The 72,089-nt window shown below is 38.8% G+C and overlaps 3 protein-coding genes across 7 annotated transcripts in view; 1 reads left to right on the forward strand and 2 right to left on the reverse strand.

The window, feature by feature from the left end:
- The first annotated feature begins 8,466 nt into the window (after positions 1–8,466).
- Positions 8,467–21,997, forward strand: snx14 (sorting nexin 14). Of its 5 annotated transcripts, none has more exons than XM_030770338.1 (29): positions 8,467–8,481; positions 8,936–9,081; positions 9,278–9,398; positions 9,487–9,563; positions 10,422–10,500; positions 10,593–10,636; positions 10,749–10,836; positions 11,031–11,115; positions 11,263–11,419; positions 11,567–11,642; positions 12,150–12,194; positions 12,321–12,401; positions 12,585–12,699; positions 12,821–12,976; positions 13,172–13,296; positions 13,382–13,440; positions 15,327–15,459; positions 15,857–16,043; positions 16,153–16,236; positions 16,340–16,440; positions 16,547–16,658; positions 16,778–16,818; positions 16,998–17,117; positions 17,803–17,926; positions 18,140–18,304; positions 20,368–20,463; positions 20,780–20,871; positions 20,988–21,044; positions 21,872–21,997. In XM_030770338.1, exons 2-29 carry the CDS (start codon positions 8,945–8,947, stop codon positions 21,908–21,910), a joined length of 2,796 nt encoding a protein of 931 aa, XP_030626198.1. In that variant the 5' UTR covers positions 8,467–8,481; positions 8,936–8,944; the 3' UTR covers positions 21,911–21,997. The 5 variants fall into 5 exon arrangements, with proteins under 5 accessions (XP_030626198.1, XP_030626200.1, XP_030626203.1 ...); XM_030770340.1 differs by lacking the exon at positions 8,467–8,481 and adding an exon at positions 13,863–13,889 and having other exon boundaries at positions 8,827–9,081; XM_030770343.1 differs by lacking the exon at positions 8,467–8,481 and adding an exon at positions 13,863–13,889 and having other exon boundaries at positions 8,827–9,081; positions 9,490–9,563; positions 21,875–21,981.
- A 2,696-nt stretch (positions 21,998–24,693) lies between these two features.
- On the reverse strand, positions 24,694–29,850 carry nt5e (5'-nucleotidase, ecto (CD73)). The gene is made up of 9 exons (XM_030772126.1): positions 29,509–29,850; positions 28,423–28,645; positions 27,982–28,170; positions 26,716–26,913; positions 26,099–26,253; positions 25,892–26,000; positions 25,639–25,788; positions 25,327–25,527; positions 24,694–24,860 (listed from the first exon to the last, which is right to left on the reverse strand). The coding sequence occupies exons 1-9, from the start codon at positions 29,848–29,850 to the stop codon at positions 24,694–24,696; spliced, it is 1,734 nt and encodes a 577-aa protein (XP_030627986.1).
- A 33,610-nt stretch (positions 29,851–63,460) lies between these two features.
- The window catches only part of mei4 (meiosis-specific, MEI4 homolog (S. cerevisiae)), a 23,862-nt gene continuing 15,233 nt past the window's right edge, over positions 63,461–72,089 (reverse strand). The window contains exon 6 of the mRNA XM_030772127.1: positions 63,461–63,700. Within this exon, the coding sequence (XP_030627987.1) occupies positions 63,461–63,700 (240 nt within the window). The remainder of the gene's footprint in view (positions 63,701–72,089) is intronic.

Raw genomic sequence — 72,089 nt, forward strand, 5'->3', positions numbered from 1 at the left:
GCAAAGTCGAGGAGGAGCTGGAACATTCCCAGGGGCTGGGCATCATTGAGCCTGTCCAGTTTTCAAGGTGGGCGGCTCCCATTGTTCCAGTTTTTAAGGAAGACAAGGCAGCGAGGATATGTGGAGACTGTAAGCTTATGGTGAATCAGGTCTCTAAGCTGGAGGAATACCCATACCCACCTGTGTGACAGAGGGTTCTGTCTCAGGCCGCAAGCAGCACTCATAGCCCCACAACAACCTGACCAAATAAGTGAACAGTGCTTGTTTGTGCTCAGTTACATGTCTATTCTCATGCATTCCACTACCGCACCCATTTTACTAAAATAGCGCGCTAGCTTTGGGGGTGCACAATCGGAGCAAACAGCAGTCTACCCGGGTATATACACACAAACATCTGCAATTCAAATTCACTATCCTTAAGTTTAAAACACACTACGAACACATGCAACCACGCATACATGTTTGTCATTGTCTTTACTGTACTTATCATTCATTAGAGTGCTCATCTTGTGTTGTAGTGTTTGTTGGTTGTTGCATCTCTGCCTTCTCTCTGCCCTTAACGACAGAAGCTCCTGAATTTTGTCGTGTCTCCAGCTAGACATTTTCATTGGCGTCTTTGTGTAAATGACCCTTCTTCTTCACCCTCGGATGTTTGTATTCTTTCAGTTTCGCGCCAGTCGCATGTTAGAGACAGCATCAACACGCCCACTTGCTCGCTGTGCATTCTCTGGACTATAATCCGCTCTATTCACACATGGACTCAATCAAACATACAACAGACTTTGTACCAGGGGGCTAGTAGAATAAAGTTCGTTTAGGATCCGACCGGACTGATTCGGACATTTGCATTCACACATACAGCCCCTCCAGTTAGAGTCTAGATTTTTTAGGGTTGCGGTGCATTTGTGAAAGGGGCTGGTTGACAGAGAGTAGCTGTGAGAGTTGAGTATTTAAGGTAGCAGTTTGTTTATTTAATTCTTTGTTCTATTTTTTTGTTGTTTTTTGTACTTGTAAATACTTTTTTGCACTGTATATATACATATTACAATTTTGACACCTTTTTTGCACTTTAGTTGGGATTGTGGACTGTGGCACTGTAAATAAAACAACTTGCACTATAATGCTATCTGCAGCGGAGACATTTTTTCTATGTGCTTTGGGGTAACCCGAACCCCTGTACAGCCTATCACAGACCACAACCTGTTTGCAACCCTGTCAGGGGGTAAGCTGTTCACAAAGCTGGACATGACCCATGTTCACCAACAGCTGCTGCTCAACCAGGATTCAAAAGAGTATGTCACAAATTAACACGCACAAGGGATTATTCAAATACAGTCGCCTGGTTTTTGCAGTGGCGTCCAGCCCCGCCATTTTCCAAAGGACAATGGACACTTTGCTGCAGGGGATTCCGCATGAAGCAGTGTATCTTGATGATATTTAGATCACAGGGGCCATGGAGGTGGAGCATCTGGCTAACTTAGAACAAGTGCTAAAGAGGCTGTCAGATGCAGGGCTGTGATTGAAGTGTGTAAGTGTGTGTTCCTGGCAGAGAGTGTGACCTACCTGGGACACAAGATCACAGCTGAGGGGCTCTGCCCAGTGGAGGACAAAGTGAGAGCTATCAAGGAGGCCCCAAGCCCTGAGAGCGTCACTGAACTCAGATCATTTTTGGGCATGGTGAATTATTATGGCAAGTTTCTTTCTGACCTCTCAAAGGTTTTGGCCCCACTGTACAAGCTGCTTCACAGTGACACTTAGTGGTGGTGAGGTGAAGAGCAGGAGGAAGCTTTCAAGGAAGTGAAAGAACTACTCCACTCAGTGAAGTTGCTTGTTCACTGTGACTCAGACAAGGAAATCACCCTTTCATGTGATGCCTTGCCTTATAGAGTTGGGGCAGTTCTCTCACATATAATGTTTAAATTCCGCCTCACGCCACAGACTACAACTGCACGTACACCAGCAGAGATGCTGATGGGGTGTAGGGCCCAAGTCTAGGGATGCACTGATCCGACTTTTTCAGTCCCGATACCTGGGCTTTGGGTATCAGCCGATACCGAGTACCGATCCAATATCAGTGTTTAATTAATAAGCTGTATGCCTCACTGTGGATCATTCTTTTATGTGTAAGGCAACATCAGGCTTGACTTAAACATTACTTTCCTAACTTTGTAAAACAAAATTTAACAAACAGTTTACATATATATATATATATATATATATATATATATATATATTTATATATAAATAAAATTGTAATTATTATTAAAACCCTAAATAATCATGCACCAGCAACTGAATCCGACAACCTTTTCTGTTACTATTGTCACATTCACACAATCACTGGGAAGTTACTTGCATCTTTGAAATGCACCCGACAATGTTCTATGCTGCTTCGAATCGTTCCCTTTTTGGTTAGGTTGATCTGGTTGTGTTCTTTGGCATGATGCTTCTGGAGGTGCTTGCCCTGTCCACACTTTGAAAACACATAATTATTTCCCCGTTTAGTCCTTCCATCCGCTCTAAAACAGCGTTTTCCGCCACTGAAAACGATACTTTTTGAAAATGCTCTCTGAGGTGCATAAATTTGAAAATGCCGGGTTTTCATTGTAATGTGCACAGGGAAAACCGAGAGTTTCAGAAACGATGATGAATGGTTGCCATGACTCTGGCGAAAGTTTGTGCTCGAGACACTAAAACAAACATGAGAGGCAAAATGCAGTCAATGCTGCTCTGTCTATCAAATTTAGTAATCTGTCCTCAATTACAAATCATGCTGTACAATGCACATGCACTGCTCCAACATAGAAGACAAACTTTGTATTTGCTGTGTTTAAGAGATGGAAAACAACTGCAACAGCAGTTCAAACCCTACACGGAGCAGTGATTTTAGACACGACCTGACAGTTTGTTGGTTGGACAACTTCGTAATGGTGTAACAACAAACAATAAAGGTGTTTCAGCGTTTTGGTGTGGACGTGGAACATCTGGAAAATGGTACAAAAATGATGTGTATGGAGAATATAATTGAATTGAATATATCGGCCCCATAGATTGGCCCTATTGTTACCGATACCCGATCCAGCTATTTGGGTCAGTATCGGACCAGTGCATCCTTACCCAAGCCAAGACTGGACCTGCTGCGCCCTAATATGAAGGCAGAAGGACATGATTAGCATTAGAGGTGTGAATCTTCACTTGTCTCGTGATTCGAATTGATTATGATTCAAAGGGTAGCGATCAATGATTCTTGATGCATCAGGATGCATCTTGCCCTCTATATATTTTTTAATTAATATATGTAAAAAACATATGTTTTGTCAAGCCCGTTTTTGCCTATATTTTCATAAAGACTGAAATATGCCCAAACATCTAGTTTGAAGGTATTGGGTGTGTTTTTAATCTCTGGCTGCTGGATATGTTGCTCTGCCTCTGCTATGTCTCCACTCACACCAGACACAAGTGATAAACATAGTACTTGGGAAGGGGTGTGTCTGTATGTCTGTAAGCCTACTCTATTTACAATAAAAACAGTACACATGTATGTTATTTAATTACAATTTTAATTGATTATTTTCTTCTTCTGCATTGATACAGAATCTTTCACTTTTGCATTGTGATGCATAGTAAAAATGATTATTTTTCCCAGCTCTAATCAGCATGCATGAGAGAGACAGTTAAACCCAGATGACAATGTCTAAGTGAGAAACTTCATCAGTAACATCAACCAGCAATGGCTACCTGGGGTTATTCTTAGGCAGAGTGGTCCAGTCTCCTATGTTGTTAAGCTGACTGACAGGTGTGTTTTCCACAGACATCAGGACCATGTGCGCCTGTGTCATGATACAGGCTCGAAGACAGACAGTTCCACGAGAGTTTCCAGTGGTGAGTCAGACTACTGTGGGAACATGTATGCCAGTGACTTTGCCAGACAGAGAGACGCAGGCAGAGTTGTCTGCATCCCCTGAAGAGGATGGACATTCTCGCATGGACACACAGACCCGTCTCTTACCTCAAACACCACATCCACCCAAAACACCCTCACCAGCGGTGCCTACTGGGTCAGCGGGGTAGTGTGCAGATCACAGCACACTCACAAACCTCCTGATAGACTGGAGGTCTGACTGGACAGTCTTTGTGCTGTTAGACTGAATGTTGAATCTGCCATGTTTTTTTCAGGTGCTTGTATGGGTAAACTGTTGCTGAGACACTAGAATAAGTTTTAGGTGTACGAAAGCTTATGACACCACTGTTATTGTTTCCCAGTTCATTTACATTTGGAGGAATATTGGAATTTAAAGGGGGAGAAGTGTTGTAATATGAGCATTATAAAAGTAAGTTAGTTCTAATAAGGATAATGGTAAATATAGCCATACACCCCCTAGGGGAAGCTGTTTGTAAAGAGAGGCTGTTTTCGGGGTTCCTGGGTTGTGGGGTTTTTATTTTCATTTTTTCTGGACGAATGTGTCTGTAAGCTACTCTTCTATACAGCACGGTGCAGTGAAAGCCTCTGTATGTAAACACTGGTTTTGCTGACTGAGATAAGGTTGATCTTTGGGCATGGAGTTGTTGAGTGGTCCTTTTTCAAAATAGAAGCTATGGAACCACTTTTATACTGTTAATGCATGGTGTCCACTACAGTGGACAGATGTGTAACTCCTTCAAAATAGGAGATATTGGGGGGAAAAATTTTACATCATTTGACACTTGTTAAGAAGTAATAAAAAGCAGGAGAAAAATTTAGCTGTGTTTTAATAATACATGCATGAAAGGGTTGAGTTAATATTTACAGGTGATGTATTGTCAAGTCTTGAATGCATTCATTAAATGATTTATTTCAATTTGCCAGCATAATTACGCATGTGATTATATTTGGCTTTACACAATACAGATTTCATTCAGTCCATGCCAGTAATTCCTCAGGACACCAGACTAAAAATGTCCACAGATTTAAGGTTTAGTACAACCGTGAACTAAGTAAACAAGCTATTAAAAGCTGTGAATCAGAAGTGAGATCCAAGAGTATTTTTCTTTATTTCAATTAGACAAGATCAAGTTCGCAATAAATTCCACATTAAGGCAACCTTACATCTTGGTGTATAAGAATTTGTCAACTGTTCCTTCACATCTCACTTAGACAGTAGATCCAACTTGCATCCAAAAGAAGGAGAAAAAAAACGAGTTCAGTCAGACACTTACAACAAATTAATGGTAAAGCTGTTCAAGAGAAGCTAAAGTGATTTGTCAAATGAGTCAAACGATAAAACATACATGGAAGAAAGGTTCAGGTCAAGTGTGATCAAAACGTGCTCGCAGCAACGTTTTCGGGTTGGCAAGATTTAAGATCTAGCACCCGAGAAAGCCCAGTCTAGCCCGTTTTAATACAACCTAAATGCAAAAGTCATACAAATGATTCCATAATTGCAGACGTACTTTCTAAAAAAACGTCATTTCCAAGTACCGAATTACGGATAATTAGTGTCTGCCACGTGGCCACGCTTGAGTGTTGTTTGGCAGACTTTCCTCGTGATATTGGCCGTCATTTTAAGAAAAAAATGTATCCCCTCTCATTTATGTGACCACATCATTCCGTATTCATAAGACATTTACACGGAGCACTCTATTCTGTCTTAGTACAGTAAATTAAATCCTAGATCACTTGTTAAAGTTATTACGTAAAATAGTACTTATTTATAAAATCCTGAAGCAACTAAATTCCTGCGACAAGGGAAAAGGTCGAGGCATATAGTCTTTATACTGACTCACCTGTACGTCCTATACAAATCCACAAGTAGTCTTACCACAACCAGTAACATCAGACTACCTCTAGTTCCGCTTTACTTCTTCTTGGGATTATATATCGGCGGTACCACCTTTACAGTACGTACCGCCGCCTACTGTACTGGAATATGCAATCACAGCAGGGCTATATTGACTTGCCCCAAGAAAATACTTTGAACAAATTACTTCAATATGCGCGACCTGTGAAAGCCAGGGAAAAAACAGAGTGTCGAGAGGGATACAGGGGTGTGCTTTTTTTTTTTTAAATATCTCATTTAATATCTCACAATTCCGATTTTTTTTATCGCAGAACTTTCACTTAGTATCTCGCAATTGCGTCCTAGCAATATCTATGTGGTGAGCCTATGGTGTCGTGTAAGTTAGTACAGACCATCTGTTTATAAATGCGTGTAAAGGCAATGTGCTCTCTCATGCATTTTTTTTATTATGAGGCATTAGGTCGTTACAAGAATTAGTGTTCAAGCATAGTTGTAAATTATTATGGACAAAACTATCTAAATTATTGCGTACTTGTTTGGCTGTTAATCTTACCTTCAACGTTGATTCACCATAATGCTGCTGAGAATATCATGGTGAATGAGGTGATAACTGTTTTATCCAAGAATTCCATAATACCCTCTGTTATTTCATTAGGTTAAAGAAAGTGACCAGAGAACACTTTTATGCAGGTGCTAGAGTGCATTGCACATAGCCAACATTCATATGCCAAGCAAGCAACTCTGCTCATATATTCATTTTTCAACATTTATGGAATTGTGTCTTCACAAGTGTTTTTACCACCTGCTCTGCATTCTTCTCTCTGAATCAACTGTCCCTCCATCCACTGATGCTGGCATTCAAATGGTTCCGTACCAACCTGTCATTTTAGGCATACCCTTGATTTCCCTTCACTATATTTTTCTGCCTGTAAAAGAGCAACATGCATGCTAGTACTTCATCTTGACAGTTTTAGTAACTCTCTTAGTAGGGCTCTTCTTTTGATAGTAAGAGTTCTGCTGATAAGAGCCCATCTGAGGACCTTGAATAGTGCAAGTGTATCTATCATTTCTATCGGTCAAGTACTCTTTTGTCCACCATGACTTCAACATTTCTTTGCCTCTAGCCCAAGGAATTGCTGTTTCATCTCCCTCAGTCAGTAGTGAAATCTATTGCTTCAGATTTCAGAATTCTTATTAATTAAACTTGTTCCAGTCAGTTTAATTAAAATGCCACTTCTATGATCCACTGAAGAGTAGCTAAAGAGAACACAGAGTCATTTCCCAGGTGAAGAAAAACTTTGAACTGGGGAAAACAAACAAACAAAACCACCACCACCACCGACAACAACAACAGATCAACCCTCCATGGATGCATCTGAGGAGCTCTGCTACAAAATCCTACCCATCTTCACACCTTCCTTACTACACTGTATCTGGAGGGAAAGTGATCCCTCCCGATTGTAGTGTTCAGGCTCCAAGTAGTTAATATGAAGCTGTGCTCCTATGGTCCTGTGTCATACAACCTTTCGTGTGTGAGACATTTTACATGAACATTAAAAATGACCATCTTTCATGGTGTTCTTTTATAAACTTGTCATGTGCTTGCTACTGTGTATAAGTTGTTAATAGCAAACTTATCCCAACTCATCCCAAATAAAATCCCTCTTTGATATAAGGGCTTTGATTAATTTTTGTTTGCAACAATTAGAGCTATATGAACAGAAGCTTCTGCAAATACTTGGTACTTTCTTTCTTTCTTTCTTTCTTTCTTTCTTTCTTTCTTTTCTTTAGGGAAAAAGGACGTTACAGGATTTCAACTGTTTCCAAGGCGATTTCCTCTGGCTTTCATATATTATGCCCTCTCGACTTGACTCTTATTTACAAAGTGTTGCCCATCTGACCCTAACTTAACAAATATGTCAGAATTAAGTCCAAACTGATACTTAAATATTTCCAGTGTACCGTCTAGTCAGCGTTTTTTTCTTCTCCGTCGTTGTCTTCTATAGCGTTAAAATGATTCGTAATATACTGCCCCCTTGTGTAATATACACATCACTTATGAATACCGGCTAACTACTGTCTGCATGTAATACCCGCGGTAATAAATTACAAAAGAATATAATTGACACAAAACCTGCGTGGGGTTACATTTCAAGCTGTATCGTGAGAGTCGTGAACAGACAACATCTCAGTACAAATGAGACTCTTATTTAATGTAGAATTTAAAAACCTACTGCGCATGTGCCATCGTGGAGAAGGTCGTGTTCATGACACACACATTTGCGCAGATTCAGGTTCTTTTAATCAGTGTATTCATAGTTTAATAGGACATTCACATACATTAATTGGACAATCACATGGTTGACATAAAATGTAGGTATCGTAACTGATACGATAGATTATGGTGGACTATTTAGTTGATCAGTTTGAGGGTTCACAGCAGCGAATTGCTTGCAGTATATACATATCGTTTGTACCGATACAATTTCAGTACTGCGTAGGAGCGACGCGAGATAGTAGTTAAAGTCAATATCCCCTTTCGTTAATCTGCCAGTGAGAAACATTTCAGAGAGTAGAAAACACAGATATGTGATCTGCTACGATACGACGTTCAAGTTTCCCTTGTTTATATGAAAGATTTTACCTCCCATTTACAGTTATGTGGTTTCAACTCTGAGCTTCTAAACTTTTTGTATTTATTTTGGTGAGTACTTGTTAGCTTCACAAGCGGCAACGTCCCTGTAGATCTAATTTAGCAGTGGATACTGGGTATTTGTCTGTGCAGTTGACCCAGGTAATTTATCTAGCTTGTGAAGGTCAGGTTTGGTATCAGCTGTCCGTATTTCAGGGCATTGAATGATCTACAACCCTCGATTACCACGGACCCAGTGTCATTAGCAATCCTTTTAGCAAATCTGTGACCAGTTTGTTTTCTGCGCTTCCAAGCTAAAGTGAAGTTCAACAGACAGCAACAAGTCAGCTGACTCTCGGTGGTTTGCAAACCCAGGAAGTTGTCAGTCCAAACAATCGACAGAAACTTTGAGATGCAACAAAATATTGAAACGGGATAGTTTTCTGACAGTTTGTCTGCAGTTAACCGATTCCTCTGAAGAAACAAACATGCTTGGTACTAACGACGGTCTCTAATTTATCTTTAGAGTTTTGTGATGGCCGGCATTGGTGCATATTTGAAGTCCCTCAGGCAGGGACTGAAGTTTGACTTCGTAAGGGAAGTCTGTCGTCAATATCCAACCATCTGTTGTCTTATGGTGTTCATGTTTCTATCAACCATAACTCTTAATAGGTAAGTGTTGTCTATAGCGTCGAAAAATGTTTGATAAGAAACCTGCACGGGGATGGTGGAGACAGTTTTACTGGGACATTAGAATTCCATGGTTGCGAGGGATTGAGCACTCAGGGTAGTAATGTCTACCCAGATTTTTAAAAGGTGAATATCTTATTTCACTCTGACTGAATAACGTTCTCTCTCCTTATTGAAGATATCTTCATATTTTGATGATTTTTTGGTCATTCTTGGCTGGGGTGGTCACATTTTACTGTTCCTTGAGTCCCGAATCTCTCCTGCCCAACCTTTTCGTCACTATGAAGACTAAGAAAAAAGTAAGGAAAGCATGTGTAGATTGTATACGTGTCCTCCAGCTCATTTGACAGGGAATGTATTTACCTGTTTCCTTCTTGTATTTTTTAGCAGCAAGAACAGCAAGAGTTATTTCCTTTGGGACACAGTTGTGCTGTGTGTGGAAAAAGAAAGTGCAGTCGGCACAGGTAATGCTGTAATTCCATTAGTCAAATAAACCATAGACTAGACTACTGCTTATGCAATAAATGCTTACTTCCTTAATTTCGCTGACATACCTGCCTTCTGTTTGGATTAGACTTTAGTCGCTTCCCTTCAGGTCATTCTGTCAGAAATCATCCATAAAAGTGAATGTCAGCACCCTATTTCTCAGATTGTTCTCAAATGAACTGCTGAGGTAGAGATTTGTACAGTCATATACTCGTGTAGTCAGTGTTGTCTTGTCTTTGTCACAGGTTCTTACTCAGCAACAGTGGCATGTTGTGGTCAGAAAATGGTATTGTCACAGTAATGCATGATATGACACCAAAACTTTTAATACCTCATTAATTTGTTGTGGAGACAAAAAACATTGCTGTGAAACAGTCCTCCAAGCCACACGTTCATACTGTCTGACTATTCTTGATAAACGACATCCTATACTCTATCACGGGATCGTTGGGGTCGCTTCAGCTGGAGTCTGACCGTTTATTTGGGAAATCATATTTCGGAACCTAGTTTTACTGAATGTTTTGTGATTTCTGCGTAATCCGTGTTTCTGCATAATCCATGTTAGCTTCAAATTACATTATATTTTTCCAAAATAGTGTTACAGGAATGCTTATCCATGTTTAACTTTGCACATAATTTGAGAACAGTCTGAGATGGTGGATGTCATGGTTTATGATTTGAGATATATAGATCTTCCCATTGTTTTCACATTTTAATGATTAAAATGCAAAAAACGTTCATTCATTGTACATTTGGTATAAGATTTTCTAATAAACAGCATCAAGCTTTGGGAATTTTGAAATACTAATTAATATAAAACATTAAATATTTTACAGACCAACACTTCTGCTGGAGAACTATCAACCATGGCTGGATTTGAAAGTACATTCAAAAGTGGATGCCTCAATATCAGAAGTAACTGAGTTGGTTATCAGCAATTTTAATGATCAGTCAATCAAGTAATGCAGGTGATTTGTTCATTGTATCTCTGTGTTTTTTATTTTCAGGTGCTGGAACTTGTTCTTGAGAACTTTGTGTATCCATGGTACAGGTATGGCTAAATGAATAGATCATGTACATTTTTGTATCACATGGTAAATTTAGTGATGAGCTGTATGTTAACAGTAATTTTGTTTTTTTTTTGTTTTCTTTTTGTCGTTAAGGGATATCACAGATAACGAGGCCTGTGTGGATGAGCTTAGGCAGACATTTCGATTTTTTGCTGCAGTACTAGTAAGAAGAGCTCAGAAGGTAAGAGTTTATTATGAGGAGATTGGAAACAGCTGCTTCATGGAACATCAAACTACATTTTATAGAAAATTGGTATTTCAAAATATGCACCATAATTATGCAGTGTATGCTTTGACAATGAACGAGAGAGTCACAGAGGACAAAATGACTAGTCTAAATGTTTGCGCTAATTTGCATATTCATTCACACTTGAGGTTGATGTCCCTTCACTTGCCACGGGCAAAATGATGAAAGCTGCCATGAAGCATATTGAGATCATTGCAAAGGCATGGCAAAAAGGTACGTTCAATTTAATGAGAGACATTCACATCAATGAAGTGTAGTAAATTGTGAAAATAGACAACTGAAGTAGACACATACTGTACATAGAATGTAGGCATTTGATTTTTTGTGGCTTTTTCTTTGTGTTTGTCTATGCACGTACAGTGAAGAATCCAGAGAATCTTCAGCAAGCTGCTCTGGATGAGTACGGCCCTGATCTGCATTTTGCTGTGCGCAGTCGCAAGAACGAATTGTTCTATCTCAGAAAACTCACCGAGATGCTTTTCCCTTACGTCATGCCTCCCAAAGCCACTGACTGCAGGTAGAATGTGTTAAAATGAATGTATGAGAGACAGGAAGCCGATGCAGAATCTACAAATGCGGCGTGTGTTTTTCAGTGGCTGCATGCTAAATCTCTCTCAGCCGGAGTATGTATGAACACTTCTCAGCCCATGCTTGTGTCTGGCAGGTCCCTGACTCTTCTGATTCGAGAAGTCATGACTGGATCCGTTTTTCTTCCAACTATGGACTTCATGGCTGACCCTGTAAGTGTAGTACTGAGGTATCATATTCTGGGCAGTTGCCAAAGGATGTATTTTTTTGTTATTTTTCTAATTTGGAATGCGTTATCACCTGCAAATCATGTCGTTTTCTTCCTCACGTGGCACTCACCGTAGTTGAAGTGAGGTAGGACGGCAAATGTACTCTGCTTTATTTTTTGGGCCATTCTTTTGCTTTTCCACACAACAGGTTTTGTGGTGTGGTCAAGCTACACAGTACATGCTGTTTGCTTAATTTACCTACATAGGCGCTGATTTTCAGTGACCACTGTTTAGTGAACTCAGCCAGTATGTACCCGTGGATTTCCAACCACAGCTGGCAAGTGTGGCACAGCTGGGATTCAAATTGTGAATACCAGATGCATGGTGAACAGCTGCACTGTTTGAAAGTGCCTTAAATCCATTTGCTTGAGAGCCATACAAATGGATATTAAAATATTCATTTCTGTATTACTGCTTATCATGTCCTCTTCCTCTCTTTATGCCTGCTAGGACACAGTGAATCATATGGTTCTCATATTCATCGACGATACTGTAGTAAGTACTTTTTGCTGAGGAGTATTATAGAAGTAGACATATGTAGTCTTTCACGTACACCCATGTTCCCTGCTTTGTTACACAAGTCGGTCATGCTTAGTTATTTAATGTGGTCTGTTTCCTCAGCCAGAGCCTGCTACGGAACCCCCATCTGCCCTGGTTCCCTTTCTGCAAAAGTATGCTGATGCTCGCAACAAGAAACCATCTGTAAGTCCAATTGAAACATTTTTTTTTTTTTTTGGAGAGGCCTTTCTTCCTGGAATTCACATGGAATTTTTGCGTATGAATAGAAAATAGGAGATCTTTTAACAGATTTTATCATCTAAATGTAAAACAAATTGAGGCTTAGTAACAGCTATCAGTAACCAGCTTGTGTGTACTTTGGAACAGGTTTTGAAGTTGGAGCTTAAGGAGATCAGAGAGCAGCAGGATCTCCTTTTCCGCTTCATGAGTTTCCTCAAACAGGAAGGAGCTGTACATGTTCTGCAATTCTGTCTTACTGTGGGTAAGGTCCATCTTATAGGTAGCCTCTCTGGAGCCAGCCCAGGCTGAATTACAAGATAACCACAGACTTTGAATAAGTGTTTTGGGGCATTTTTAAGCAATCTCTCTCACTCTTTATTTAGAGGAGTTCAATGACAAAATCCTGTGCCCTGATCTGAGTGACTCAGAGATGCGGCGTTTGCATGGAGAGGTGCAGAAGATGTATGAGACTTACTGCCTAGAGGAGAGCATTGACAAGATCAGCTTTGACCCTTTAATTGTGGAACAGATCCGCACCAGTAAGCACATAATTTCATTCTGCAAAATTTTTATGAGCCCCCTGGATGGTAGCGATAGAATTTTATCTCATTTAGGGTTTTTCGGTGTCTCCGTGCCAACATCTGTTAAGCCTAAATTCTACAATCCTAGACAATCACCAAAGCTTGATTGAAGTCCCTCTTCAATTATTCTTCTCTTTGTGTTTCTTTCTGAAGTTGCACAGGGTCACTACAAAGATGTAGTGAAGCTGCAGACGTTACCTTGCTTGTTTGAAGCGTATGAGCATGTTCTGTCACTTCTGGAGAATGTCTTCACACCCATGTTCTCCCACAGCGATGAGGTAGGTAATCTTACCAGCGACTTCATCTACTTAAACATTTTTAAAACCCCGCCATGTGTGAACATCTCTCACTGTTTCCCTGCAGTACTTCAGGCATCTTCTGTGGGGAGCTGAGTCACCCGCCAGGAACGCTAGGACGAACAGGTAAGTGTTCAGCATCATTCTAAAGTGTCCTCTGAACTCTGCAGTAGCACTGTTTATATGTGTAGATGTATTTCTCTGTTTACTCAGAGAAATATGCATAATTGTAAGAGGACAGGGTGCAGTAAGTAGAAACTGCACGCGCAAGCATGTTTCAGAGGTCGCTGTTCCAATTATGATTTCACTTAATTAGGTCTGTATTGTAACATCCTGAAAATACAGTGAAATTTTCTGAGGTGTCTAGGGACACAAGTCAGAAGATGAAGGGGAGTGGTCCCAAGATACTTTTTTTTTATTTGTTTCTTTGTTTAAATTATGGTTGCTTTTCCCTCGTAACTCATTCTTAATGACCCATGGGCATCTTTGCGTGAGGATCGGGAGTTTTCATTTAGGCAGAGAGTAATACCTTGTGCCTGTTGTTCCAGGAATAGCTTGAATTTGGATGATATGAGGTAAGTTCATGGCATGAATTGAGTCAGTGCGATCACTATATTTCATTGCATGCAAGATAGCCAGCCTATCTGCATGTGCATGAATGCAGTAGAACGTGACATCCTCTCTAAAGGAGTATTAAGAACCTGTTGTCCCACACGGCCTGGATTCGTACAGCCACATTCCCAGAGAAATGTACTCATCAGTTATTCCTGTATCGTTCGAGATAGAAACCACATGCAGATTTGTCAAATGTGGTCATATGCTCTCTTGATCGAGCAAGCTATTTTCCATTTGATTTCCATATGATTGAATCCTTCAGCTATGCATTTCACGGGGAATTGATTAGATTCCAGGCTTGAAGTTCATGTTCAAATGTCATGACAACTTGTGGTGTTGTAGATGTAGTAATTATTCGTTGTGTTTACCTCACCCTTTTTGAGAGGTTTATGTTGATGCTCAGAGTGATAGCATGTGAAGCTGAACTGAGTGAACCCTCGACCCCCTTACCCAAATGATGTAAGAACTGAGAATATAAAACGATATTTTCTGTGAAGATCTGTGGAGAAGAATTCCATTTTTTTTTTAATCCTATGCTGAACTTAGTCAACATGTTGAAAGATATCCACGTTAAATGATATTAGGAGAAGCACTGGTCCTTTCAGAAGTGTTGTATAGAGAATGTGGATCCAAGCAGAGAGGAGTGAGTGGTCTTTGCCGTTTTATCTGAACTAACCCTACCTTCACCTGCCCCCCCCCCCCCCCCCCGACCCTTTGCTGATGTGTTTACCGAATGTGTCTGTGCTTGTGTTTAATGTCTAATCCACACTTTGCCAAACATCCTGTAGAATGGAACTTACCGCTCAAGGCTTGGTTTATGTTACTGGTCACAAGTCCTTGCATGTCAACTTTAGACGTCCTCCCTCAGCAACTCCTCCTTATTTCAAATCCACCCTTACACGCTCACCCAGCGCCCTACCCTCCCACCCTACTGCGCCACAGTAAGCCTGGCTGTTGGCGTGAAGATGTGTGCCGTGGTCCACTTATTCAAGCATGGGTTTATTACACACACGTGATATGCAGTGCTTGTCTGTCCTGTGTGTGTGTGTGTGTGTGTGTTCATGTGAATGCTTCCTAAAGTACATGCTTTCATTTGTTTACAAAGCCAGAATTTTTGAGATAAATATTTGGATGTACTCCAGTACAGAGTCCTTGTGCAATTCAGTGATTTTTTTTTTTTTATTCCACTGTCATTTATGACAGTTTGTGAATGGATATGTAGGGGGCAGTGCAGGATTGATCGTAATTCCTTACACAGACGGCAATGCAATCACTGTGCACTAAGATTCTTAAAATTTCTTTCAGTTCAGTTCAACCAGAACTGCTTTTATGTTCAGCAGTCAAGTTTTGTTTAAGGTACATATCAAGTGTATTTCTCCCTGTTTGTCTGTGTGTAGGTACATCTCTAAGCGTGGTGAGTCATTTGGAATCAGTCGCATTGGGAGTAAAATTAAGGGTGTGTTCAGGAGCAGCACTATGGAAGGGGCCATGCTGCCTGCTTATGCTATGATCGAGGGTGAGGATGATCAGGTGGGTAATATCCAAAGCAACTTGAGTCATGTTCAAAGCCCATACAAGACCTAGTGGTTACCACACACACACACATACACATACACACACACACCTACACACACATACACACGTACATACATACATATACACATATGTGTGTTTGTGTAAATATAGAATTTCACATTGAATCTTTGGCTATCCTTACACTCACAGCAGTGTTTCTGGCTAAAGGGTTGTCCTTAATTTTCAGATTTACATCAGTTAAGCCATTTGCCTTATTTTTGTCGCATAACTGTACAGCTTATTTTTAGAATGTAAATGAGTGAGTGTCTGTCAGTCGCCCCTGTCTTATGGACACTGTTTTGAAAGGTCTGCTGTGTGTGTGTGTGTGTGTGTATGTGTATGTGTGTGTCAGGTTGAGGAGGCCATTATGGTCGTTGAGGATGACTCGCCTATGGAGGTGACCAGTGCCCCTGGTGTCCTCCGCAATCTGGCTGCTTGGAGCATCACTATCCCACTTGTGGACCTCTATGAAGATGATAGCAAAAAGGAGAAAATCCCTGTGTTCTGTATTGAGGTGGAACGTCATGACAGGAAAGAAGGTGACTGTGTTTCCTTGGCTGTGAAGTTAGCTTGGGCCAGAAGGCAGTGGTTGAGTTTGAGACTACTGCCTGGTGGTTGATTGTTTTATGACTCTTTGCTTTGATTTAGTTGGTCACGAGGTGGAGAAGTGGATGGTGTACAGGAGATACCTGGAATTCTACGTCCTGGAATCTAAACTCACTGAGTTCCATGGTACAGAAGATAAGCCTTCTTTCCCAGCACTCAGTAGTCATCACCATGGTTCTCAGGGTTATATCTGTATTTACTCTTTGTTATTATTCTTCTGCTTCAATAGGGTCTTTCCCTGATACACAACTCCCATCTAAGAGGATTATAGGACCAAAGAATATAGAGTTCTTATCATCTAAGAGGGGAGAATTTGAGGAATATTTACAGGTATATTTACACTTTTTTTGTTTTGCTGCATGTCTAGCTGGCACAGTCTATCAGAATACAATTTACATTGTTCTAACATACAACGATATTTGTGTTCTCCGAAAAGAAACTTCTCCAGCATCCGGAGCTGAGAAATAGTCAACTGCTGGCAGACTTCCTGTCTCCTCACAGTATGGAATCGCAGTTTCTGGAGAAAATGCTGCCAGATGTCAATCTTGGTAAAGTCAGCAGTTAGCTATGGTTGCACTATTGCTGATCAAACACAGCAGTAACGACCAAACTAATTTAGTAATTTTGTCCATGGCTTTCTTCACATTCTTTATTTTGCCATTTTCAGGGAAAATTTTTAAATCCGTACCAGGGAAGCTTATTAAAGAGGTAAATCCATTTTCTTACAGACAGAATTTATATTTTAACATATAGCTACGTATTTTGGCTACATCCTTCAGAGAGGTTGTCACAATTTGGCTGAATGGCCTACAACATCATGAAGAAACATTATACGACAGTTATGTGAATTGCTGTCCAATTTGCCCCACCCCTTCTTTCCATATTAGAAAGGCCAAAACCTGGAGCCATTCCTCCAGTCTTTTTTCAGCTCGTGTGAATCACCAAAACCAAAACCCAGCCGCCCTGAGCTTGTCGTTCTGAGCCCTACGTCTGAGACCCATAAGAAGGTGGGTTCACTGCATATAGCTTTGACTCTAGAACATGGATGTTTATGCCAACTTCAGTATTCGCAGTGTTCTTTCATTTAACTGGAGCAGAACGACTCGCTACCTCAACGTGTGTGCTACATTTATGAAACAGAGCTGCCTTGGCTGATTGAATTCCCATATGGCTTTAAAAATTTTTTTGGAAAGGTCCTTAGGTAAGTATTTTGCCAAACATACTTCTTCCATACTTCTTCTCTCTCTGAGGATGTAACAAAGTCTCTTTTACACTGTGAGACCTCTATGAGAGAAATCAGAAGTAGTTTATGTATGATTAATATGAATAATTTACTCACAGCTCTGAGTGGTTGCCCAGTACAGGCAACAGTCTTACACTGGAGGGGCTTGTGCTACATCTGGAACTAATATTTCAACTCAAAGTAGCGATTTTGGGAAATACAGTTACGCCAACTTTCCTTGAATCTGTGAGAAAAATGGTGTTTCTAAACCTATAAAAACAAAAAAAGGCTGCAAGAGAAAAATAAATCTTTTGTTTTTTTTTTATTTTTAGTAACCAAGACAGGATTAGGAAACCACTAGTGAACCACATGGTGTCCAAAAGATATTTTTGTTTCCCACTGTCAGCATTCCAAGACCTTGAAAAAGCACCAGTGGTCTTAGAACATAACACCCTTTTCACCCCATTTAGCTTTTCAACGATATGTACAAAAACAACGCCAGCCTGATGGATACAACGGAGAGGAAGCACAACCAGAACTACTTTATGGATTTGATGGATGTAGATGGGGTTTATGACTACATGATGTTTGTAGGTAAGCGTCAGTGCGGAATGGCGTTAGCTTACGTCTGTTTATAAGGGGGGGGGTCTTTTGCACCTGTGAAACAGGCAAGAGTTCTGCATCTGTGAAACAGGCCTGAGTTGACACATTGCCATAGTGACAGTTTCATGAATTCACACGGCATATGTTCTGTCTTAGCTTTGAAACAATATGTGAGTGTTCTCTTTGTATTGTGCGTCGCCACAGGACGAGTGGTGTTCCATATGCCAGACTGGCTGCATCACTTCCTGTCAGGTGCTCGTATCCTCTTCAAGAGGACATTTGAGGCATACATGGACCATTACCTACAGTCTAAACTGGATCAGATCCTTCAAGAACACCGCATTGTCTCACTCATCACCATGCTCAGAGGTATATACAGTGTATTTATACACACATACATACATACATACAGTGGTGCTTGAAAGTTTCTGAACCCCCCAGTATTTCCTATATTTCTGCATAAATATGACCTAAAACATCATCAGATTTTCCCACAAGTCCTTAAAGTCCATAATGAGAACCCAATTAAACAAATGAGACAAAAGTATCATACTTGGTCATTTATTTATTGAGGAAAATGATCCAATATTACATATCTGTGAGTGGCAAAAGTATGTGAACCTTTGCTTTCAGTATCTGGTATGACCCCCTTGTGCAGCAATAACTGCAACTAAACATTTCCAGTAATTGTTGATCAGTCCTGCTTATCAGCTTGGAGGAATTTTAGTCCGTTCCTCCACGCAGAACAGCTTCAACTCTGGGATGTGGGTGGGTTTCCTTACATGAACTGCTCACGTCAGGTCCTTCCACAACTTTTCTATAGGATTAAGGTCAAGACTTTGACTTGGCCATTCCAAAACATTTGTTTTTCTTAACCATTCTTTGGTAGAAGGACTTGTGTGCTTAGGGCTGTTGTCTTGCTGCATTACCCAAGTTCTCTTGAGCATCAGTTCATGGACAGAAGTCCTGACAGTTTTCTTTAGAATTTGCTGGTATAATTCAGAATTCATTGTTCCATCAGTGATGGCATGCCCTCCTGGCCAAGTTCTCTTGAGCATCAGTTCACCGACAGAAGTCCTGACATTTTTCTTTAGAATTCGCTGGTATAATTCAGAATTCATTGTTCCATCAGCGATGGCAAGCCCTCCTGGCCCAGATGCAGCAAAACAAGCCCAAACCATATCTCACAGATGAGATAAGGTTCTTATGCTGGAAAACAGTGTTTTCCTTTCTCCAAACATTAAATTTAGTTGCTTAGAAGTTACCCTGGGCTCCTTTGTGATCTTGCGGACTATTACACGCCTTACTCTTGGAGTGACCTTTTTCAGTCGACCACTCCTGGGGAGGGTAACAATGGACTTGAATTTCTTCCATTTGTACACAATCTGTCTAATTGTGGATTGGTGGAGTCCAGACTCTTTAGAGATGTTTTTTTAACCTTTTCCAGCCTGATGAGCATCAACAACTCTTTTTCAGAGGTCCTCAGAAATCTCCTTTGTTCTTGCTATGATACACTTCCACAAACATGTGTTGTGACGATCAGACTTTAATAGATCCCCGTTCTTTATGAAACAGGCTGCCCGCTCACACCCAGGTATCATCCCGTTGATTTGAAAACACCTGATTCTAATTTCACTTTCAAATTGACTGCTAATATGAGAGGTTCACATACTTTTGCCACTCACAGACATGTAATATTGGATCATTTTCCTCAATGAATAAATGACCAAGTGTGATGTTTCTGTCTCATTTCTTTAATTGGGTTCTCTTTATCTACTTTTAGGACTTGTCTGAAAATTTGATGATGTTTTAGGTCATGTTTATACAGAAGTGTAGAAGATTCTAAAGGGTTCACAAACTTTCAAGCACCACTCTATTTGTATGTGTGTGTGTATATATATATATATATATATATATATATATATATATATATATATATATATATATATATATATATATATATATGTGTGTGTGTGTGTGTGCGCGCTTGCTTTTCCTCTTTTCTCTGTGTAGCTAATTGATTTTGGACACAAAGATTACTGTCAGATATATCAAAAATATTCTCATAGGTAGACTGACGTCACTACTTCTGAAGGTCTTTATGTCTTTATGTTAATCATCAAGCCACGCATTCAGTGTGTGGACTTTCATCAGGTTGTTTTCTTTTGTTATCAAAACACAGTTGCCATAATTTCCTGTTTCATTGACTTTAATGTGATGTTCTATTGCCCAAAACATGTGAGCAGACCAAAGTGCATGGAACAGTATAGTTGTTAACAGTATATTAACCCCTAGTTTAGAGTCGCACAGTTACAGCTGACTTTATGTCGCAGTATAACTGTTCAAGGTTTTACTTAGATGCAAAGATAAGTCATCTTCAAAATACGTTTGGTGTTGTAAACTGCTCACAGTACAATGTTCAAACCTTATAGATGCTGTTTTCTGTGAAAATACCGATGTCCGTTCTGCAGAGGACAAGCAAAGGAGGGCCAAGCAAACATTTGAGGAGATGATGAACTACCTGCCAGGTTGATAATGACTGACTGTGCCAGTCATAATTGTGCCAGTCCTTTTGAATGTTTCTGATATTAAATTAAGAATTAGCGACAGATAATAAAAATATGTGAGATTAAAAGATTTAAACAAATAACATGATGTTTCATGTACACTTCTATTGTTTGCAGGCATGCTAGTTTACAGCGGTGCAGTGTTTTGCTTTTTTCAGACCAACACGTCTTAGTTAGCAAATCATGGTGTGAGTTTCATCATACCTGTGGCTCATCTCAAAAGTCACAGTGTGTTTAGACGTGTATTCTTCAAACACTTTATCGTTTAACTTTCCAGATGTTGTGGTAAAGTGCATTGGTGAGGAGGCACGGTATGAAGGAATCCGATTACTGTTTGATGCCTTGCAGCAGCCTGTTCTCAACAAGCAGGTAAAGCCGCAGAGATACACACAATGGATTCACAAGTGCTATGAGAGACTGATAATACTGAGCTCTGCTAAAACTTGTGTTCCCTGTTCTCTCTCTTTGTCTTCCTCTGTATTTAGATGACATATGTTCTGCTTGACATTGCTGTTCAGGAACTCTTCCCTGAACTCACCAAGGTAAATATTAACTCATGACTAAAAACTAAGGAACATGAACGTACAAAGACGTGTTTTTTTTTTTTTTTTGATGGATGGCTTAAATATTTTCCTTCATTGAGTTGTCCTGGTCTTGCAGTCTTCTTGTTTGGTCCTTTTCAGATTTGAAGCTGTGCTTTTCTATCTTTTGTTCTGAAGTCATATTCACATGTTTCCCAGCTTTGCCTCTTTGTAAACTTTCTACCAACAATGTGTTTTCTACTTTGGGTCTCATTGCTGTCACTTCATACTCATATTAGTCACATAAAAGACTAAGTGAGCAAATCCAGAATCCATAGATGATGGAGGGTAGACTGGTGGTGTGAGAGTATAGTTAGCTTCTGTAGTCATGGTCAAATAGTGACCATGCAGTGATTTAATCAGTAATGTCTGTGCATTACGCAGACGTTACTGATTAAATCACTGTAAAGGTAACGTAATCTCCTCCTGTAATATTCAAGTTCAAACTCTTAAAGTTTGAACTTCACTGTTTTGAAAACTTATACTGCAGGCCTTTAATTTACTTTTCACAAAATTATCTGTGGGTTTTTCATTGCCCATAAATAGAGACCTTATCAAGTGGAAATCAAAGTTTTAAAGATTTATTTTCACTGTTTTTGGTATCAGTTTTGTTCTTGCTGTTGACTTTGAATCTTGCTGTTGACAGTGAATGTAAATTGTTTTCCCGAAAGGCAAAATACATTGAAATAGCAATAGCAGCACTAAGGAGGATGCTGAGAAACTTGTTTATAGTTCTTATCATAGTGAGTTTTCTCTCTCTCTCTCTCTCTCTCTCCCTCTCTTATTAGCAGATGCAAAGAGACACCTCTTTGTCCAGACGAATGTAGAACTCTCTCAGATGCTTTCAGTGCACCTTCAGGGCTCTGGGAACTCACAACTTATTGTATGAACATTCCACTGTCTATTACTGCACAAAATGAAATTAAATATATATATATTTATTGATCTTAATAATATTGTCTATTGTCTGTTCATTCCAAGCTCTCAAATTTTGTTCTCTGGTGTGGAAGAATAATGGAATGCAGATATGTCCACGTAATTTACAGGGTGCATAGCTTAAAGTTCAATGTCTAACTAATTTATTTCGGACGAAACCTTCTCATGACTCAGATAACCAGTCTCAGCCATGGATCAACACTGATAGCATTTAAGTTGCCCAATACGTTCATTTTAGTGTAAATTTGACTCCTTGATTCTTGATTCTAAGATAAAATGTCATCACATGTCAGTTGTTTGAAAAATAAGTCCTGTCAAGGTAATCAGCACCCTTCTGCTATGCAGTCATGTCACTACGTTTGGAGCTTGTTTACTAACTGCTGAGTCATTCATTGTAGACATTGTTCCCCTGGTATCTTGCTGGGGGAAAGCGAATCACTGCTTAAACTACTGTTTTCCCCCTTCTTGGCAAGCTTTGTCAAGCAAGTTTATGTTGCAGTAGTCAATTAAGGGTAAGCAGCCGCATACTCCATCAAGAGGACAGTTGTAAAAGCATTGCCCTGTTTTAATTTGTTTAGCTCTCAATGTGCTTTTAACTGTGGATGTTGATGAAAAGAAATTGTCATCTTTAATTTATTTGCATGCAGTGTGTGGAGATACCATCTGCTCTGCATAAAACATAAACTGCATACTACATGCATAAGCTCCTAGCATAAAATACTTCATCACTCCTCAAACTAGGACAACATACCATCGGTGATGCATTTGTATGCTGGCATCTGCTTCGCATACCAAAACCCAGCTCCACTCAGTGTGCCGAAACACATATGTATCTAAACTATCTGTTTGTCTGTTTGCTACCCATCTAGTTTAAGCCACTTGTAGGCTGAGTATTACATTGTACAGAAATATTTGTGTCATGTTCCAGTGTTACTGTAAAATGATAGTGCTCGTGTCTATTACCGAACGTCAGACTTGGCTCGTAGTAGAATATCTAAACATTACTGCTGGACTGTCTTGACTCGTGGCTGAGGTTATTAAGCTAACTTAGAAACCCTGTTTTTGTGGAAGAAGTTCCGTTTACCTTCTCTCAAAGAGATCCCATTTTTATTCTACGGGAACGCTCCTTCCGCCTTGAGATCTTGATTTAAAAAGACATCCGCTCATTTTGTACATTACAGACGTGCTAAGTTGAAAACAAAGAACCCTGAGCCTGTGATATCCGTCCATAATGACGATCAGCAAGCTTATGATGCAGGGAATGATCTAAATACAGTTTTTTTACCCATAGATGAACCGGTGTCCTGCATGTGCTCTCCAGATTAGGCCACCCTTAATTTTAGCCTCGTTTTTCAAGACTATCTGCAACGGAAATGCCGCTGTATATGGAGGGCATGTTTTCCGCTTAAAGCTAAGTTAGCGTGGTTCTCTATGCTCCCTGAACCCTGTCTAGTGCAATATCTACTGTCTGGCAGATAAAACTACAGCTGATATTTGTCTGGTGCCGGCTGTTCCCAGAGTCGTTCTTTTGAGAGACAATGACCACAGTGTTGAATGAGAGGAGGGTGGAGGTCCTCCAACAGAGCAGGCTTTATCCTCAAAATACAATATGCTATGGCCACCAACTCCGGCTTTTGGGCACATGGCAATAACAGCTGTAAAACAGTGATTTTGGCATGGCTGAATGTAAATTACAGTGTGGAATTATGGAAATGCTGGCTGTAATTGAACTGGATTTAAAATGACTATAATGATTTATTTTACTAAAAAGATTTTCCTGACATTGTGGGAAATAAAGTCATAATAAAATGAGACATTATAAATAGTTTAAAAAACCTCATAGAACCATTTTAAGATTTCAGGCAAAAGGTAATGGTTAGAGAAATTTACACAAAGTGCATACAAAGTTGGATTTATGGGTGATTAAATTTCTCTTCAAACTGGCGATAAAAATTTGTGTAAACATCAGAGAAGGGCCTTTAAGGAAATTGGAACAGTTACAATAAAAACAGCACTGTTTAAAACTGTATTTAAATCTGATCTTAATCTTAGGGCATGCCATAATTGTAACAATTTATTACTTTATTTTTACATTTAAGACAACACCACATTTCATTTATGAGATTAAACAGTAAAGGCAGCTGCCAGGTTACTAGATACATTTCTGAACAGTCATAACATTTACTGAAGTGGAGTAATAATATAATATTATAAGATGAAAATAGCTATTGCTGAATTTATTGTTTTGTCCCTACCCCGTGTAGAGTTCAGTGGTTTTTCTTGTTCAGAGAGCAACTCCAATTGTAAGATTGTTGTTGCAATAAGCCCTCCCCCCTCCACAAATCAATCAATAAATAACTGCAACTCATCAAAAACATTTAAGGCTTCAACAATACATTTCAAAATAAAATGTCGTAAACATGAGTATTTCTTTTTGAAAATAAACAGGAATCCTATTGCATTTTAGCCAGTTCACAAGGTAATGTGAATATAAATGAAGTAAAATAAAAGTACTTCAGCTTTCCTTTATCAAATCGCTGAATTACGTGAACATGTATTTTATGACTCTATTGAGAAAAAACACACAATTACTACTTGAGACTCCTAAACATAAAATGGCTCAATGAAAGCCTTCACTATGTTTCAACGATAGGAGGTACATAATTTGGAGCTGTCATGAAATGGTTGACAGAGCCCAGAACAGCCCAAAAAGTAGGAAGGCAGACGTGTGTCCTGTCCCTCTAGCAGCACGGTTGGAGATCAAGATACGGCCCTCCACAGCTGGATGCACCTTCTTCCTCTCTTGGATGTAGTTTGAAACTACAGCTATGTCCATATCACCTAAAGAAAACAGGCAAAAGTGTCAGAGTAAATGCGTTCAGCATGTAATATACCAGCAAATAAATCTGCAGATGTTTATAATTTAAATAAAATCTTGAATATTGATACATTCTCTCACTGGTAAAACAACAAAAAAAAAACCTATTAGCCTACTGTATTAACGAGTGAAAGAAAATGTAATCAGTTCAGTAACATGCAATCCATATAAGTCTTTACACCCTACTATGTTGCTTTTATTCCTACATTCAAAATAGATAAAGAAAATTAAAAAGGCATTTAGTTGGGAGCTTATTCCACTGATCTACACAATCTGCACTTATACAAAACATTGTATTTAAGCAATTTCTCTAGACAACGTCCTATTCTTGTCCTGTGCTTTGAAAGTCAATGCTCATGTTCTAAAACCTGGAACCTGGATTAAAATTGCAAGCATGAATCAAGGTATGTGAGAGTGTAGGCGACTCACCGCTGTCATGCTTCAGTTTCTCATCCTTAATCATGGAATACCCATCCCCACCCTGTGCCAGATAAGAAGGCAACACAATCTTGTAAAGTTTAGTTGAATTCAGTGGCTCATAGTGAGGTACTCTGCACTCCGTACAGAGTACACTAATGCTCTTCACACGATTACCAGAAGGCCTTGACACGTCGATCTCTACATGGAATCCTGTTTAACAAAAAACAGCTGGATGTGAATCCAGTAAAAGGATACTCTCTCTTAGTGTAAACCAGAAAGTTTTACGTAACCAAGTTCTCTGGAAAGAGAGTAGCAAAAGACCTGACACTTGCAGAAACTCTCCAGTGTTCTGTCCATATCGTCGTACAGAGTGCTCAAAGGCCTTTTTGAGGGTGGATCCTTTCAGCTGAATCAAATCAAAAGTGCCTCCAAATGGTAAGACAGTGAGGATGTCTTCCATGGTGATGGAGCCTATAACAGCAATATATAGGGTTAGACCAGGAGTTCAGCTGTTTTACGCACAAGCACACACACACACACACACTTAGAAACATATTTACGAGCAAAAACACACCATTCCGACTTTTCTCATCTATAGATGACCGGATACTTCCGCCATTAGTAATACAGGAGCTAACATGGTTCCACTGGAATTCATCTGCATACTTTATATTGTTGTGGACCTGTAATTAAAGCAAAGTTAAAAATATTATACAGAGCTTATATATTTAGAGTTTTCAACTGTAATATCTGGACATTGGTTATTGTCTCACACACACACCATGGCATCACAGATTAAGTTTCCCAGGTTACACTCTCGAAATCGACACTCCTCAAAGGTTCCGTTAAGATAGACCAGAGTCTGTCCTACATACTGAGTGGTGTAATTAGCCAGGTTTTGGTTCCAGGAATCAACATCAGCTCGGATGAATTGATCTAATAAAAGAGGATATCACAAACTGACTGACTAAAGTTCAAGAAGGTACGTCATAAAAACTCATGGTGATAAATAAAGATGTGGTTCTCTGGGTTCTCTATGACAAAGGGTTTCTGGTACCTACAGATAAAAATAAAATGAATCACTTATTGGACATTACTCATCTTTTTTTTTTTTTTTGCTCAGATCATTAGAGTTCATTAGAGTGAGTAGTTTAGTGGCAGCAATCAATGTAGGCTAAGTCTCAGAACTTCTTTTGCTACATTTGCATTTTTAGCTCATGCATTTTACATCTGCCTGTAAACAACTTGGAGCCATGAATGCTGTAGGAAAGGTTCTCTACAGTTAAAAATATTATTATACCTCAAGATGGCTACTGATCATGTATTTACACATATTGTTCGTATTTATTCTCATAAGCAGTTAAATTAAATATTGGATGAGATCTGCTGACCACTCACCCTCTTTGATGGAACTATCTAGGAGGATTGGATTGCCAGTTGACCTAAGCACATTGCCATTGTCATCAAAGGTCACTTTAAGATAGCCCAAGTATTTCCCAAAAGCATAGGCCTGGACTACAGGAACCTTTGTCCCATCATTTGCTGTAACAATGAAAGGGTAAGGTCCTGCAGGAACCTCAGAGGATGGAGGGTCCCCTAAAAAGACACAGTTATGTAAAACAGGAGAACAGAAAACATTACGGTTGATGCTGACATCAAAATGAGCCTCAGCAAATAGAAATGGAAGCACTTCACAATTCAAACACATCTGTAAAAAATGTGAAAACATTTGTATTTAGAGGAAATGAATGTCCTCCTTGGTTTACTTTTCTTTAAGCTACTTCAAGTGACGGACGCTCCAAGGTGCCACGACAGAAGGGAATACCAGTCTCTAATATACTTACAGTAAGTGTCAAAATGTGAATTTCACTTTCTTATCAGCAATCAACACTGTTATTTTGGGGGGAAAACAGCATGAATTGAGAAATGTCTTTTTTTTTTTTACTGTTATACTTCGTCGTACAAAGCAGTGTTCAAAGCATAATGCCACAACGCTGCCTATAAAAATTCATGCAGAGTCATAATCAGTGCACAGACAGTAAGTAAATATACCAAGTACGATTATTTTCATGTCTTAAACACACTGTGGAATGGTTGAAAGAACAGAATGTTTGACTTCAGTATAGTGTTGAACAACACTCACATGGAAACCCAGAAACCTGACTTCTCTTTTTACAGTCACATTAAACTACCTGAGAGATTATTAACTGTTGTCCAGGAAAATATTGCACTTCAGTACTGGAATCAAATATCTGCCTGATCTTCTATTTTCATGCCACTGCAAAAAGAGAAGTCGGGTGTCCAGATTTCCACATAAATGTTATTCAGTGCTCTACTAAGGTAAGAGCATTCTGTTCTTTCAACCATGCCACAGCGTATTTAAGAAATGAAAATAAACTGTCTTTCTACAAAAACCATCTTACTGAGTCAGAGCAAAATCAGTGTAGTTGCCTCTTTGAGGTCATTTTATTGTTAATGTGGGTTGAAAATTGATGACAACATTAAAATAGAAAGAAAGGGAGAAATATTATATGTGGTATTTTAATCCACCCTAACATAATGACTGTTTACATATTTTTTTTAAAATCCATATTATGTACATTATTCGCTGCTTTCCATATGGGACAACCTGTGTTTCAACACAAACGTGTGGGAGGTGGTTACCTGTGTACAGAAATGTATTGGTATGTCCACCAATGACCACATCCACACCCTTCACCTTTGCAGCAATTTCTTTGTCAACAGTGAATCCAGAGTGACCAAGGGCAATGATCTTATTGACGCCCAATGTGAGGATTTTATCAACCTGCTTCTGCAAGGCACTGACCTCATCGTCAAATTTCAAATGTGGACCTGAAGTTACATATATAAAACGACAACTGTTGTTAAAAAATTATGATCGATGATTTTCTGACAGATAAATCTGTATGCACCAACAGTCATGTACTACTTTTAAAAAAGGCTCTGGAAAACCACAAATATAATATACAATTAGACTTTAAATTAGACTTTTAGGCGTTACAGCAAAGCAAATTACTCACTGTATTTAGCCACAAAATATTTGAACATAGTAATTGTATTCGCATTGTGTATTAAAAAACTTACCTGGAAGTGACAGTGCAGGTGTTTCAGCTGATGTGTATCCAATCACAGCCACTTTTTCAGAGTTAACATTAAATATCTTATAAGGTAAATAGTATCCACTTATTTGTGGTGCTATTGTTTGATCTGCCTTTATATTAGCACTGAGAACTGTGAAGTTAACTTCCTGCAGGAAAGGCTTAATGAGTCCTTCCACCCCATTGTCAAACTCGTGGTTCCCTAAGGCCTACAACGAGAGACAATGACAAGTATCTTTTCTAAGCATACACACAACCACACACGTTGACATTAACATTCCAGGTTCCTTTATTCAAGGTGCACACTGTCTATGAGGAACAAAGATTAGACTTCAAGGGTCAAAAATTGAGGAACAATGAAGTTTCAGTACATACTTTATTTTCCATGAGGCTACCTCCCAATGCATCTGAGCATGTTTGCGAAGAAAGCTACTCAATTCTAATTATCACTCTGAGGTGCTCACAGGAACCAAAAGACCCCTGTCAGGACAAGTTATGTCCACAAGCTCATCAGCACCTTTTGCCCTTTTTCCATTCCACTTTACGTCAGTGGCATGGTACACTGCGGAAAACACTCTCTATAACACCATTAATAATGGAAAAGTCTTCACAACCTAATACCTTCTGGACTCCATTGTTTTACTTATAATGATCTGAGCTACCTTCTGGATTTTGTCATCAGCAGAGAGGTCCTCAAAAGGAATCTCAGAATGGAAAAATCTTCAAGATACACATAACTGATAGCCAACATACTGTACTTCTTTTCAAATAGCCGAAATAAACTATTTCAAGAAAAACAATTGGACTGATGACCATTATTCACCACGTATATTTCATATTTTATATTTAATTCATCATCAGCAGAAAATGAGGACAAACGCCTCGTTGTATTGACAGGACAGCAAAAATCGCTAACAGGACTTTTAAAAAGTACAGAATACTATAATACTTTCATTTACCTTCAGGTCATTCAGACACAATGGAACTTAAATTATTTTCCGGTAAAAAGCTAGATCGATTATGGTCTTTTCAGTGCGCTGAAACCCACTTCGTTAGATTCAGATCTGCTTACCATTGCATCGTACCCCAGTTTGTTCATGAAGTATGCTGCCTCAGCACCCTTGTAATGGTTGAACCAAACGGTACCCTGAAATTGATCTCCCGCATCCAACAGCAGCACATTTTTCTCTCTGTTACGAATCTCTTCTATCTTAGTATATCTCCTTGCCACTCCAGCGAAACATGAGGAGGGTTCGGTGCATTTACTCGAATCCTTGCTGGTCTGGTCCACTCGCGCATGGACGTCGTTGGTGTGAAGAAGCGTGAGTTCCCATTCTGCTGCAGAGAGAGAACTCGTAGAAAATAAAAGCCAAGCCAGCACGCTCTGCCAGCACTTTGAATTCAAACACCGCATTTCGCTGCGATCCTTAAGCAACGAAAAGTGCAAGCGATTTCTCTGAACATTAAATCTGCAGAGTAGGCGTGGACAACAATGATGTTTAGTTTTTCTCGCTCATGTCAGTAGACGGTACAATGTCATTTTGAGTCAGTTCCTATTAGGAGCAGAAAGTAGCGGTGGACGAAACGAGTAGGTTGTCAGTTTTTTCTTCAACTCCATATATGCTAGTGAACCAGTCTGTGAGAACAACTGATGTCGTTGAAAAACACCATAAATTCAAAGATAAACTCTCTCATATAATATGCACACGTTTTTGCCTTCCACAATGACTTTGTATGTTTTACTATTTAGTATGATTAGGACTAGGTACGTCAGCACAATGTCAGTGAAGCCTTCAGACTAGAGAAGCTTTGATTCATTTTCACATTTTCTTTTTTCCACACTGAGGCCGTAACCTGCAACCTAGTCTTAACAAAAGCTTCCAATCTAAATATATTCCTCCAAAAAGAAAAAAGTCTCCGGGCCACTCAGACACGTCGTAAAAATTTTTGAAAGTTCAGAGCCAAGCTGTGCAGATTTGAAGAGCCTTGTTCCTGTAATGGCTATGTTGTATTTAATGTATTTACACTAGTGACATGTTTATATGGGCCAGAGAACTCCCTTAGTGTCAAATCTTGGACAAAATCAGTTTCCAAAATACTGAAGCAGGTATGTCTAACTGATTATCACTTCTTGAAATATTTAGGTTTTCTAACCTAAGCAGTCTCCTTTCTTCAGCTTTATCTCATATATGTTTTTTTTTTTTTTAATTTATCATATTTTAGAAGGGTTTTTTTTTTTTATCCTTTATCTTTAACTGAAGTACTTAACTGAAATACTTCTCTATGCACATGGTGACAATGTATTGATGAATACATGAATGAATGAATGAATCAGTTAATTAAATGAACACAGTCAAGCCTTGTATGTTTTGTAGAACACAGGAAATGTGTATCCCTTTGTCTAAAGCATATAATACATGGAAAAAAAGATATGAAAAGTCATTCCTTTCTCTGTTTCAAAAAATGCTCAGACAGGAAAACAGTCAAAAACTGCTCAATATTTTCCTTACTAATTTCCACTTGAAAGAACAAGGTAATATTAACATTCAGTCTTTTAGACTATCACAGCAAATACACATATGTAAATGGATTGGAATGGAATGTAGAGGTTTTCCGTTTCTTTAAAAAATTTTGTTGCTGTACATGTCAGTAGAAGTTGACGAAAAGGCTACCACATGAAAATACTTGTTCAATGTAGTGATGAAATCTGGAGTTCAGAACGCAATATAATCTATCCTTGCTGAGCGTTCCACCTTAAATGTAAACAGAGCGTTGGTGACATCTGGTAATAAAGTACTCGAGAGTTGAAAAGCATGCAACTAAGAGATACAGCCATGGTCAATAACTCATTAATGCATTTGATTCAGAAGATGAATTTGTTACCATTTATATTGGTATGTATTTTACATAAGAAATAGAAGACTTGGAGCACAGAACACTGAGCATAGTTTGCACTAGTAAACATTCTTCTTTTAGGTAGAGTGTGGTCAATACTAAACATGTGCATGCGACCGTGCACACACACATACATAGAGAGAGGGACGAGGGAAAGAGAGACAGAGAGAGAGAGATAGAAAGAAAGAGGGAGAGAGAGAGAGATCCCTCCCTCCCTCCCTCCCTCCCTCTCGCACTCCCTACTGCGAAAGCTGGTGAATATTGTCATGGGTGGCTGAGGAACTAACTTGTTACCAGTCCACATATCAACCTACCACTTGGAAAGCAAAGTCCAGAGTGTCCAGGCATTCAAGGTCCAAAGAACAACAGCCATTATACCAGGCCTGAGAAATGTATGAACAGACAATGGATGTGAGGGAGAGAAGGTTCAAAGTATGTATGATTCAGCTTGAAGCTGGTGATGATTATGAAATAAAGCACATGGTCATGTAGAATAGCCACACAATGGTGCAAGAGAAAGTTGAAGAGTCAATATGTGTATGTGCCAGTTGGACCAGATCACCTTTTTTCTTTTCAGATCTGTCTTTGTAATTCGGGAGGAGTGGGATAGAAACTGATAACATTTTTAATGGATGTTGTGATTATCAAACTAGAGGGAGATGGCAGGGACCAAACAGACAAAACAACAGAGCTGCTGGCTGCTTGCTGAACCTGATGTAATTGGAGAGTATTTGCCAGATTTGGGTGAGGGTGGGCTATGTTTTTACTCTCACCAGTCAGGCTCGGATGTCTGGATTGGACAACAACAATTCTTCACATAGCGAGATAGATGTTCGGATTGTTTAATGTCCTAAATGAGTACACTAGATTAAACTTTGTTTTGTGTGCTTGTGCATAATATGCCCTGTGTTATGTACACAGCTCAGTAGTTCCAACGTGATGATGTACATACGAGTTTGTGGAATATGGCTACACTCAGGAGGCATTGAGGAATGAATATCTAGTATTTCATGCTGAGTTTACAGTGGGAGTGAAATTTGTGACTATGACTTAACATAGCCAACAAGCTAGTAAAGAAGAGCAGAATGCTTCATAGTGGTTACTTAGCAACTGTGTTCATGTGCTACTAACAGCGATGTGGTTTTTCTTGTTGTTGTTGAAAATAAACAGCAGGGTCATTGGTGACCTCACAGCTCTTGGTCTCAGGGTAAATTTCTAGCAGATGTAGTGGCTCTTTGATTAATCAACAGATTATTTTATGATATGAGAGTCATTTTCATGGTCTTCAGCCATGCAAATTGAACAAGTGCATTTAGTGGTTGAAATGTCCTTGAAGAGAGAAGTTGGAGAGTTTTGGACCGGAAAGAATAGGTGATGAAATAACCAATATGTCTGATAGTACAGAAGAGGGAGACAGAGAAACCAAAAGCTGATGTACAAGATCATAAATAACTGAAATGTCAGCCGTAAAAACAAACTTTCCATGAATAAGTAAACAGAAGGGTGATTTTCATTGTTGTTTTCTTCTTCAAATTGTAACTCCTGCATAGCATGTGTGAATAAACCTCGTGCTACTCTTCCTCCAGTGGTGTCAGCCCAGTCCCTCATATGTGAGGACCTATATCCTTACTCCTCAAATAGTCATTCTATGTAAAAACTTTGAAAAAAAAAATTTATGACATCTTAGATTACGTTCATCTAAACAAAACAAATCTTTGCAGATAAAAGGATAGGTTCTGTCCAAACAGTCTGTTTGTCTATGACAGTTTTTGAGAAAAATGTTGGGAGAGCGTCCATTTTTGGTCTTTTTTGACATGCCTGTATGTCATCAGGGATGTTGTTTCTGATATACATTGTAGAGACACAATCAAGCAGTTATAGTAATCTGCTATACTTTATTTTCTAAGATGCACACTATATCAACAGAGAAAGGTGGACAAAAATACATCAAACCATAGTTTAGTGCAATATAAGCTACAGTATAAAATACAAACATGTATAAAAGTATCAATATAAAATACAAAATATTACTGTAAAACATTTTATTGACATACACTTCTGTCATTTGTATTTTCAAAATATAAAACATACTCACCTAAAAAAGAGGTGACATGATAGAGATCAAATGAGTTTTGCTCCATTTGTGAACTTACAGCTTTCTGGAAAGTTCTTCATTGAAATAAAATGCTCAGAAATGGGATATGAAAGTTACTGGCTTTATCTTCTGAACTTTAAACTAAGAGCTATTTGTTGGAGGGAGATATAAAATCTAAAGTAAAAAACAAATTAAGAAATATTTCTTTAAATACAAAAACACTTCTCTCAGATGCAGTTTGTTACAAAGTGACACATTCTGTCCGAGGCAACTTAAGACCTGACTGTGATACAAACGTTGCAGGGCTGAGTTTCAGTAAGTGACCAGATACAGCTGTGAGAGGAGGAGGGAGGCAAAAGAGGAAGCTACAGAAAAAAAAAAAAAAAGAAACGGGGACTGAAGTAGTGGTCAGGGGACTGAAGTAGTGGTCAGGGGACTGAAGTAGTAGTCAGGGGACTGAAGTAGTGGTCAGGGGACTGAAGTAGTGGTCAGGGGACAGAAGTAGTGGTCAGGGGAGTTACAACAAGTACGAGAATGGAAGCCACTGCCAAAAAGCGGGGATTGAGGCTCTGTGTGCTTACAATCAGGGATGCTATGAAGAATAATCCACAGAGCTGTTGTGCTACAAACAATGATCAACGAAGCAGATTATCTATGCTGTAATGTATGACTGAAATAATCTTAAAGGCAAATTGTGCTCAGTGTGAATTCAAGAACAGTATTTGTGATGCGCAAACGCTGAATGTAGGCTACCGGAGATCCCATAATACGATATCAAAGTTAAAAAAAAAACATAGCCTCACTGAAATGTACTCCTGAGATACCGTGACAAACAAAATCACATAAATTGTCTCTCAGATCAAACAGCACAATGTAAGGGCTACAAGGACTTGTGTTTATAGCATGCAAGACAAAGCGCGTTTTAAATATTCTATAGATAACTTAAGGAATGTGAAATGCTGCTGGCTGCCAAGCTATGGAGTTCTGCAGTCATAAAGACTTTGATTTCGCTCCATTCCACTCCTAAATCTTCAGAGCTTAGAGGGATAAAAGTAAACATTTTGAGGCAATATTTGAACGGAAATGACTTACGCACAACTCCTGAAGCCTGTATAAATTCTTGCTTCGGCCTGCAAGAATTGCAGCTTGAGAGACAAATCTTAAAATCCTATGAGTACCTTCAGTCTACTCTCAGAGGAATGTAAATGGGGCATTCAATGTGCTGCAGCATCTCCACGACCGTTTTCCAACCCATAAAGAGTTGTAACAGTCATATATCACAGGTCTGTCGAATTCACCTCAGAGTGGCATTCACCCCTTTAGTTTTGAATTTCTTCCATGCATTTTTGTGGTGTGGTGTAAGATACCAGCAGTGTTGTGACAGTCATTCTTTCTTTTTTTTAAACCAAATCATAGAGACCGTTGCTCAGTTGGTGTTGTCATACTGTCATTACAGTGAAAAAAAAAATGCACCTAACTGAGTTTAGTGCCATGAACCAGGGGTGAAGTGAGGAAAATGTATGGAAACTTCTATTTGCCTTTTGGGGATTTTGAGGAAAAAGTAAAAGTAATATCATGTCTAGACTTAGACATGACACAGACAAGTACAGACAGACATTTAACAGAGGACTTGCCAGAAAAACACAAAATAAGTGACACAGAAAATGCAACAGAATTGAATGTGCATCTCTCTGACATAGTCTTAACAAAAACTGTGTATTTCCAGTTTCACTTCTGGTATTCATGGTAAGGCTGGCATTTGGAAGTCTCTTATTTGATGAGAAACATTGTTTAGTCTTTTTTTTCTGTCATCTGAATGGGTTTGTGCTTGGTGAAAGCCAGAGCATTCTGTCAACCCACACTGATTGTTATTAACTGTTGGAGATGTAAACAGCCATTGCATGGGTTCAGGGACTCTGAAAATTGTTCTGTACTGTAGCATAAATTTGAGGAGAACGAAACCATTTCAGGCAATTACACAGTGGTGCAAACAGTCAAATATCTTCCATGGCCTTCCCAGTCACCAGATCTTAACATCACTCAAACGTTTATGAGGAATTCTGAATTATGGGGTGAAAAATAGATTCTATCTTCTTCGTTCCTCAAAGTCTGCCTTTTTAATGAACAGTCCACGATCATATAAGGCAGTTCAAAACCTGTGTAACTTTAATCCAGGAAGAACCAAAGCTGTTCTGAAGGTTTAGGGTGGCTGAGAAGAATTAGTTATTCTTCGGAGTGGGATTAAGTACTATATGGTGTTTCCATCATTTTGTTTCGTGCATTTCTATTATTATATTTACACATTGGAGTTAGCTCACACATGCTATAATTCAGTTTAAGAGAGAGACCATTTTGTGGGGTACCTATATGTGTAATTGAAAACAAAACTAAAAGACTTCTGTTACAGCCAAGAGCGGATTTCCCTTAGTCATATCGTTTTTCTGGTCAGGAGGAAACAGCGTTCTACCTTAAGCAGCACAAGAACCACTTACATGGGTATATCAAAACAAAGTAATTAAAAAACAAAAAACAGTAATTAGGGTGTAAGTACTACAAACAGGCTGATAACAGGTTGCGTAGCGAATGTACTGAGTACTTAGTCAAACACACCAAAGGCTGGCAGAGCAGCAGGAGGGGCTGAGACAGGAAGGCCAAGGGGAAGACAGAGTTTGTGTATGATTTAGGGCTAACTGATGATAACTTGCCATAGCTGTTATCACCAGAGCCAAGCAGAGCTAATTACACCAACTTTATTCACATCCTACTGTGGACTGAAAATGTCCTGCAAACAATATTGTAAGCACACAAAATAAACACAAGGTGGCAGGAGACATTCATGAATGCAGGGATTTTTGTCTGTCTATCTTGAAGAAAGATAGTGAAAGAATTCAGCAGATTGTCCCAAAACTATCACGTAAGCATAAGAAAAAATTAAAATATTTCTTTAAAAAAAAATGAACGATCAAAATAAAAGATCAAACTACGATACGAACATTAAACAATACAGACTGAGCATCCCTTGATCGATGTGTGGATTTGGCTTTAAGAACACAGTCATCCAAACCCATCTTCAAAGCCTCGTCTGTCATACTAATGATGATGAATCACTGCACAAAAAGACAGAGTGAATAAGACTTACTGTGAAGGACCAAAGGCTTCAGCACAAACAGAGTTTAATTCATATCTGGTGGTCTGCCTCCAGAAATACCCGTAGTCAATAAGTTCAGCTGCTCCAGGGGAACCAGTGTTCCTTCAGCCTGGAATAGCACCAAAATCCCCAAAAATGGGTGTGTACTAATGGCTAAAGTCATTACCCTCAAAGACAGCCTCCTCATTACAGCATTCCTCAGTCCCATCTGATAAGGCTGCATATGGCCTTGTGACTAACTACAAAAGGCTGTTGACTGGGAGATGCCCAGACACAAACAGAATGCCCAGAGTGCTGCAGACATGACAGTTCATCAGGCTGAGAGAATACTGATGGTATGCAGGGCATCAGTTACGACTAGTGTGAAGACAATGTGACGAAATGAGGATTAAGATACTTCAAAATACGCTGCAGGGTGAAGAAGACCGAAATGGAGCAATAAGAAATCCCCAACCTAAAATCAGTGAAAAAAGACAATGACCATATGAGTGGAGAGAAAGTGTGGATGGTGACATCATCTGAAATGCTATGGGAGAGCAAAAAGATTTTTAAAAAGTTGTTAATAGTATTCCTGTTTCAGAAATGCTACATGGATCAGAAATATGTAATAAAAACAGATTTTAACAGAGGATGCTGAAATATTTCCTTAATTTTGAATGAATGCATCAGTAAAGTAAAAACCGCCAATTTAAAGTTGGTTGAAAAAGGGAGACTTGTTCTGCACCAAAACTGATCCATCCTTACTGACATAATACACTGATTCATTTAACAGATGGTCAGCCTTGTATTACACAGTCGCCATTATTTTCAACAACTCCACAGTAAGGTCCTTCCAGTATTTTCACATTAACATGAACACAAATGATGCACTGTCCATGCCACTTAGTGTTATTATGCTTCAATTTCCTGAGACTGGTTTAGGTGAATAACAAGTAAAACACGTAGCAATGATAAATGATAGAGGAAGGAAGAAAAAAGTGCCCATTTTCGGACTTTGTGGACTGTGGTCTGACACAAACTGGTCAGCAAAGGTGCTTTTGCATCAGTGACTAAGTCACACACTATATTAACCGCTTATACACAGTTGAGTTCCTCCAGACATTCAAGTCTTGCTGAGCTGGTCATCATTCTGTCAATTATTAGAGAATTAAAAAAAAAAAAAAAAAAAAAAAAGCAAACCACATCAATAACGTTGTGTCCAGAGTTTATATTCAAACCTGGCAGTGATGGAGTTGAGCTCTGGCACCAAGCAGACTTAGCAGCCCCAGGCATCCTGGTGGGGATGTTTTTTGGGATCAGCGAGTTAATGTATCCAGGTGCCAAACACTGAGGGACCAAAAACTAATGATAAATACAGCTCCAGGCAGTACTGAGCAGGACTAAGCCAAATGATTTTCCCTTCTGTAAGGAGTGGACAAAAAAATAACAAAATGAGAAGATCACACACACCTCAAGCTACATGTCTCATGTTCACCCTTAAATAAGGACACAAAGAACATACATGTTGTTGTTGAAATGAGCTGTGCTGAATTCCCTACAGTCAGACTCGTTAATCAGATCTCAACATGTTCATGAGCTCTGAATAACATATTCATTGATTCGACACATCCTTCACTTTGTACTATGCAGCAGTCCATTTAGTAACTTTCACTGTGAAGAAATATCCGTCTCATGGAGAGATGAAAAAATGAAAAAATCAGTTAAAATGATACAAATCAAACACACTCCACTGTGCTTGTCGCTGGGGATGACTCTTCACATTCTTGGTGTATGAAAACAAAACTAAGACTTAACGCATTTCTGCGCTGTACCTTGCACCACTAGCGTGTCATTATAAATACATGTTGCCATAAATGTGATAGCTGTATTGATTTAATAATGAAGTGCAAGGTTTTTTGGCACTTTGAAAGCATGTGGCAGAATCTTAACATCAATTCAAATATCATCTTATGAGTGTTTTCAGGTTTTAATAACAATCACTCTAACTAATGTTCAAAAATCTTATTGGAGGCAAAATGAAAGGACAGACATAACTGTCACGTAATACTAATTGCATGCAAAAAAAAGCCAAAGACATCCGTAATAGATTTTTGTAATTGATAAATCTGTAATCCTCATAATAGGATCAAGAGATGATGAATACGTGTTAAGTTTTAATCTGAGCAGCCTCTGCATTTTACTATTGCAAAGCTGTCCTTAATCATCACAGACACAGCAGAAGACAGTCTCGCTCAGCACTTTTTGTCTTTCTTTTGAGTGAAATATATCTAGTCTTTGGAAAATACGACAGATAAATTTTTAGGTCTGATCAACTCATTCAAACGTAATGATTACAATATCAGGACACACCGAGAAAAAATATTTTAAGAAGTGTTTTTGATCACTGAGAATAAATCCATCCAGAATGTTATGTCTGAATTGGACCTGACATCATTAACATGTCAATTTTTAATGTATTATAGCAGATAGGATGGGCAAAAGCTGCTCTTTAAACCAAATTATTTTGCATCATTTAGCATCTGAGTTCTAAAGTAGCAGCCACTTTGCAAGGAGTGCCAAGCACATCATAGTCTCCACTTTCGCTTTTATTTTTTTTTTATTTCTAATCCATTAATCATGTCAAAAGGCTGTAAATGTAAGACGGCAGAGCATGAGGGAAAAGTCAAAGAAAAGGACTGATCTACTTTTTTTCCAATTCCTCTGAAAGAGGTGCTCTGGATGATTTAATAATGTCTGAGTTTCAAGTATACCAAGACAGAAAGACAGTGTGGTCAGCATTTCAATTATCTTTTAGAAAAACAAAATAATAATAACAATAATAAAAATAAATAAATAATGATGGCTGTCAGTTGTCTCTCGAGCAATTCAAGGTTATGGACCTATGCTGTTTCCTAAGAGGCAGCAAATGGCCATCCGGGCCTGCATGGACGAGAAGGCAGAGAATGACGGCAGTGAGTGCGGATGATAAAGCAGATAGAGGGTCCGACAGGAGTGTGATGGACAGTCTTCAATAGAGAGGAGAGGCAAACACTGACTCTGTCAGCCAGGCCTGAATACCACAGATAGCTGCTAAATCCAGGCCTGCATAATTCACTCACGCACCGCCTAACGGATTTGCCTTTCGCCCTGACTGACTATGCCTGTGGGTTAACAACTCCATTACTGAGTGAAATCTGCAACAGGCCAGTTTTATCTTTTCAGTTTTAGGGGTTATTTTCATACTAAGGGAAATCTGTGCACGTGATTCAATGGGAAATATTGTAATGTACTTTAGTGTATAGATTAAAAACAAACACACACAAACAAACAAAAAAAACCACCTTTGTAAAGCAGATATGTAAACATAACAACACACAGCACATCTTTAAAACAACTACTAATGCAAGAAAGTTTCGATCAAGATACCAGTAGATGCAATGAAGCAAGAGGTTAAAATAATTTTCTAAAGCTGAAATATTGTCAAACAAAGGTTAGGTGAAGGAAGATAGGCCCAGAGAAACATCAAAATCCACCTTTTAAGTCTAAATCCCAGGCCATTTCAACTTTTAGAAACCGAAAGCCCCATCCTCTGAACTAAGCAGAACTACAAAAGACCTCCATTCTTCACTCAATCATCCTGCAGCCTGTGCTGTGGAAGGGCACCTGGCCCGCAGGGTGACCTGAAAGATTTAGCAGAGATTTCCAAGGTTCAGACGGGAGAGGGACCTCATCAGAGGAGCTGCCCGCCCCAGCCGAGCTGATGCAGACATTGCCAAGTCTCTCAGGATGTGGTCAGAATTTTAACAGAGCGTATCAAGGTGAGAGATGAATGAAAGATTCTGTGGCATGAATCTTTGAAAGAGAGACATGCAAGAGATTCTGGGTCTCCGTCCATTTCAGTTTGTCTATATTTACTGTTAATCACAATGAAGCAAATACGTCACCCCAATGATGCTAGTAGTGACATTTCACAGTGACATTTCAGAATGAAAACATAGATCTCTCATTCTATGAAATGGGTTTTCCTTGCAAACACAGTAGGTGGGAACACCATTTTAAGACGGGATATTAAATCAGACTAGAAACACTAAAGTGTAATCGCACGCCACATGTGCTCAGACAACAGTGTGTGCAGAAGTCCCACAGACAGAAAATGTATATTTACTGTACCTGTCAGCTGAGCTCCTGATCAAGAGTTGATCTCATATCCTTTCCCCCCCATTCAATTATATGGCCTTTATTTCACACAGTCAAGAATGAATAACTTTTTTTTACCTTTACTTTGATAGATCAGGTGTATTGTAAAATAACACATAGACACGTCATGGTCGTGTTATGAATTCAGCCGACTGTTTGCGTCCTTAGCTTATGCCCACAGTTAATTTATTCATTCTAATAACACAATACATCAGAGCGAGGAGAATGCACAGCTCACAGTTTAGTGATTACTCCTCAGGAAAAAAAAAAAAATTGTCCTAAATTCCAAGCTTGACAATTGCCTCTGGTTGTTGCTCACTGTTTTGGGAAAAGAAGTGAAAATGAAGGCAGTTATTTGGGATATTGTCTCGAAATTGGGCTCTTAAGACAGAGAGATTTCGAGGGTGAGAGAGAACAGTGGATTACAGGAGAGATGCCCCTGAACCTGTAATGTGTTGGTTTTGATATTCAGCTAAGACATATTTTACGTTCATTTAAAACACTGATAAAAAAAAAATGCTGCATGCCATGCAACCTAATCTTTTTGACAATAAAATATGAATGAAGTCAGATAGAAACGTGCTTCTAATCCACATGTGTCAAAATCCGGTCCTGGAGCGCCAGGGTCTTGCCGGTGTTTTCACCTCTTAGTTACCTGTTGATTTTCACCTTGAAAACAGGTGTGCATGCTCCTAAGCCAATCAGAGATTGTATTTAGTTGGTCGACAAGAAGAGCAGCGGGACCACAGCCCCCCAGGATTGGATTTTGACACCCTTGCTCTAATCCAACCTTGTACAGAAGAATGCGTCAAAAACTAACACTGGCCAGTTGTAACAATGATCATTTCTAGAGTTCCATGGCAGCTGCTGCAGTTCTATGTTTCTGTTATATATTCACGCTCTCACAGTGAGGACTGTGGGAATGTTAAAAGTGTAGCCAGGAGCTTTGACATTCATCATGGCCCCTTCTGCTGGTATCAGAAATAAATTTTGTTCATGTTTGATGAATGGCCTGCTGTCAAAATTTGATGAGCCAAAAGATTTTATTTAAAAATCCCAGACTGTCAAATCAACATACATTCTAACATCACGTTATAATCTGTATCTTTAGCTTAACACATGGTAACTTAATATATGCACAATATAAAAAGCTGTTTCATTTGTAAATCAGTGACCAGAAAACATTGTTAAATTACATTTGTAAGCAATGAAGTTATAACAGTAGCCATGTTTTCTCAAATTACACTAAACTGTGAAGAATTAATGTTGTTTGCACACAATTGGAGTCACTCCTAGTTTTGTATTTAGTTGCATGCACCTGTTGTGGTACAATGGTAAATTTATTCCTGCACATTTGGTCTAAATGTTTGGTATGTCATAAAAACACAGTTACACAGCTTACTGACAGCAGAGGTACGAATGTTGGACACACAAAAGCATTAATCTTATTCTAACAATCGTTTCATAACTAAGCAAAAACAGAAGTGTGTTCTGTCTTATCTTGTCTTACCCCTCTTGCTGCTATGAAGCTGTTCATCTTATTGTTCAGTGAAGCCTCACAACCTGGTGAGTTTAGCAATCTGTGAAAGGCAAAGCTTTTACTATGGCTCTGTGACTTGACGAGAGAAATCATCATCAAAGTTGCCGTCCAGGCAGCATTATGATTGACTGTTATGTCCCGGGCGCTTCTCCTCTGGTATTGTCCTCTCCACACCTCAGCAGGCACCCGGGCTGAACTCCCTCTGTACATGTCACTGGGGTAAATTAGCGTCCTGCCACTGGCCGACTATAGATCCAATGTCTACTGAACTGTGGAATGCAATATGTGATTCAGAAAAACATGCTTCCAAGTTGGTGTTTTATTCATCACCGCGTCCAGCTTCTTTTTTTAAAAAATGTGTTCGTACTTCTTTTTTTTTTCTTTTTCTTTTTGCTCCTTTTGGAAAAGCCACACAAAAATATTTCCCTCTAGTGCATTTCAACACCAGAATTAATTCGTGGTGTGATGCCTCAGAAGACAGATGTTGTTTTTATACAACTCTCCCCACCACTGTTTTCCTATTTATGTTTTTGGCAAAATGTGCTGTTTCTGAGAGTAGATACAAGCATTGAACAAGCTGACCGCAGTGGAATTTAAACATTAGCTAGTAAGGGTTTGATCATGAACAAACTCTATTTCACCTAGTTGATGGTTACCACAAAAAAGTAGCCTAATTTTCATTAACTTAAATGACGATAATGATCAGTTTAAGCGACTGACACTGGGTGTCACATATGAAATTAATAAAAGACATTTTCAGAAAAGCAGAAAGGTTAAGTCAGGACTGTTACGTTAAAAAGAAGAATATATGCTGTCTGGGAGGTTTTACAAAACAAACAACCAAAAAAAAAGTCTAACAGAATTTTCCAAAATTTTAGTACATTTACATATAAGGACATAAAAGTATAAATGAAAGAGACAGAAAGAAATCCCACGGGCAGAAACATATTTACCACTTCCCCTCAACTGGAAAAAGAAGGTAGAAAAACTCTGGGGATCACCGTAGAAGGTCCTTGAGAATTGATTGTCAGCCAAAGCAGTGCAGCGGTGATAAATGGACGTGACTTTGTGTGCGCGCACGCGTGTTGTTTTCTGACTGATGTGTTTTTCCTACAGCTTTCATCTGTCCACTGCTTGAGGCATTCACTGGCCTCCTAGAGCTCTGTGAAGGAGTGCTTAAGACAGAATGAGAATGAGAGCCGCTGATTTTCTCCATCAGTCATACTGCAAATGCACATGAGACCACACAATGAAGACCAGCTAAGTACATATCAGACTATTCATCATCCGTTCACCACTATTCAAGTCTTCATGTGCGTGTCAGGTAGACTTGGGTTGGAGGGAACGGTCTGAGTTTGCATTAAACTTCATTTTGTGGAGACACTTCACAAAAACAACCAAAGAGCTTCTCATTACCACTTTAACACACACACACACACACATTCACACACACATTCAGGAAGATATCTTCGTGTAACCATGGTTACAGTTTACATGAAAGTAAAGAGATTGGGTAAAGAGCACTTGTTACAGTTATTTTGATAATGCAACATGAAAAGACAGAGATTATCAGTACACAGCTCATTTGCGTTCAGTGAAAAACCTTAACAGAACAAAGAGAGGAAACACTTGTAAACTGAAGGGGCTTACTAATGAGACCTAATGAGACAAAGATTTAATTAGCTGTGGAGATGGGTATCATTCATACACAACAAATATTTTAATTAAACAAGAGCAATGTGGATTTGAAGTCCAAGGTCCTGAACACTGAAGTACAGCTTGAACATCATACAATGAGAGCTCCCACCCACTATGAGTAGACTATATTTACACATTCTCTCTCTTTCTGTCTCTCTCTCTCTTTCTTTCTCCCTTACTGTCTCTTTCTCTCTCTCTCTCTCACGCGGGCGCGCGCACACACACACACACACACACACACACACGCCAGTGACCCAATAAATAAAACACATTTTGAACCTCGGTCAAAACAAACCGAACAGCTGCACAGTGGCTAGTAAAAGAACTGCGCCACAATTTGTGGAGGACTATTGTCATTAACACTTTTACACAAAGCGTGTAACCCCGACCTATACCTTGAAAACTGAGTTTCATCACAACCTATTTCCAAATGATAACTTACATACATCTCAAAATACAGCATTCATATAAAAAAATATATATTTTTAAAATAATTTTAAATACTTCATCTATCCGCACTTGAGCCAAGGTATCAACTACTGAGAACAACAGTGAATATTCAGCATTCTGCATTTTTCCTGTTTGTCAAAGCTTGATTGATTAATACAAACCTGTCTTGTTTTTTGAATAAATCACGGTTGCATACATCATTACTTGACAGGTATCGCTGTCAAAATGATTTCTTCAAAGTCACTGAAATAAGTAGCCCCGACACACCTTGCCTCATCCACACCTTATTATTTGCAGGTGTTCTAATGTAAACAAATACAAGAGTGACATTCTGCTATTTAAAGCTATTTTCATTTCACTGTGATGTATCACTCACTGGCTTAAAATAACTCAAGGTTATGACCTACATTCTTGGTTGCGGCATGTAGCACATTCTCTGCATATAAAAGTATAGGATTTTGACTTTGATGTTTCTTTGATATCTCGATACTGCTTTCCTATATACAGCACACATAAAGCTTTTCACAAATATAAGCTTCCCTCCACAACTTTCCACTGTTCTCCTGCCAAATGGCTGTGTTTGCTGTAAATTTGGATGTTTGAGCATTGTTTGCATTCCTGCAGAGACCGAGACCATTCCAAATATTGTCACAGAATACTAATAACATGCTAATCCACTTTATTACGCCATGCCTTTTATTTCTCCCTCCAACTATATTTGGATCACTTACTTGTTGTCCTGATTCGGAGGAGTCCTCATCAACCTGTGGGCGGCATGCTGCCACAATGACAAGAAACGAGGATGGATCGAGGTGTCCGTAATCCTGGGGCTCTGCTTAAATTACCACTTTTATTTGCCTCAAATCAGATATTTGAACTCTGAACTTAACCACGAGGAGAAAAAAACGTATTTAATCGATATTTACGGACAACTGCTAAGGCTCACGGGCGTGTGGTAACGGGGTGGGAAGGAGTAGAGTCTGAGGGAAATTTTGGAGAAAGAGAACCGGTAGAACCGCTATAAATAAATTTATAGCAGTTTCACTGTCTCAGACGTGCAACAAAAGAAGAAGAAGAAGTGGAAAAAGTTCAATAGTCATATCCACATAAATTCATATCAACATAAATGCGAGTGATATATTCTCCTGGGGGCATACATAAAACAAGGTAACACATAAAGTTTGTAATGCATATCAGTTATGAGGAGGCTTCTTGCGCGCCATTTTTCCATAGTGCACAAGAGCATACACAAATACAGGTTAACTGGCTGATGGTCTTACCTAGAATGACTCACAAATAATATTATGTACATGTTAGAGGTCACACACCTCTAGGCCAACCATGCAGTTATGTGCCTTATTCAAGGACAAATGGATGCCCTTGAATAAGACCTGTATTCTGTCACTGAGAGGTCATGTCCTAGGTTTGAACTTTCAATTCTCCAAAAAGTCCATTCACGTCGTTTACCATTACACTATTGTCTCTCACTAGGAGGAAATGTTCTAGTCATCTTTTTTCTCTTCATTAGGAGAAAAATTGGCAAAAAAGAGAAAAACTTCAGCTTCCAATCAATAGCTGCATCTTTAGTTTGCAGAGGTCAATACTTGTATATGGAATAATTTTGGCAGGAGCGATGGCGTTATGCATTGCTATTTGCACAGTAAAACTATGCTACACAAGTCCAACCTGTGAGTGGGGAAAAGCAATGATCCATCGTGAGAGCACACAGAATGGGATCACCACAAATAGTGATTTTATTTATACATATTCTAAAACCATAAGCACGTTAAATGAGGTACAAACAGTATATCGTGCATTAATTAAACAAGGTGGCAATAAATGACAGACACCAAAAGGGAAGGCTCAAACAAAGCACAGATCAATCCCTCAAGAAAGTCGAGAGAAAGTCAAATAAAAAACCTTACATATAGAGGGTAGGCTTCAGCACAAACACACATGAAAAAAAAAACTCTTCAAGCTGAAAAAATCAACGAAAACTAGGCCTACAGTTTGCTCATGTTTTAAAATCCTCACGAATTAAAACGCTGCTTCTTTACACAAAACAGGATGCTAGAAAGAAAATATATTTTTAAAATAACGACCCAAGCAACATAAAACAAGCTCCCATAAAACAATACAAATGATAAAATACAGAGCCCAAGGACGAGCTTTAAATCCCAGAAGGCGTGTTGAGCATGGGGGACTGAGAAAAGCAGCAGCACAATTTAAAACAAACATTCCTTTTTTTCTTTTTCAGCTCACGAAACATTCACAAATCACTGCACTAGATTGAATTGTGATGCTCAATATCTAAAAACTCTCAAACTTCGCCCCCTCTAGCATAAATATTATACTACATATATCATACTCCCTTCAACTACTCCCTTTTGAAAAACAAACAAACAAAAAAAAAAAACATCTTGCTGACTTGCAAGATTACAAGTTGTTCAATGTTCAATGTAATGCAACATGGAGACCACATGGTGGACAGAGAAGCAAAAGCTCGGCTTAAAGACTGTAGACCCTGAGCGGTGCACATGGCCTTGCTTTATGACAGTGACCTCACCTCAACTCATTAGGGCTGACTGCAGCTCATCCTGAGATTAAGCTGCCAATACATTTTGATTACATCAATAGGACATTTCCCTTTGAGGTGACGTAGCCACATGATCCATAGGTTCTTCCTCGTTTCTGATCCCAAAGCTTATGAGGCAGCACATACAAAATACAGAGGCTTGGAGTAATGTTGGAATGCCAAAAAGTATTTAAAAAAAGAATCCAAGTGTGCATGAATGTAGAGCAATCCTCAGAGAAAAAAAGATCATTTAATACCAACTACCTGCCAAAATTCAAATACGTGACGATTTCCTCGTGGTTTAACTGAGAAAGATAACGAGATTTGAAGAGGGGAAAACAAACAGTGCTCCTTGCTTGTCATTTGGATATGGTAATTACATAGAATGAGCAAATTGCTTCCATTCCATTTCAGCTGAGTGCGATTATCAGTGTTTTTTTTTTTTCCTTCGCACAAATGATCAGAGTAATTAATTGCAACATCCCAAATAAGACATCATCTTTCATAATACATTATAACAGGGAAACAGATAAAATTCTGATTATGTGGCCATTATATTGAAACATAAATCACACATGGTACACTTTAAACACAAACATTCTTTTAGCATTTATCAGCATAAAAAGACATTTAAAGCCTGGGAAGCTTATATTCATTCTGTTACCAGTACAAAGAGTTCTGAACAATCTCAGCACCACGACTTCACTGATTATTCACTTGGACAGAGGAGTACACTTCAAAGAAACCAGTGGAGTGAAGAACTAATTCTATTTTTATATTACTCCCAGTAGTTGTTCAGTCAAGAGACAATACTGAAAGCATGTTTAAAAGTTTATATCAGTAATTCCCTCATCCACCCAATGGACATGTTCATTTGCATCAGTGTCATTGATTTCTTGTGTTCTACTATTCCTTCCAAACATCAGTTAGAGTAAAAGTCGTCTGGGTTTCTTCACCTGCCTAAACTGAACCTCTGTGATACCATAAAGATTTACATGATCACAGGTAACTGTGTGTTGCAAATTAGGAGAAAAAGCAGAAAAAAAATCAAGAAAAAAGAGAGGTGTTTATGCAGGATGTTTACCCAAATATCTACACATATGGACAAGTACTGCCATTCCAGACAACTCTAAAAAGTACAGCTCCTAACACTCTACACATATGGACAAGTACTGCCATTCCAGACAACTCTAAAAAGCACAGCTCTTAACACTCTACACATATGGACAAGTACTGCCATTCCAGACAACTCTAAAAAGCACAGCTCTTAACACTCTACACATATGGACAAGTACTGCCATTCCAGACAGCTCTAAAAAGTACAGCTCTTAACACTCTACACATATGGACAAGTACTGCCATTCCAGACAACTCTAAAAAGTACAGCTCTTAAAACTCTACACATATGGACAAGTACTGCCATTCCAGACAGCTCTAAAAAGTACAGCTCTTAAGACTCAGTTGCAATAACAAAAATATTTGTTGTTTGTTATTTTACACCACTGAAATCCGTACACATAACAAATGGGCAAGCATATTATGCAAACAGGTAAGACTACAGTGAATCCACATCAGCTTGTGCCTACACTTAATTACAGAGCCTTATTAATGGTAATGCAGATCCCATTAAACATAGACTTAATTGCCATCAGAATATGTAATAATGGTAAGCATTCAAATTAGACTGAAAATGGACCTGAATAATGGAGAGACAATAATAGCTCTGTATTCTCTGCCTTAATCAGTGCACTTTGTACTGGATTCAAGTCCAATGAAGAGAGTCAGATTTTAGCATTACTTATGATATTAGCACGCATGAATAATAAAGCTTTTCAAAGATCCTTGCTCGAGTAATTGGTTCAGCACTTAAGTGAAAAATTCACATGCAGTAAATCTCGTCTTAAACATATAACACGGAAATCCAGAACATACATGACACAGCTGTTGCAGCAGTATCACTCCCCCAGATCCTGCTTGAGTCTCGTAGTGCAAACAACGCGTTCTCTGTATCCGCTCTTAAATCTTAAATCTACGAAGACCATGGCGCGCAGCAGGAGACATTAAATTTGTGTGAAGGCTTCAGTATGCTGGAGCAGTGCCCTGAGGTGACAGCATTGCTTTTGACTGATGTGTGGATCAATAAAGCCAGACTCTCTATTCTAATACATGAGCTGCCATATCATCACGATGTTTCTTTTGCCAGACACATCCACGTGTTTCATTCTGTAACTAAGGCATCTCAATGATACCATCATTTACTTTAAACGCAAGCGTTTCTAATCAAATATGCGATATAATCTGTTAATAATTATGGGGGCAATTTTCTGTGACATTTGATAATCTGATTATAAAGACACATTCTGTTCTTGTCATATGGAATCAGCGGAGCAGATGAAGAGAGAGGTGTTTGCATCCTTTATCACTGTGGTACTATCGACAAGAGCTCTTTGTTTTGTTGTTGTTTAATAGTGAATCCGATGGATTTCTGGATGATTATGAAAGTTTTCATAAAGTAGTTCATTATCGTCATTAAAGAGCTACAAATCTCTCAGTCACAGGTTGTTACACAGGAATACACTGTCTGATGATCAGGGGTTGCACAATTAGAATGCCGTCTACGTTGGCAGAGATGGGTCACGTACACGGAAAGGAGGCAGATAGAAGGGTTTTGTGCTTTTCAGAGAGAGAGAAAGAGAGAGAGAGAGAAAGAGAGAGAGAGTATGTGTGTATGTGTATGCATGAAAGAAGAAAAGAGAGAGAGAGAGAGAGAAGTTCTGAGAGTGGTTCTTATCCAGGTTGGAAGAGTTGAGCAGCATACTCTAAAATTTCATTAAGGAAATTACCCAAGGGGCATATGACAGATTAAACGGCCAGGGTCAAACAAGAGGCTCCAACCCCCATCCCCTCACCCCCTCACCCCTCACCCACCCACCCCAGTCACTTAAAACTGTAATTCTTATTACTACACACCTTTGGGTTAGCATTGCTGAAATTTTACTAAAATTTCATCTAATTAAACTATTTCAGGAAACTGAAATTAACAAATATGAGATTAAAAAAATATAAATTATGGGTATTGTAATAAAACTAGAGCTGTCAGTGCAGTGAAAGTCTCACAGAAGGAAAACATGGAATTAGAGGCGGTCTAAAAACTTTCTCTAACTCAAACCACCATTATTCTGGGTTCTCCCGCATCACCTCAATACAAGACTTCACGAATGCTGTATTTGCCATTTTCTCATCACGCAACAAAAGTGCTAGCAGCACAAATGGTCATTTATTATGTAGAGTGTTTGCCTTTGAACCATTCGGATTCAAAGCACACTGTTTTTTAATGACAGCTAAATTGGGAACTATAATGCAAGGCAGTCTCACTGTCCTTATGGGACCCGACTGCATCACACAGTTCACATTTAATGAGACATGGCGCTGCCCTTATCTGTGTAAGCATTGAATCATTCAGGGTACTTTTTTTTTTTTTTTTTTTTAAATCGAAGTTTGAATCATTCACAGTACTTATTTAATTCAAGGTTGACAGCTGACATGAAAATGACTGTGAATGTATATATGATTCAGCCCCCCCACCCCACTCCACACCAACTCCCTTCACTAATATTAGAAGCCTTCCTTAAAAAAATATATATATATATATATACCTCAGACTAAGTTCGGAGAGTGTAAGGCAAATTCTCATAAAAAAAAACTCTTACTTTTGGATTCGTCACTCAAGCATTACTGATGCACAATGAAGACTGAAGACCCAAAAAGAGATTTTGAAAAACACAGTGTCCATGAGTGAGTCTAAAAAACAGAACTCTATCTAGCAAAACATTTTGACTGGAATAAATCTTTTACCTCTCTATTCTAATCAGATGTAACATCTTAAATTACAGGTGAATATTATTTTCCATGCATATCTTTTTATTGCAGTACTTTGATGAACTGACTTTGATCCGCTAATCTATTTATCTTGTATATATTTCTTTTTGATAATACAAAACACACTGTATGTCTGACAAGCAATGTTATTTTAGAGCCTCAGGGGAAGTAATGAGCGCTGATTTGATTGATTTAAGCCATTATGAATTCAGTTTCGCCTATATACGTTTATGGGGTAACAGAGAAGTGGATGTTTTCAGTCAGGAGCGTGAATACACCAGAAAACTCCGCAGTTACCATTACATCACGCTAAGAAAGAAGCAGCAAATCACTGCTCTGAACTACCCACAGACTTTGTGTCAATAACATCGGTGAATATCCCGAGGAAACATCCTAAGAGGACCTCCATAGAGATAACATAACTATGTTCCATAAACATAGACATAGTAAATAATTAGACTGTAAGAAATTCTCTGATGTTTTATCCTTGTTTATATTTTTGCTTAGAAATTTAAAGCAAACAAAACCAGGAAAAGGAACAAAACATGCAACAGCCTTTTCTCGCTGCATGTGCTATGTAAATATTTATCCGACATGAGCCACTGACACTGAAATCCTGTGATTTCCAAGAATGTTCTGAGAGGAATTCAGACTGCTCTCTCCTCAGATGAATGAGCAGTAGTTCACTCTAATTTAGCTGCCTTGAGGATCATGCTGCTATTGCACTGCAATACTGGAGCATGTAGACAAATAAGCAAAAGCGAATATCCAGCCAAGCATAAACAATAACAGAAATCACACCGACTAGTTCAGCAAGATGAGTGTGTGTGTATGTAAGAGACAAAGAGGTTGGGAGGAGGGGGCGGGGGGGGGGGGGGGGGGGGGGGGGGGGGGGTGGGGGGAGTGTAAAGCTCAGAAGCTCAGAGAGAGTGAGAGGAAACATAGACAAGAGACATGGACAAGTCAGAAAGACAAGACCCATCAAACAGGGAAAACGACATTAAAAAAAGAGAGAGAGAGAGGAAAAAAAAAAAAAAACAGGCAAGAAGAAACGCATGGTAGAAAACACTAAGACATTTCGTTTCAGGCCTGCATCACTGATATTATCAGTAGAAAGGCGCTGCAAAAAGGTAACTTAGATATTGTCAGAGATGTCAGCCATTTGACAACAGGCTGTCAGCCAGGACTCTCTCTCTCTCAGCAATTCAGTGAGGTTAAACAAGGACACGGCTCCTCGTTCCGTCCTAGAGAAAACTCTATTACTACTGAAAATGCTGGAGATGGCTTTTAATCCAGCTGCTGACATGGCCTGACATGACGATCTCATCCAGCATGGCTAAGATCACTAACAGCCTCGTAATGAGCTCAGTGCATAACCTTGAAAGTTTGTGCGAAAGGAAAGAGCTAAAACTGTGACAGATACAGAGAAACAGAAATGCACTCTAATCGGTGCAGCCTGACAAGTCACATATGCTCACAACCAAATTAAATGAGTGGTGCTAAAAAAGGAAACGATCTGTTTAAAGGAAGAATAAAGCACATGGTTCAGTTTGTTTCATACTCATATAAAAACAGACTTTGTCATTTTATTTTAGTCCTTGGCCCTCTTCTATTCTCTATTTACATGCTCCCTTTGGGTGACATTATTCGTAGTTACAACATTAACTTCCATTGTTATGCTGATGATACTCAGATTTTCTTACCTATCCAGCACAATGACCGCTCTGAATTGGCTAACCTTGAGGCATGTCTTTGTGCTATTAAGGGTTGGATGTCTTCAAATTTCCTGATGCTTAACGCAGGCAAGACTGAAATGCTGGTCATTGGTCCTACGCATAAGCATCTTTTTAGTGATCTAACTCTAAATTTTGACAACTGCATCATCTCTCAAAACTCTTCAGCTAAGAACCTTGGTGTGATTTTTGACTCTAGTTTCTCGCTAGTCACTCATATCAAGAACACAACCAAAACTGCCTTTTATCACCTCCGTAACACTGCTAAAATTAGGCCCTTTCTAAGTATGGCTGATGCAGAAACCATTGTTCACGCATTCGTCACGTCTCGCCTCGATTACTGCTATGTTCTTTACTCTGGCCTGCCTGCCTCTAGTACCAATAGTCTTCAGCTGGTCCAGAATGCTGCTGCTAGAATTCTGACCCGAATGAAGAAGTTTGATCACATTAGCCCTGTCCTGGTTTCCCTTCATTGGCTCCCAATTATTATTAACATATAAAATTTTACATGGGCTTGCGCCTTCCTACCTGTCTGGCTTAATTACACTCTATAAGCCACCTCGCACCCTGCACTCTCAAGATTCTGGATTATTAGTCATTCCAAGAGTTAAAAAGAAGTCCGCTGTCAACCGAGCCTTTTCCTACCGCTCTCCCTTCCTTTGGAATGGTTTACCTAAAGAAGTTAGAGAAGCAAACTCTCTCAATACCTTTAAAACAAGACTAAAGACTTATCTATTTTCTCGAACTTATGCATGATATAATTTTGATTTGACTTTGTTATAGACATGTAAAGCCCTTTGAGACTATAAATAGTGATATTGGGCTCTAAATAAATATTATTATTATTATTATTATTATTATTATTATTATTATTATTATTATTATTTTTACAGACATATTAGGTTTCATAATGGCTAGCCCCTAAAAAATAAAAAAAAAAATACCAGGGGATGGATGGGCAGTCACAGAGTGGAGCATTCCACGCACAGTTGAAGTGGTCCTTCACTTCGAAATACACTGATAATCTTATGTATTACACTGGCACACTTCTGTCCCTTTGGCATACCAGCAAAGTCTAAGTCTCATGAACTAGAGATAACAGCAATGTTCTTTGTGACAATGATGGAAACCACTGGAGATCATAAATAACAACAATATAATCATATTCTTAATTTGGTTCACTGTCAGAGAGGGAGATTAAAGTTTGTGCTATAACAACAACACTGACTGTTCTGACTCAGAGATATTAATCAAGGTTGGTAATTCATGATTTTTCAAGATTTGGCAAATCAAGATTTTTTGGCATATTTGTTTTAGTATGATTGTTCACAAACAATTACTACAAGCTCCAGATCATATCTGTCGCTCTTGATTTTTTATTTATTTATTTATTTATTTAATGATCCACCATGATTTTGAGGAAATACACAACCATCTCCAAATTAACAGCATACACGGATCATTTACAACCAGATACAACTAAAAACACCAATACTAAAATAACACCAGTGAGATGTATTTTCATTAATTATGTATTCATTGGAATCTACCCAAATTAAACATTTCTTACATTGTTTTAAAACCTCTTTCCAAATCTAATATCGATCAGGACCCATTCCCTTTGCCTTAATTGCTAATGTTAAATGAGACTGAGGAAAACTCAGAGGGATGTTAAACCATTTCTCCTAACAGAATCATTCAAGGACATATATGTCTTTAAGTTTGACTCTGCATTTATGGACTGTTTACTTCTATTCAATTAAAAGTTTTTCAGTGACATTGGTAAGTTCAAAGACTCAACTGGCATTTGCCCAATATTGATTTTTCAGTTATGATAACCCCTTTCTTCTGTGGATTTTAAAAGCGTGATTTAAGTCACTTTCCTATTGGACTGCAGCCCACTGTTAACCTTCCTGCAGAAGCTTCCACGCTCTGGTTAAATGTTCGAGGTTAAAATGTCCTGATACTTGACAGTACCAATCACCACAAGAGCTTCAGCAAAATTCTAAGCAAAGAGCCCCATAACGTTAAAGATCCACCATCACATTTGCGGCACCAATGAGTTGCTGATACGTGTAATCAAATGGTATTATTTTTGTAATTAGAAAGAATATATATATATACACACACACACACACACACACACAAACACAGGCATATATATATGTGTGTGTGTGTGTGTGTGTGTGTGTATTTTTTAAAAAATTTTTTATGGCAAACACCTTATAAATCTTCTTTTGTTGGTTGCTCTTTTGTAGCAACTGTCACAACTAACTTATGACAGTGTGTTCTAAAAGTCCAAGTGTGGTCTACTGATGATCTTCCCACTCATCTGTCCCTCCACAGGGTGGCCTATACCATGGAGAACAGGGCGCCGTTTAAGGGTACTCAGACTCTTTACACTGATATAAGCCTTACAACCAAAAGGACTTCTTTCATCATGATTTTCTTTTATATAAAAGAATGTCCTGTATTGTAGTGTTGATATTCAGAGTCCTGCAGAAAAAAAAAAAATCTCTAATATGTCTCCAGTCACTTCACACACATTCAGTGTCAGAGTACATAACATGGCTAACCTTGATATGAGAGGGTCTGTTGTTTAATAATAATAATAATAATATCTATGGTGAAGCCAGATTTCAGGGTAGTGCGGAGTGGTTTGAGGCACGTTAAACCAAGCTTTTATGAGTATGCGTGAGCTACATTAGAAGTAGTTTTAAGAATCTCAAGTTTAGGTTTAAGGGTCTCAAGTGCTAAAGTTTTTATTATATGTCTTTAAAAAGTGTGTAGAACCAATAACACGATTAGCTGTGGTGTGATAATTTAATACGTGCAAACAATTTAATAAAACTGATTAACATATTGTTCATAAGAACGTGTGAACAGAAATCCTTTTGTATGTGGCAACTGAATGTACAGGAAAAGAAGACCAGGGTGTTCCTAACTCTAACTAGAGTGGAACACAAACTATAGATCCATTCAGCGTTGAACAGCTGGGTGAAGTGGAGAGCTGTCTTCCACCAGGTTGTAAATCTGAACGTGTTTCATCACCGCTCGTCAGCCCAACAGAAATGGATCATACGCTGTCACATAAATAAGAGGCAGGCCGCTCTACTATTCTCCAGCCACATCTCAGTTATAACAGTCACGTAATCGGTAAGGTCACAGCTGTAATCTACAGCGCAGCATTGGCTGACTTTATAGAAAACAGGGTACTCCAAAAAAAAAAAGAAAAAAGAAAAAAGGCCATACTGACTCTGACCATGAGACAAACAGAAATGTGATGATATCGCATTAAAAGAAGTGTTTTAGGTCTCTCATGCTTCACATTTTGCAGAGGCATGCAATGAACTGCGAGCCATTCTCAAGGTTTACAACAGCAGATGGCAGATAGGAAGAGCTCATCTGTACATTCAGACTGACACAGCGGTTTATTTAAGGAGCTGTTTGCTGTCATGGGTGAGTTTCAGTTAAGAGTTCACCCTGTGATCCAGAACGACCAAACTCCAGTTGTCAACAGCTTTGACTGCAAATATTACGAGGACTGGAAGTTGTTTACAGCCTTCCAAAGTTCACACGGGGAGAACAAAATGACATATGACCGTATTTTCAAAGGAATTACTTTTTTTATGAATTCTGACACGAATTAAAATTCTCTCCAGGTCCTGAAGAGAGTGTAGTCTGACACCAAATGTAATGACTTTTTACTATTTTCACACAGACTGAAAATTGCTTTGCAATAATTAAGAGGTGGGTATATTATAATTGTCTATCCTTAAAAACTGCCAAACTGTCATGATTTAAAACAGTATGATACATTTAAAACAGCTGTGCGCTATTATTTAAAGGATATTTAAAGGACATTTGAGATATACACTTTTTTCCCCCTACATCTTCAATGCATCTTATCTGAGTTTCTGCCTAAGAGGTATTTGCACTTTGATGAAAGACCTGTCCACCTAGAAGCCACTGAATTTCACTCCAAAGCTTTTTATCAACAGAACTGTACTAGAACCATTTGACTTGAACCACTTCCCACACACACAGTTACAAAAAACAATACAACCCCAGAGCTTGTCCTTCAAAGCAAAAGATAAACTAAAGAGTAAGGTCAACTAAAGACATTGACAAGCTGGCCCCTCAGATGGACACTGCGCGATTTTCTTATTGGACATCATTGTGCTGGCAGGCAGTGATCAATAACAAGAGGGTAAGAAGGACATCCGTATAGCATTTGTGTCCATACCATTGAAATCTCCCGAAAAAGGAGTGAAAGGTTCAAGTCATTTGGTTGGTTGGTACCATTGACATTATACCAGATGAGCTTCGTCACATTGGCTGAATGACACCTATGATGATATTAGACAGTACTGGTCATTGGTCGATCTTAGAATATCTGTCTGTAGGACCCTAAACAAGATTTAGGACTCATCTAGCCAGACAGAGCTATATAAGTCAAAAATATACATGAAAGATCTCACATGACCAGTGTTGTATTACTAAACAAACTATGTTCTCCTTACGATTGGTGGATTGTAACGATTGGTGGATTGAAGATAGTTTGACAAATCTGTTCAAGTAATATCGGATCTTATTTTTAAATTGATCTTTCAGATGCCTGGCAAACTCTGTTTAGTGCATGATCTTAGAGGTTTACATTTAAGTTTGACTTCATTATTATGTTCATTGCATGATTTCTCTTGAGAAATGTGTCAGATAGCCCACAATAATTGTCAAATAGTTCACCTAATTATACGTTTGATGTCTCTTTACGTAAGGCTTTCTATTTGACTTACTGAGATCCATCTGTGCAGTGGGTTATGGTCTTGTGTTCCTGTTCAGTTGTCTCCTATTTGCTCTTGAGTGAGGGTCATAATAAGAGCGTTATTAAATGCTTCAGGTAGTACAATTCCTTCATAGGATCCGGGGGGAATTGTGTTGCACGTTTATTGAAAGTGTGTGTGTGTGTGTGTAATCAGGCAATCAGGAATAAATATACACATTTCTAATTTCAACCATGCAGAAAGATAAATGATGATAGAAATATAAAAATAACAACCTGAAGTGTTAGAGGTTTGTACAAACAAATTAAATTGAAACAGTGCAGTCACTGTTCTATATTTGAAAACAAACAAAGAAAAAAACATATTCATCATGAAGTGAATTACTATGAAAGGGATGACTCAGCCTTCTCATCCTTATTTCCTTCCAATTCCAGGGCAATCGTGACAGATCAGTTACTGTCCAGGGTGTGCGGGTAATTGAAAATGATCATTAACATAATCAATGTGTATGGGCCCAATGATGACAGTCCCATGTGCTTAGGAAACTTGTTTTCATTGCTAACTTGTAAATTACATGTATCTGAATATCTTAATGTATGTGGATATTTTAACTTAGAAATTTTAACTGTACCGGTCAGCAGGCTCCGATATTTAATATACATCGTACAGGATCAGAATACAATGCTTTCGGAAACAACAAAACTTCTGCAATCCCTGGAAAAGAAAGTATTCTGGTAAGAGGGAATATTTAGGAAGAGGGAGTAATATCTGCCCCTGACCCAGAATGGGAACTCATGTCTGGCATTTGCATTAAAAATGATGATGAGTCAAATTTCGTCACTTTTCTGTTGACCCGTAGCAAATTAACTTTTAAAACTTTTTTCAAACTCTCTCTATATATATCCAAGGCCTCTGAACATTTATGGGATCAAACAGAGTTTTTAAATAGTCTTTGACATTCATGTTTCTCTAAAACTCATCTTGACAGCCTGTTACAAAAATGTGAAAAAACTGGAGGCCATAATAAGTGAGAAAGGCAGAAAATCTGTGGGTCCAGATGGCCTACTAATTCACATTTACAAACTATTTAAGGACAAACTGATAAACTGACTAATATCTTTCAAAATCGCCCTTTTCCATCCTATAGTATGTGCAGTGATTGATTTCATCTGATATTCAGATAAGCCAGTGACTGAATGTGAATTGTGAAGACAAATCTCTCATAAGTGCAAAGATCTCGGCCTTGCATTTAGAGACATGGTTTCCCATCACTAACAGTGGCTCACCAGAATAGTTTTGTTAAAAATCATTCAGTTCTTCAACATTTAGAAGACAGCTACACACCATCTTACCTTGAGTCAAAACAGACCTTAAAGAATATTTCAGGTGCCTACGATTGCATGTAAATCATCCTTTTAATTAATATCAAAGGGCAAGAAGTGTCAGAATTGAAGAGTAATGCTTTGGCCCCATTGGTTTCCCTCAGTGCTTCAGGTATCTTGATGCAGGTCACTGATATCCTATTTGGGAGACAGAAGTGTCCAAATTTCTGATACTGTCTATTTTACAACCTTTGATATTGTCATTACATCTTTTTTTTTTTTTAACAACATGTTAAAATACCTGCCACTAAGCTCTTGACATTGCAAACCCTGTCCTCTCCAAAAGGTATTTCACATTTTACAAACAAATCATCATAGAAAATATGAAAATTTATTTATTGGTTACTTGGAAAACAAAATGAAAATATTCATTGAAACAATTCTTTTGCCCCAGTGTAATTTTCTATCAGTGCTGCAATGAAGACATTTTTATGAATTGCAGGAGTATGGATTTAGATTTAGTGTCTTTTCCTGACTATGAACATCACAATGTCACATTCAACATGGATATCAATGGTAGAATTTCGGAGTACTCAGTCTGCCTGTAAAAGAGAAACACTTTTCACAACCTTCCATGTCAGGACCTCTGTTGCAAATAGTCTCTTGGAACTTCAGTGTGTCCACACCATGTATCAGGTACTTCTACAACAAATCGGTTGTTTCTTTTCTTTTCTTTTTTTTTTTAATTATAAGGTTATGATAAGACAATGACCTAAGACTTGGCTTGACCCACCTTTGATTAAAGCTTTTGACTACAGTTTTGCTTACAGAAAATGCCTCAGATACTAAGTGAAAGAAACCCCGAGCTGTGTGTCTCGTATGCTGCTCTTTATGTGGTCCTATAAGCAACCTAGTAAATGATACGATAAAAAAAATGTTGGCATGTTTTATTTACTGCTGATGTTGGAAAAGACCATTTTGCTGATTTGCTCTTATTTGTACATTCGAGGGGAACAAACATTGGAGACATGCCTCTACATAAAGATACCACTTCTGTGTGAATAATGGATGAGGAGAGAGATTTAAAAGTCCATAAGGTTTTTTCTCATGTGTCCACTGCCTCTCATGTTAAAAACTGGAAAAATGTTAACACTTTCATTACTTTCACATCTGATATTTGATTAATCATTTTCTAACTTGCAGCCCTGCTAATGGTGTTTATTTATTATTCTGCCCCCTATGCCCTTTAACATATTGGGAAAACAAGCTGTGAACTTCAAAATCACATTAATGAACATGGTAGCTCCATCCAAAGGCATGATCCTTAGCTCTCTGCAACTAAACGTTTTCTTAAGGCAAACCATTCAAATACCACGTTTTTTTTAACACTGACACTGAGCAATTCAGTTATACACACAAACCTGAAACAGCACAGTTGGATGGTAAATGGATGTATTTGCTCAGAACAGATGATCCAAAAGGCCTAAACAAAATTTTCTATCTGTCATGTTTCCTGTAGTTAGTCTGCAGGTGCAATCATGGGATTTGTGTAGTCTGTCGTTTACTGGTAACCTGGTTCTTGAGGGATGCATTGTTGTAACCTTGTTTAGTGTGATTTCTCTTTACTCTAATTAGGCACCTGATTATAATTAATAGGATTTCACAGCCTGAATGTGATCCCAAATGTGGCCCAAATTTCATCGTCTTTTTCTTTTGGACTTTTGAATGTACCAAGATGGCTGAAGCTCGGCAGATAGCCTATGGTCCCCATTTTCACTCTGAGCATTTCTAAATGAATGAAGAGGAACATGTGGTAACTATGTTTTCAGAAATTAAAGCTGAAGTCAGAGATGTTTGCATTCGCTATTTTACTGTCCTCGCATGCAGTACAACAGCTGTTGGAAAGACACCGCACAATGACAGCTCAGTGAGCTTCCAAGACTCCTTCTGTGAGAGCTTTAATATCCCTCACGTCATAAACTTGAACCCAAAGGACAACTAAAAACCTGTGTGCTCTGGTTATTTTGTAAAACATTAGTCCTCACGGCTGCCCATGTTTGCCCCTTCCTTGAAGTTACGTTTCCCAAATTCCTTCTTTTCATAAGGTGAACAAATCAGAAAGCAGAGACAGTGGAAAATCACTAGATGCAACATTCATCAGAGATATAGGCCTCTGATTACATCTTCAATACATTTGAGAATACAACTTAATGCATTTCCAAGCTAGGGTCATCTCCTTAAATATATTTTAAGGCCTATTTTGATTCAAAGTATGATGGTCCAAAACTTTAACTTTTTAGCAGCTCATTAAGCTACATTCACAAACCGTTGCATTTTGGTGTACCATCGAATTCTTCTTATATTTTATGTTTCATAATAGTCTAATGTAGTATTAATAGTCGTTTCCAATAATGAAAGTTTAGTAATATGCTGATATTAATTATTAGATTAGATTCTAAGCAAAATCATAAAGCAAAATTAAAGTGCTGACAATAACATTACTGGGTTTCTAGTATGACTGATAAACAAAAAGAGCACTCTCATAGGAGAACGCCATTTCGTCCTCATGCTGGCCTTAACGTACGTTTGTCACATGTCAGTGTAAAACACATTACGGTTACTGCTAGTTTGTTACCAGAAGAACAGTCTGACAAGGAAGTTCATTAAAGGCCAAGTTAATGGCCCATATATGACCTATTTCAATGATAATTTGCTGACCTTTACAAATCTCTGTGCAGTCCTTCAAAAAACTTGCATTCCAATGGAGACTGGTTATTTACTTTAGCCACAGTTCATTAATAAAATGATGATGGTTCTGGGAAAATTGTAACTCATTACATTTAACAGGAGCAGGCCCCAGCCCTGTGAACCATAAACACGACGACGCTGGCGAGTAAGCTTGATTTTTTGTTTTTTTTTAAGTTAAGACGGAGAAAAAAAAAAGAGATAATCAAAGAAAATTGTACCAAATTATTAAAATGCCACTGATGGCTGAAAGAGTGCACATTACATATTTCACTGGTAATTGCATGCATGTTTCCTTCCAGCGAAAAAAAAAAAAAAAAATGAATGCCACGGCACATTAGATGTCTGAGCACATAAAAGCAGTCTTCTTCTTCTTTTTTTTGGATCCTCCCTGCCCTGTTACCAGCAGGATATGAAAGATGAGAAGATCACAGGCGGAGAGGCAGGCACCCGAGGCAGAAACAATGCGAGTGATGGCTATCAGCGGCATCAGAGCTGGAGCACGATTCATGACGCGCTATCAAACTTATTCAGCGCCGCGGCCGTCTCCCACCATTCTGCTACCATTATTGCTCACACAAATATCTGCGTGTTGCCGGGACATCATCTCAGCACATTCTCTCCGCCATTTATTGGGGGATTATGGACTGCCTCCGTCTGTCAGTGGAAAACTGATTGTCTGCATCGTTCAAACAGGATCTCCCCCTAAGTTCCGACGACCACACTTACCTTAGCCCATACATATATAACGCGGCTGACAGCACATGTCCCTGACAAACCAATTACACCATGTCAACATTATATATACCATGAATATCTCACAGTATCTATATGAAAGGTGTGACACTGTAGGTTGGAAGGGGCACACAATAGAGGACTTCTACATGAATGCGACACAAATCTTAGGTTTTGTGTGACTTTTGAGGATGATCTACACCGAATGTTCAGCAATCCTGCTCCTGAGTCGCAGTTCTGTACATGTTAGTTTGGCCCATGCTCTGACATACTGGCTCAGCTAACGCAGGACTTGATAATTAGCTGAAGAATTGAGTCAGACGTGTTGAGAGTAGGGAGAGATCTAAAATGAGCACTGCTGTGGGCCTCCAAGAACAGGCCTTGGGAAAAAAAAAAAAAAATGATCACAAACACCAACCACTCGTCACCCTATAATTAAAAGCAAACACTAATTACTAATTATGCACAATTAAAATCAATTTTAAAAAGACATCCAACCATACATTAACATAAGATTATATACACTCTCTCTGTTCCAGGGCCCATTTCAAAGAGCATGCTATAATAATGTGCTTTTTGAAATTCAAGACTAAAATTGAAATTCAATAGCTGATGTCACAGAACAAATAAGAAGATAATCTCATAACTGGACCTATCCCACCTAGTACAGCTTCACTCCAGTTCTGTCTGGGTTCCTGATTAAGATCCCAAGCTTATGGTGACAGATGCATGAAAATGACAGCATGATCCCAGAAACGCATATTGCGTATGGGATTCATAATTCCTCTTAAAGGTCTCTATTTACCTGCTTGAACACTCACCTGTCAAAATAAACAACAGGTTAAATGCCACACGTCTGCCTGCTGAAATTCAAGGTGTCTTGTTCTCTTCTGTTGGTTTTTTTTTTTATTATTTTTTTTTTTTTTTTTTGGCCAAGACACAAAGAAAGAAATTCTTGAGCGAAATAGAACATCCTCTCCTTGTTTATTTTCCATTAAGCTGTTCATACACCTTTTATTGTTGAACATTTTTCATTTCACTGTTTTGGTCACACCAGAATTGCTATATTTTGGATGTCCTCATTGATTGAAGACTGCACATTGTCAATCCAGTCACTTTGTACTGTCTCTGAATCTCATCAGAAGATTAAAAGCTCATCCCTGACCATAACTGCAGGAGGAGGAAAAACATCTCGGACTTTCTCAAGCGGAAAACGTAGTGTAGAAATGAGCTGCCTTTTGATTGGACCTCAGGTATCGGCAGTGTCCCCGGGTCTGAGCAGGTGTCCAATTCTCCACAAATAGAGGGCAAAGAGAGGGAATTCATCAGATAAAGGCAGGACCTGGAGCTCCAGTTGGTCCACTAGATCCCCATACTTCAGGATGTCTCCCTTTTTGGCATTCTGAACAAGCTGTTCAACGATCCAGAACAGGTAAAATGAATTCTCATACCTCGTCCACTCAAACTGGTACCACTCTTGACCGGTCTCCTGCAAAAGAGCCACATTGTACCGGGAGTCAGCCTGCAGGCACCTGTTACCATATTCTTATTGCATCCTGTTTTTCAGCATGTTACATTTGATCATTCCACTTGTTTTGAAGGCTGAATTCCTGAGAGAGTCTAGTGCACACTTGTTGTACATGCACGTTCAGGACTTCTAACTCAGAGGTCCCTTGACATAAATGTTACAACACATTTATGACATTCATAGTGGTTGTCACATTCATGTGATGCGAATGAAAATGTCGGTATGTTTTGCCAGGAATGATTTCATTCATCACAGGAAGATATGCTAATTTATATAACATAAGATGGTGTAGACGTTCTACCCCAATCGACATGGCATATGATAAAATAATAGCAATTTTTAAAAATGTTTTTTAAGTGCTAGAGAGAGACTACAATCAGAACCTTGTTTATGTGGGTTAGATTGTTTTGTGAGTAAAGAGTCACACAGAGCCCCAGCAGACAGATGTCTTTAAACTGCAGTCCCAGTCAGACACCTCTTGAGACATGACAGCAAGTGACACACTTTCGCTTGGCTCAGATGGTCTAAACGCTGCAGCCATATCCCTCCCTCTGGAGGGTAAACACATCATTTTCAACATGGCTACCACCAAACTCCACTTCGGTTCCAGTGAATCACGGGGCTTTGCTCCTCATAGATGGTTCAACTTATCTAAGCTGCTTCCACATGGCTTCGTTTAGCAAGCTGGTTTCATTCAGCAAGATGACAGAGTTCAGGACATCTTGGTTCCCTGAGGCCGTGGTCTAGCTGAAATACTCTCCTTAAGATAATCAAAGATAGATGACTCTGCATGTACGCTTGGGCTTAAAAGGCAGAAGATCACAGATCACGGAGAAGCAGCCAAGCTCTGACGTAAATCTGTAAAGTTATGACTAATAGCCAAGAACTGCTAACAATCACCACTCAAACTGATTGGGCTGACCTTGAACTACAACCAAACCTTCAAATTAAAACGTTACAGAGCACCTGCACATAAGAGAGCAGGCCCATTATGAAACGGTTCAATATTATGTCAACACCTTGCACTGTAATGGTTTGGATGGAAATCATTTCAGGCGGATGGAAAACGAAGTGTAGGAATGTTTTTCTCGTGTCTGTCACCTCATTTAGAAATAATAAAAAAAAAACATTTCAGAGACAGGAGAAGCTTTGAGCTAAGTTGATCGGCTATTGTAAAAAAAAAAAAGCAAGAGTATATGGTCTCTTTGAAGAGCATTTCACAACATTTACCAATGTTGTTAAACCATTGTTTTCCCAAAAGTTATCATGGTAACTTCCTAGACCAGGAATGGGAAATGGCCTTCAGCTGTTACACTGACAGTGACATTTTTGAGAGACCATTATCAGGAAGTAAAGGGAAAAATCTCTTCTCTCAGGTGGCAAATGCCGCGTATCACAACTTCAGCCAATTCTAAACGTGTTTTTTCATGCTGTTTTCAGTTCCGCAGAAAACAGAGCACATACAAAGAGAAAGGTGACATTTTTGTCAGTGATGATTCTGCAGATCTGTACTTAATTAAACAGTATATTGTGAACACTGCAGCTTCTGCAAGATATCTTTAATTACACTTGCCTCACTGTACTTTTTGGGCATCCAGAAGTGTTTATTACCTAGTTTATTCTAGTAAATATCACAACTATTTGTAATGAGGCTGGAGTCACTAAGAAAGAGTCTACATCACAAACTCCAAGGAGACTAGAGGAACCATCAGAATTGTTGAAACATTCCTGGCAGAAGACTTATTAAAATTTAAACAAAGCCAAAGTGGACACAAAAGGAGCTGACTGGCTTTATTAACAATGAGAAACTGAGGGAGGAAAACATGCTGAAACAACAAACTGGACCAGAAAAAAAATCTCTTCGAGTGGATCATGATGAACACACAAACACACAAAGTTCAGAAAACAGTTCGCGGGGGACACAAGGGCAAAGTACACAAAATTTATAAAAAAAAAACAAAAAACCCTCCCACCATTTAAAAGAAACTCCCCATTACTAAACTATCACGCTTACACGAGATAACTACATTCTTAAGTCAAAGTGGCCTGCACTGCACTTTTTGAGAGTGAATTTATGTAAGAGAATGGGGACTGCTCTGCTGCGGCAGTCTGAAGATCTTTTGTTAGGGCTATGGAGACCTTAGAGAGAACTGCTGATCAAAAATGTCTTTTTTTTTTTTTTTTCTCGTCCTGTGGGGTACTAATGCACATTGAAACTGATATAATTTCAGAGCTGCACTAATGATGTGGATCCTGTATGAAATCTAATTGGCTATTTGATTAGACCCGGGAACGTTCCCTGTCAGGAGACATTCCAAACGTAGATTCCACGAACAATAAAGTCTCATAAGACGCACAGGAACAAAGGGGAACAAATTTAACTGTAGATAAATTGAAAAAAGTTGATCATTTAAACTGGAGTCACAGTGCTTGCGCATAACAAATTTGCAACTAACCAAAAGTTTTGGGTTTTTTTTTTTTTTTTTACATTCTTAAAACCTAGAAGTTGGGCTAGGTGTGAATTTCAAGTGTGTGCGACATGAAAATAGAGTAATGGTGTCACAGCATCGTCTCCCCCTCCCTCTGAACCATGCCATCAACGTTCATCGTTTCCGGTCTTCTGATCACCGGTCTAATCAGCGAATCATTCCATTATCTGATGCACCTGTTTTCTGTTCATTACCTCCTTAGTCTCTATTGATAAATACCCCTTGTATTTCATTGTACCATTGTAGCACTGCAAAGTCTACACACTGTTTGAGTGTTCTGGGCCTGCTCTTCTTTGTGTTACACAAGTGTTTCTAGTCATTTTCATCATTGTATGAGTTACCTGTCTTCAGTGTATTTCCTCATTTTATGCTTGTCTTCTGTGAACCTTTAAATTAACAATCATTCTGCATATGGATCCTGTTTCTCAGAGCCTGCTCTTAGAGAGGAAAATACTAGCAATTTCTGTGATCAGGGTAAATTAACACGCTTACTACAAAACACACACGCAACTAATTAATTTACCACATACAATAAGCCCTCCTTATCCGCGGTTCGAAACTATTAAATGAAAAATTCCAGAAATAAACGATTCATAAGTTTTGAATTGCATGCCGTTCTAAGTAGCGTGATGAAATCATCTCGTGTCATCCTGCTTGGGACGTGAATCATCTCTTTGTCCAGCGTATCCACCCTGTACACGCTACCCGCGGTTAGCCATGTAGTAGCCGTCTCGGTGTTCAGATCCACTGTCATGGTATCTCAGTGCTGTAGCGTTCAAATAACTTTTATTTTACTTAATATGGCCCGAAAGCACAAACGTGGTGATGCTGGCAATTCAGCTGAGCCAAAGAAGAAGCCGTGAAGTACTTCCGTTAAGTGAAAAGACAAAAGTTCTCGACGTGATACAGAAAGAAAAGAGTCGTATGCTGCAGTTTCTAAAATGTAGGGTTTGGTATTATCCGCGATTTCAGGCATCCTTGGGGGGTTGTGAAACATATCCCCCGCGGCTAAGGGGGGACCACTGTACCCACATCCAAAAGCGGATCAGATTCTGTCAGCACAAAATGTATTTTCAGCCTTGCTAATCCATCACTGAAATGCATAGCAAATTATACAAATGTAAATAAAATAGAAATAATTTACCCACACAAAGGACAGCTTAGTTCAGCATTTCAATCTTGTTTCGACAGAAAGAAATTTGATCAGTCGCTGTGCTGTTGATGCTGAGTACACACAGAAACCAGAGGAATGGATGTAATGAACACTGTTGACATGCACTCCTTGCATCTCCGGCAAGCGTAAATCTTTCAAAAAACTGTCAGACCTCAGACCTACAAAGCTCAAGCGAACCGAATCAACATTCCTGTTTTTTATTATTATTATTATTATTTCTGTTACATAGCTCACGGTCTGCTTTAAAGGTAGCAAAAGTATATTTTAGATTGTGAGTCTTACTTGAGTAAGTTTGTAATTAATACAGTTGTGTACATTATGAAAATGCAAATTGGGCAAGTATAATCTGACACCTGGAGACACATGCAGAAAACGTTAGACATCAGCACAGCTGAAAAAGGGGTAAAAGATCTAATAACAACATGACATTTTTGAGAGTCTATTATTCCTCCTTGGAACGTAATTTAAATACTGTATACAGGAAACTTTAAATATGCAAGATGGCAGGCAGCTTGTTCTTTTTTTCCCCTGATATGTTCATGAATTAATTTAAAAGATGGTCTAATTCATTATGCCAAGAGAAAGCGCCTCATTATAACTGCATTAACCTATAACTGCAGACTGACCAAAGACTTCAGTACAAGCATCATTATTCAGTACCAGTATAAAGTGTGGTTAAATCACATATAGTACATTTTCCTTTCCTGACCCTGACATGAATTTTAACTTGGACAAGCTTTGAATCATGCATAAAGCTACAGAATACTACTGAGCAAGGGTGTTTGTGCTGGCTATTAACACAGTCATGCTATTAACATACATTTCCTGCGAGTAAAGAGTTATGAATACAAATGTACTAGAACACTTTTCTCACCATTTTGACACAGCGGGTTTACTTTGCTTAAATTAAACGTGCACAACAGAACTGCCATGAAAATGGAAAGCAAACGGACAGGTGAAACAGAGCAAACACTGCCTTTCACGCTGCCGTATTTCCTAATCGCCCGGTACAGAACCAATGGTGAAGTAAGCAACTGCTCAGAGTTCAAACACTCCACTGCTGCCAGGCCAGATAAATAAAGATAAATGCCAGCCTTCAGCTCTGTGTGCTTCTATGCAGGTAGGGCCTTACTCAGAAGCAGAAGAGAGAGTGGACACAGAGAGAGAAAAAAAAAAGACGGGAGACAGATTGAGATGTGAGAGGTTAGGGAGGGGGGAGAGAGAGAGAGAGAAGGAAAGCAATAGATTTTTTTTTTGCTTGGGCTTAAAAACGCCATATGGGAATATGATGGACGGAGATTCATTTTCCCAGAAAGAACTGTGCGGAAGAGAAGCCTCCTCATTCTCAAAAAAAAGAGCACTAGATGAAAGTTACGTAAGGTCCTTCCTCTAGAGCTAGCCTGGTTGCTATGCTAACAGTGCTACAAGCAGGTGGTCATTCAATCTAGAGTTTACACTCATCTAAATGCATGGCCTGTCCATTGTGCTCAAGAGCTCAGCATCTCTTTGTGCCTACACAGTAGATGGGTTAAGCCTTAGGGACATTCACCGTATGTTCTCCTTCTGCTCTTTTTAAAGGCCACTGGCAGGAGGAGGGCTATTCCAGCCTCACAGCACTCTAAATAGGACATACAAACCGTCACAGCAAAACCAAAACTTCAAGCCAAGGTTAACCAACTGTAGGGCATTTCCAACAGCATGTCGACTGTTCTAGTTCCCTGAAATCAACTGAGAACAATATGAGGCATTATACGTTCACAGGCAGCCACTAAAGCCTGACATAAACATGTAAAAAAGAAAACAACAACAACAAAAAATCAAACAGCTCTTCAAAAGAAGAGGAAGCGCAGATCTGATCAAAAATATTTTTGAACAGATGGGATGGTGTGTCATTTAAGGACACTTGCTAAGTCATGAAAAATCTCTGTTTTACAATGTTTTGTTAACAACCCTCACGTGCAGATAGTGAACTGTTGTCATGCAGGTGCTTCTGTGCATGCCTGAGAAAACCAAATGATAACAAACAAACAGCTAATAACTACTCAGCACAGCCAAGGAGCAATTCATTAATAAAACAGGATTGTGCTACAAATGCCCATCAAAGCTCATCTCAGTTATGCTCTGATGACTCAAGATCCAGTGACAAGCATGACACTCCTACAGTGCTGCTTGACATTTTGTGAATACTTTAGAATTTTCTATATTTCTTCATAAATATGACCTAAAACATCATCAGATTTTCACTTAAGTCCTAAAAGTAGATAAAGAGAATCCCATTAAACAAATGAGACAAATATATTATACTTGGTGATTTATTTATTGAGGAAAATGATTCAATATTACATATCTGTGCATGGCAACAGTATGTGAACCTCTGGTATAAGCAGTTTAGAAGAGTCAGGTGTTTTCAATCAACGGGATGACAATCAGGTGTGAGTGGGCGCCCTGTTTTATTTTAAAAACAGGGATAGATCAAAGTCTGATCTTCACAACACATGTTTGTGGAAGTGTATATTGGGACAGACAAAGGAGATTTCTGAGGACCTCAGAAAAAGAGTTGTTGATGCTCATCAGGCTGGAAAAGGTTAAAAAAACATCTCTAAAGAGTCTGGACTCCACCAATCCACAGTTAGACAGATTGTGTACAAATGGAAGAAATTCAAGACCATTGTTACCCTACCCAGGCGTGGTCGACTGAAAAAGGTCACTCCAAGAGTAAGGCGTGTAATAGTCCACGAGGTCACAAAGGAGCCCAGGGTAACTTCTAGGTAACTAAAGTCCTCATTCACATTGGCTAATGTTAACATTCATGACTCCACCATCAGGAGAACGCTAAACATAAATGGTGATCATGGCAGGGATGCAAGGAGAAAGCCACTGCTCTTCAAAAAGAACATCGCTGCCCATCTGCAGCTTGCTGAAGATCACATGGACAAGCCAGAGGGCTATTGGAAAAATATTTTGTGGACTGATGAGACCAAAATAGAACTTTCTGGTTTAAATGAGAAGCGTTACGTTCAGAGAAAGGAAAACACTGCTTTCCAGCATAAGAACCTTATCCCATCTGTGAGACGTGGTGGTGGTGGTAGTATCATGGTTTGGGCTTGTTTTGCTGCATCTGGGCCAGGAGGGCTTGCCATCACTGATGGAACAATGAATTCTGAATTATACCAGCGAATTCTAAAGAAAAATGTCAGGACATCTGTCCATGAACTGAATCTCAAGAGAACATGGGTCATGCAGCAAGACAACAACCCTAAGCACACAAGTCCTTCTACCAATGAATGGTTAAAGAATAATAAAGTTAAAGTTTTGGAATGGCTAAGTCAAAGTCCTGACCTTAATCCTATAGAAAAGTTGTGGAAGGACCTGAAGTGAGCAGTTCATATAAGGAAACCCACCAGTATCCCAGAGTTGAAGCTGTTCTGTGCGGAGGAATGAACTAAAATTCCTCCAAGCTGATAAGCAGGACTGATCAACAATTACTGGAAACGATTAGTTGCAGTTATTGCTGCACAAGGGGATCACACCAGATACTGAAAGCAAAGGTTCACATACTTTTGCCAGTCACAGATATGTAATATTGGATCATTTTCCTCAATAAATAAATGACCAAGTATAATACTTTTGTCTCATTTGTTTAATTGGGTTCTCTTTATCTACTTTTAGGACTTGTGTGAAAATCTGATGTTTTAGATTAAATTTATGCAGAAATATAGAAATTTCTAAAGTATTCACGAACTTTCAAGCAGTACTGTATATTACTGTTTCAACCCAAAACAGCTACCCCTGTCAAGCTGAGACATCTATCCTAAGACTGTAAGTTTGAGAATTATAGGAGTTGGATGATAATACTGTAAATAAAACAACTATTGCTATATCATGATTTAAGCATGAACAATCACTCTTTGAATGCAAAGTTGAAAAATCAGTGTTTTTAAATGTTTTGCCAAGTAACGATTAAACCCACTGAAGATGAAGAATCACTGTTTTCGTGCCATCCACCAGAGGGAAGAAACCTGCCTGAGCAAATGGATGCTCACAGGAATGATGGACCTGAGGAGCTGATTCCAAAAAAATGGAGCAATATCATTAGACTGGAGAAGGTTTGGTGATAAAAGATCTGACAATAAACAAACCGCATTTTTTTCTGGAGTGTATGATAAAAAAAGAAAAGATAAAACAGCCTCAAACAGAGGCAACACGATAGACTGACAGACTGTACAATCCATTTCATCACCTTAGGCAGGACCACCCGGTCAAGCACAAAGAGGATTTTCAACTCTAGCAACATTACAATAAAAACTGTGTCTACAGTCTAAAGGTCGAAAATGGAAGTTGTTTTTGATGTGTTTGCAAGTGCCATCAGAAATTCAAATATATATATATATATATATATAAATCGCCTACTTTGCCTTATAAACTGCTTACTTTGTACATACATGAGCATGAGCATGTTTTTTTCACAAATGTAAAAAAAAAAAAAACTGAGATATTACTTGATGGCCACATCACCTACCTGTACTTTGGGGATACAATACCCAAATCTGCAGTGCAGGACATGAAACTGTATAAACCATATGGCAACCACTGATACTAATCTGGATAAGAAAATGTTCTGAGGAAAATCTGACAAAAATATAAGTCTAACTAAATCTAAATTCCTTGTCACATTCCAAATTTCAGT

Source organism: Chanos chanos, chromosome 4 (genome assembly GCF_902362185.1).
Source record: "Chanos chanos chromosome 4, fChaCha1.1, whole genome shotgun sequence".
Classification (NCBI taxonomy): domain Eukaryota; kingdom Metazoa; phylum Chordata; class Actinopteri; order Gonorynchiformes; family Chanidae; genus Chanos; species Chanos chanos.

Coding starts and splice junctions, on each gene's coding strand:
- snx14 (XM_030770340.1), top strand. CDS start 8,945: ATGGCCGGCATTGGTGCATATTTGAAGTCCCTCAGGCAGGGACTGAAG. Junction 17,118..17,802: donor CGTCTGAGACCCATAAGAAG/GTGGGTTCACTG, acceptor CACCCCATTTAG/CTTTTCAACGATATGTACAA. Junction 17,927..18,139: donor TGACTACATGATGTTTGTAG/GTAAGCGTCAGT, acceptor GCGTCGCCACAG/GACGAGTGGTGTTCCATATG.
- nt5e (XM_030772126.1), bottom strand. CDS start 29,850: ATGCGGTGTTTGAATTCAAAGTGCTGGCAGAGCGTGCTGGCTTGGCTT. Junction 25,789..25,891: donor AGATGAGAAAAGTCGGAATG/GTGTGTTTTTGC, acceptor TTGCTGTTATAG/GCTCCATCACCATGGAAGAC. Junction 25,528..25,638: donor AGAGTTTCTGCAAGTGTCAG/GTCTTTTGCTAC, acceptor TTTGTTAAACAG/GATTCCATGTAGAGATCGAC.